The sequence below is a fragment of the Oreochromis niloticus genome, linkage group LG4 (assembly GCF_001858045.2).
Source record: "Oreochromis niloticus isolate F11D_XX linkage group LG4, O_niloticus_UMD_NMBU, whole genome shotgun sequence".
Taxonomy (NCBI): Eukaryota; Metazoa; Chordata; class Actinopteri; order Cichliformes; family Cichlidae; genus Oreochromis; species Oreochromis niloticus.
Window position 1 is genome coordinate 21,204,490 of NC_031969.2, and position 72,089 is coordinate 21,276,578.

The window sequence follows — 72,089 nt, forward strand, 5'->3', positions numbered from 1 at the left end:
CTCTAGTCCAATCAATTCTCGCCTGCCAAAAGCCTCGGCTTTGCATGGTTTAAATCTGTGCTCCCTGCCATTCTCCCTTTCAGACTCTTTCGTGCAACCCACCTCCTCCCCATCTCCACTTCAGTTACCTCAGCCACAGCTCTATTCAAGCCTTAGTCTTCATCTTTATCACGACCAGCACATAGAATTTGTGGGGGGTCCTGTCCTAATCCTGATTTAAGTAACTTTGAACATGGCATGTTGGGGTCAGACCAGGGGTCCAAGGTTCACAGAGAACGGTCAGAAAAACAGAAAATATTCATGAGGGGAAGAAGTAAGAGGAAAAGGACTGCTTCAAGCTGATAGGAAGGCAACAGTAATTCAAATAACCTCTTATTAGCTCCAGAGGAGCATCTTTAATTGCACAACATGTAGAACATGTTAGCAGATGGGCTACAGCAGCAGAAGACCACACCAGGTGTCACTTCTGCACCGTGTTCACTTTATGCCACAAAGAACTATCGTTAGCAGCGGCCACTGAGTTTGTTCTACTCCATCTTTGTTTTTTCTCTTGGAAAACAGGGATGAAGTTGCTCTGGTGAGCAGGCAAACCTAAGTTGAAGTTGAAGTCTATTCATTAGCTCAAAAGGAAGATTTATTTACTTCTGGGAGCTCAAACAGACTGAATAACGCTCCTATAAACAGAGGATCACCTAAATCTGTTTTGCTTCTTGCATTACATTTAGTAATTTTCTCATAGTTTCACTGGACGTTGTATTTAATGAATTATATGAATAGTTGTATGCACACGTTACAGGGGGCGTCATATAAGCAGCAAGTTATAAAACCTAGCAGCAGGACATTTAGTAAACTTGAGGCTAAGTTAGAGCGTGACATCACATCTGGGATGGGAGGGGCCAGCATGTGCACCGGCTTTTCTGGAGAGCTACATAACAGTGGAGCAGCCAGGCATCGGCAGCACACACCTCTGAAACGGCAAAAAGGAAAGGACAAACAGAAAAGCAACAAGCTAAAAAAAAAAAAAAAAAGTAAGCTTGCGTCTGTTTTTAAAGCCTGCTTTCAAGTTGAGAGCTGGGAGGTGAGGCGAAGCCAGAGAAGAGACGAGAAAGGGAGGGAAGGAGGGCGGCAGGTAACGGAGTTGCTGCGGGCGCTTCGAGAGAGACATCCCCGGACAGAGACGCCTTCATCAGCCGCAGCAGCAGCAGCATCAGCATCAGCACCACCGGGATGGAGGGGGAGAATTACGGTTTGTCCTCATCGCACTGTTTCACGCAGACTGTTTGGCATGTAGCGGACGCTTTGATCCAAAGCCTGACACTGCATGAGCGCATGCTTTTCAGCACTGCCGTAGCGTGTCCGTGTTCCTGCTGTGCCAAGAGATTAAAAAAAAAAAAAAAATGCAGCCCACTGAGCTATGTCCACACTACTGCCTGGCTGTTTGGTCAAACTGTTAAAAATGACAACGTGTCACACTTCAAAGTAAGTCTTAGTCCGCAGCAGGCCTGTGTGCCGTGTTGTTTTCATCCTACACTTGCCCGTGTTTATGTAGTCTAAGCGCATACACAGGAACAGGAAGAAGGATGCAATCTAAAGCCAGCTTTAAAACAGGTGGTCTCTGTGGTATGCATACATATAAAAAGGTCGACGCAATTAATTATTTAGCATCTCACTGCAGCTATGACAGCAGGGTGACAGCTGTGAAAACGATAATAATAATGATAAAAAATCACATTTTTAGACTCAAAAACAACAGCAAGGAGAAACAGAAAAGTTCCTGCTCTTTTGGGAGTTTACATGATCCGGACTGATTTATTTATAGGATATCAGGCTGGGATCTATTTTGAGGCTGACATAGTTTTTCTTTTTTTTCTTTTTTTTTACAGAATGCCTTCTTATACAACTACTTGTGTGGAAAAAAATGTGAGCCATATTTACTGGAAATTCAGCATCATGTCATGTCATCAAGTGTATGGTGACATCCCTGATGATGTCAGACCGGGATGAGCTAGCTGGTGGCTCAGCTTAGACTATGATAGAGCCTTCGTCTCAATTATTTAGTAGTTTAGCTTTTTTTTTTTTTTTTTAGTGAGCTTAATGCAGCTCAAAATAGAACCTCCAGCAATGGCCTCATTGCAAAAAATTCAACTGATGCTCTGCTGAAGGGAGCAGGAGAAGGAGGGGGATGATGCTTCTCATCTCTTTTCCAAAAATGAGGGGAAGTTTTAGTCTAATGGAAGTATCACAGCTCCTAGCAAAGGAGCAATTGCTATAAAGAGTCCATAGGTGGTGACTTTGGGTAGCCCGTGCAGGATGTTTTCCCATCAGCCCCAGAACAGGATAATGATATGCCGTCACCGACTTCCTATTTGCAAAGGAGCTGAAAGGATCAGTTGGTGATTATGTAATTATCTGCTGAAGTGTGAGGCATAAGAGAAGAGACACGCTGAAGCACCCAGCGCATTCAGATAACACTCTCGCTGTCCCTGACACCTTCTTAGTCAAATCGACAGCTTGTGAATCTGAATGAAGAAGTGCAAAGCATATCATCTCCTCTGTGAGCAAGAAGACGGGAAGAAGATGGAAGTAAAAGTGCAGACGTCGTTTAGTTTTGGCACAATTTTTTTTTTTTTCCCCCACTGCAGTTTATTATTAGTCTGGACTTATATAACAAAACACAACATTTGTCTGCAGGCTGGCTATATTTCTAATGTAATTTGTATAATTTATTGCGTGGTGGCTTCGCCCGCGTAGCCGCCTTCTTTCATTTACAGCAGGATTATCATGGAACCAGGTTTCTGAACTGTGTTCCAGTGATGTTGCTAGGTGCTGGCGCCCTAAATCAACTACCTGGGGATTCATGAGGCGTGGCTGGGTTTCAAGACTTACTTAAAAGGCTTTGAGCTGCAGGGTGTCAAAATGTTTTTTTCTTTTGTGTGCACCACCTCCTATCTACTTGCACCTGTCAGCGCAGTTTGGTTTCTCTTTGCATAATAAAATGTGCACAAAGGAAACAGTGCAACTGCTCATAGGTGTGGTGCACTGGTGCTCTAGGGTGACAGGTATATGTGGTTGCTGTGGTTATGGGTGTCATCTTTCTCTCTGTCAGTTTGACCTCTCCTCTTTATCTGAGTGATTTCGTCTGAGAAACAGAGATGCTTCTGCTGGTCTAAATGCTGCGTACGTGTGTTTTTTCTTGTTTTCTCTTTGTAGTTTTTTTCCCCTTAAACTGTCACTCTTCAGCCATGTGACAGGTTTACTCCAGCTCTAAGCTCCTCTCATGTTCAAAGCATACTCACACTGTCACGGAAGCAGCAAACTCTCAGCGGGCTTATGCAGACACAACTTGTTCTTAATATAAAGAAATAAGTAGTTACATAAAAATCACACCAAAGATGCTCCAGCTGTTCTACTTTCTTGATCGTGTAAGATATAACTCCAGAAATAAGAAGCAAAATGAATTTAATGGTTTCTTTAATGTGATTAAATTTGCACCGATCAAAAAGAGACGCAGATGAAGAGAAGTGCTCAAAGCAGGACAAAGCTTTAAGGCAGCTTCACTCTGGTTGTATCAGCAGAGACGCTGGCTCTGCCCCCACTCAGCCAGTTGTTAGTCACCAGAGGTGATGCTATCATTAGGCTGCCATGTAGGAGTTCCACCAACACAGATCAGGAAGCTTCCTGTAGATTTTATCTTCCACCTGGGAAATGATTTTATCAAAAAGAAAACAGGTTCACCTCCGTAGTTGTCTACTCATTTACTGACGACTGATTCACATCAGAATCGTGTAATCTGATGGGGAAGTTATTGGTTTTCTTGTTGTAATTTTTGCTCATGACTGTTGCACTCAGCCCACATAGATTTCATAGTTAGATTAAATCTGGGTCTGCTAACTCCAGAAGACTTGTCGCCTGCTTGGGGAGGTGAAAATAAGAGTTGTTGTTGCATGCAGTGTCCACATGATGGCATGCCATGCTCAAGGAAGGCCTTCATGCTGTACATGGCAACACTCACAAGAAACCATATCAAAGCAAACTGCTTCAGTTGTTACGAACTGGCTCAAAAGCACAACATAAAGAGGAGACTGACACCAGATCTGGTTTTATTTGGTATTATTTTGATTGATTTAATAACTTCAGCTAAAAATGACAGCCCAGAGAGCATGAGGCCAAGAAGTGGCATCCATACTTTGTTGGATAAACACAATTAGCAATTAAGCCTTGACAACACCCAGACTCTTGCACCGTCACTATAAGACAAGTAGGGGTTGGATCGGGTGTGACAGAGTACAGTCGTTAGCCTCCTAGTGGTTTAATCACTTAGGAGTGGATGCATTAAATTATTTGTATAATTTTAAACTCTTTTGATTTGTGATGCCATCCTACTCTGGAAACTCATATTGCAGAAAAAGTGCAGTTTACTTTGTAATCAATGCATTGCTGTAGATTTTTAGTTTACTCACATATTTGAGGGTCATTAGGTATTTTCTCCCATTTGGGGTTCATGAGGAATCAATCAATGACTTAACATCTGCCTTTTTGACTAAAGCAATCTAAAGTGTGTTATATAACAAATCAGTATTAGCATTTAAATTGTGACAGTTTGGGCATCTTGGGGCTCTCTCTTTGAATGACTGTATTTGCAGCTTAATTGCGTGTTGCACTTCACGTCCTCATTAGTTCATAATAAACTGCAGTGCAAAATAATTAATTCAAATGAACTGTTGTCGATTTGGCTAATTGGCTTTTATGAGTTTCATTAGAGCATTTAAAGTTTGCTCTGTGGACTAGAATAGCTCCATAAAAGTTCAGTGGAATACACGGATTTTAAAATTTTCAGTGTGTTTGTGTTGTGCTGTCGAGCGAGGGGGGAGGAATATGCATTTGGAAAAAAAAAAAGAGGCGGAAGATTTGTGCTGACTTCACTGTGTGCCGTTCCTCTGGTGACAGAGCTGTTCTGTCTAGGTGATGTGCAGCTGCAGCATTCAAAGTACCCAGAACTGACTTTGCAGTTCATGCAGAGGTCAAGTTGAAGCACTGTGCCCTCAGATAATGAACTAGGCAGTGCTTGTTAGATCATAATGATTTCCATAACCATGAAGCACGTCTTACTTTATTGCATTCCTTATTGAGTCACCCCTATATTGCTTTTCAATGGAAACATGATTGACAGAGAGGGTGGAGTTGAAGGATTAATTAATAACTCGCAGAGAAGGAGTAATTAAGGAGTGACTGACAAGTGGGGTAATGCAGAGTGGCAGGTGACACGAGTTCAAGAAGGAAGCTAATCGTTTGTATTTTGTTCCACGAGAGGAAGCGAGAATCTGAAACAGATCGTTGATGAGCACATTTTGTTGTTGTTGTTGTGAAACCCATGTGCGTTATACAGCCCCAAAATGCGATCGTGTCATTGCGAATAACCCTCACCGAGTGTGAGAAGAATCTAATCAAAACAAATGGCTCACAGTGTTTGGCCCAGGAGCTAGTTATTTCTTCTATCCTGTTGCCAAGCAACAATGAAATCTTGCCTCTTTTTTTAATGCTTTTCAAGCCAAAAACCATGAGTGGCTAAAAGCAGCATAGGGTGGAGATGGAAATAAAAATCTGGAGTGGACAAAAAAAGCATACTGCTGTGTTTAATCTATTTATTTATTTTTGCCATAATTTCTATGAAACAACAGAACTCCATCCCTTCTTCAAGCGACTTTTCAGATTGAACCAGTCGTACGCGGTTGCTGCAGCAGTCACAGATACATTAATATATTTTGTGTGCAGCCTGTCAAGAATTAGTATGTGAGGTAGCTAGTGGGAGAGAAAGAGAAAGGGAGAGAGAGGGAGCAGAGGAGGATAAGAGCGAGGCTCAGATACCAACGGAAAAGGGGAACGGGGGAGAAAGCAGAAGTGATTTTAGCATCTGATAGCAAGTTGCACATTCTCAACAAAGGGGAAGAGAAAGTAGGTTAGTGTAAGACACTGGCTGAGGAGCGTCATCCAACTTGGGGTGGGGGGGATTAGGTGAAGCAAGGTGACACAGTGCAGGATCTTACAGTTGGAATCCTTCCATGGAGGGAACAGCTGGGAGCAAGGAGTGACAGGTGCACTGGGGAGACTGGGATCTTCACAACTTTTCTTTCACATCAGTCACAGTCATAAGGAGGGAGGAACTCAGGACGATACACAGCTGCAGTCTGAGACATACACTCAGATACGGAGATTAACACGCCGGAGCTATGGGGACAGTCAGTGAACTATGTGTGTCCAGTTTTCAGACCTTCTTGTGCCCTGCTGTGAAGCCACTCGAGGAAGCTCCAGGTAAAGTAAAAGTTGTTTTCAGGGACATCATTTTTCGTTTTGCTGGCTTTTGGCATGATTACTATAAACCTACAGTGTTGAAACTATCACGGCTATTTGTTTTTTGAATGTGTTTTCAACCTGTGAGCGTGATCATGTGTGCTTCTGTGACCGCTGGCACGAACACATGACTAAACCAGCGATGAAAACAAACAGTCGGACAGAAATAGAAGGAGCTTCTCGAGGCTCAGGGAGGCTCTCATTTAGCACAGCTTAAACCTCTGCCCTGTGCGTGCACGCACACTAATAGAGCGTGAGCTAATGTTATTACTTACTCAGCTGATCTAATCTGCAGCAGGGCTGCCTCCATGTTCTTGATGACCTCACATTCCTTTTTCACACATGTACATAAAATCCTTATGTTGGCCGACAACATGTGAAATCTCAGCTTGCGAGCCAGACTTTCTCAGCTCTGCCAAAGACTTGTGTTTCCGTCATTTAACAAAGAGGACTGGCAGTGTTGTGCTTATTGGTGATCGCCTCCTAAAGCTGGGTAAAATGAATTTTCTGTGCTTCTCGGTTTAATTACACACAGAGAGACACAGATTAAGATGTTGGTTTCTTTAGAAGTTTGCTACTCACCATCTGGACAGCGATGGAGCTGATGTGTGCGTGTTTGTTGTTTTGGATTGGTTGTTAAGCGCTGCGATGACATTGCACCGCAGGATGGTGTGCAGGTTCCCATTGGGAGTGTTTAAACTGTGTGTTTGACGTGACTTAAAAAGCTTTGTTGGGTGGCAGTGAATCAGCTGACTTTGTGCGAAGCATGTGGAAGCGTTGCTGCCTCAGTCATTTCAAAATATCCACATCAGCACCAGGGCTCTGCCTGTCGATTTGGATATTCAACGGGGAAGTAATCTGGATTGTTCTGGTACTAAATGTGCTGACAGCAGACTTTTGCAGATTTTTTTTTTTGTCAAGCCAACAGAACTGAATGGCATGTTGGGTGTTTCTAGTCACTTAGATAAAACACTGGCTTGTCATTTGTACATTCAGCCTTCCCTGCAATTTGTGGGCAGTATATTACCAAAGCTGCCAACTGCCTGCCTTGTGTCATGTTTTTTGATTAAACGGCAATAAAACGAAGTTTGTGTTGTGATGGCAACCGTTAAGAGTTTGGGCCACTTGTGATGTAATGACATTGGCTGATACTGTTAGTGTTGGTATTTCTGCTTTTAATGGTGAATCACAAATGACTCATGTGTGGCTCATCCAATTGTTGTCAGGCAAGTTCACATTGTGTCATCTAAGCTATTACTGTAAACCACTCCTGAAATAAGTGGTGGAATTATTTGATTTCTGTACTTGCGTACAAATTGCATCACATGTCGCTGTTATGACATGTCAGTAGGAAATATATTGCTTTTATCTGGTGGCTTTACTCTCTTGCACACACAACATATAAAGCTCTTAAAAACTGTTTATACAAATGCAGCTTGACGGAAACTATAATTTATCTACTTACTCACCGGTCACATTGTCAGTTAAACCTTTCTAGTGCTGGGTTACACTCCTTTTACCTTCACAGTTCAACGAGTTGCTTGAAACATTTCTCGGAGTTTTGGTCCATATTGAAATCATGGGATCGCAAAGTTGATGTAGATTTATCAGCTGCACATCCATGATGCACATCTCCCATTCCACTGCATCGCAAAGGTGCTCTATTGGAATGAGATCTGGTGATTGTGGAGTTCATTTGAATACAGTGAACTCAATGTCATGTTTAAGAAGTCAGTTGGAGATGATTTGAGTTTTGTGACACGAAGCCGCCATCAGCAAATGGTACAGTGTGGTCATAAAAGGGTGGACATGGTCAGTAGCAACAACACTCAGGTAGCCTCTGGTGTTTAAATGATGCTCTGTTGGTACCAAGTGGTCCAAAGTGTCCCGGACCATTAAACCCCAGTTGATGGAACTACTACTACCTGCCTGAAAGAAGGCAGGATGGATCCATGTTTTCATGTTGTTTACTCTAACTCCTGACCGCACCACTCAAAGGTCGCAGTGGAAATGGAGACTCATTAGACCAAGCAACATTTTTCCAGCCTTCTGTTGTCCAAATATGGTCCCCATGCAAATTGTAGCCTCAGTTTTCTTTTTTTTTTAGCTGAAAGGAATATCACCCAGTGTGGTCTTCTGTTGTTGTGGCTTGAATCAGTCCATTCTTCTCTGACCTCTGACATCAGCAAGGCATTTTGACCCAGAGAACTGTCACTCGATAAATGGCTGTGCAGGAAAAACCAGCTATAATTTTTAAAAAAATGAAATAATTAACCTTTCTTCTCCATTCTGATGCTCAATTTGAACTTCAGGAGGTCGTCTTGATGATGACTTCATGCCTTAATGCAATGAGTTGATTGGCTGACTAGATATTTACATTAACAGGTGTACCTAAGAAAGTGGTTAATGAGTGTATTCTGCCCACAATAACTGTTTACATTAGATTTTCCTAATAAGACATGTTAATAATACTTAATGCTTTTATTTAAGAGGAGAATGCACGAGTATATCGAAATTAAACTGGTCTTATTACTTGCTTTCTTCTTAGTCTGTTCTCATGTAGTAATATCAGATCAAAGTAAATACAAACTTCTATTTTATTATTTATTTTCTTCAGTTCCGTTTTGCATCTAAATTACTGAGTCACACGCACACTGTTTTGCACCTTTCACAGTGTAATTGTTATTGTTAACCAAACGCTCACAGTGACAGTCACTGTGAGTCGGCATGCTTAAATAATCCTCATAGCCCACAGAACGACAGCGATCCCAAGTACTGTGTTGTTTATAGAAGAGATGATAGAAATTTTCTCTGAGTGATATCAGCACAGCTCCGTCAGCCATCTGTGCAGAGAGCCAGGTGTGCCCTGGATTTGCCGAGGCTCTCTGACGCGGAAATTACTCTCGTGGGCTCCAGGGACAGCTGAGGACACACTGATCTGTGCGAAAGCACAACAAGGCCGTCAGCAACAGCGTGTGTTTGAGAATATTTGCCCTATCAGCTTGTTATATATGAGACTGTAGTGATGGCAGCGGTTACCAGCCTTTTTTGGTTTGGGAGCCTTACACTGTACTGTTGTCCACTTTAACAGTTTATTATTGATTATTAAAATGATGAGATATTTCACAAGTCAGATAAAATCAATAGTTTTTTTGAAGAAAAAAAAGGTACAATGAACAACATCGAGAACCACTGAAGGTGGAGCTCTTTTTGAGCTGGAGCTATAACTACTCTCATTGGCCACTTCATTAGGTACACCTTTTCAGCTGTTTGTTAACACAAATATCTAATCAGCCAATCACATGGCAGCCACTCAGTGCATATAGGCCCTGTTTCAGGCAGGCAGCAGTGTAATGGTACAAAATTTTCTTGGTACGCGTTGGAGGACTTAGTACTAGTTGAGCATCTTTTAAATACTGCAGCCTAGCAACACAAGTAATGTTTCCCATCCATGTCCATCCCTTTATGACCACAGCGTACCCACCTTCTGATGGCTGCTTCCAATAGGATAACGCGCAATCATGTACCGTTCACTGTAATCAACTGGCCTCCACAGTCACCAGATCTCAGTCTAATAGAGCACCTGGGGGATGTGGTGGACAGGATATTCTCAGCCGACAAATCTGCAGCAACCACGTGATGCTATCATATCTATATGGATTAATATCTGTGAGGAGTGTTTCCAGTGTTTGTTAAATCTGTGCCAAAAGGAAATAAAGCATTTCTGAAAGCAAAAGCATGGGTTGCACAGAGTACCCAATAAAGTGTCCTGTGAGTGTTTATGCTGAATGAGTTTGACAGTGAGAAGTCTGACAGGAAGTTCCTTCAGGGAAGAGTGTATGAAAACATAGAGAGACGCACAAAACCTAAGCTCGGGGAACTAAGTGGGTTCCTTTTGGTGTTATGGGAGGATTTGTCTAAAGATATTTTTTATTACTTGATAAATGCTCTAGGAAAGAACAAGCAAAGGGTAGGACAGTAAAGAATTGATGTCCATAATTGTGCTGTTTTGGCTATATCTGACATGACCGTCAGTTTTCATCTTTAACGGCAACTGCTTAGCAGCATGCACCTGCTGCCCTCCATCTTTTAGTTTTTATGACTCAGAATCCTGTCTATAAAGAGCAAAATGTATATTTAGTCATTTCTCTGGAGTGCTTATTAGTCAAGCTCATGAATTTTTCAGCAAAGATAAGCAGTCGCTTTGTCACCGTGTGCTATCTCTTGTTCGGGTCACCATGTAAATGTAAAAACTTTGTGCGGTGCAGAACGCTGCACGACTAGCATGAGATGAGTACGTTTTTTTATGCAAACAGGTTCTCAACTGTCATGTTTTATGAGAAGCTCTCGAAATTTCGCATGCTCCTCCTAAAACAGTTTCTGGCAGCAGTATTACTGCGTGTAGGTGGGTCCTGCTGTAAGCTGTATAGAGTTCTGTATTTTAATTGCAAATTGATTGGCCGCCCACGGAGTTCTCTCTGACACGCAAACATCAGAAAAATAGCACCAGGGTTAGATGTATTCTGCTATTTTTATTTTTATTTTTTTGCACATGACTCATGTCAGTAATTAATCGTCCAGGCCTGAATTCCGTCTAACCCAGAAAATTACAGGGTGCATAGAACCAAAGGTCTCATTACCTGTGATTGCACCTGTAAGAGGAAAGCAGTGGTTTCAAAATCAACTTGTGCAGTGACTCATGCTCGAGCCATCACTCAAGCCATGTCTAATGCCAAAGAATATTTGCCGTGCAGGTTGTAATTGTCGTGGTGGCAGAAGCATTTTTCATGCCTTGTTTCAAGCTCGTCTGTGGATATTAACCTCCTGTTTCTCAATAAACCTCCTGTTGGCATGTTGTTTTGTAAGTTAGAAAAAAACAACATGACTCTGTACAGTGACCCAACTTCCTGTAACTGCCTGCTACCAATAGAGATTTGGCAATATGACACAGTGTAGTTAATTTTGAAATGCTTTTGGTTGAAATCATTGCTGTTTGATAGTAAAGATAAATTTCTCTAAAAATTTTCCTTTGTGGGGCTTTTTCTCCCCTCCTGCAGCTGTAATTAATACAACTGATCAGCAGGAGTCACTCTTGGTACCTTTTCTCTTAAGAAGGATGGGAATTATTTTCTCTCACAGAGCAATTTTCCATGTAATTCAGGCTATTTAAAGCCTAAAATAAAGATATATTTTTAGTTCAGGAGCTGCCAGGATATTGTTTTGACTCTGTGGTTTCACTTATAATAGCCCCGGCACACCCACAACCGATTTTACACATATACACACACACAGAAACTCAAAAAGCAAAACATTAGTTTGCTTGCCAACTTCTCAGTTTTTGAAGACTTTTTAAGATGTTTGAAAATGTATTGCATCAGTGTTTCTTGGATTAGGAGGCTATATTTTTATGGCAAGCCTGCCTTATAAACTACGTTTTTGGTTTTGGGGCTCTTCCAGGGAGTCGCAAATTGTATTTTTTGTGGAGTGTTTTGGAGCTCGGTCAGACATAAAATAAAATTCGCCCTCTGGTGGAATTATCTTGACAATCGTTTTCTTTCACATCCTGTAACTTTCAGTCATATTTTGAAATCACTACTTATGCAAACTTTATATGGTGTTGCTGAATATTAAAAACCTGGTAGTGACTTGCACATCAGTAATGAGTGTTAATGACTGAAGTCAAAACATTTGATCATGTGTTCAGATATCATTACACTCAGCTGAGGGCACCTTTAAAACCACAAGCTTTTTTGAGACTCCCACTTGCAATCACACTTTAATCCACATTCTCAACATAGCACCGTAAGACTGAACAACAGCTATTTCATAATACGAGCCAGACTTCTGAGAACATTCTCAGAGGTTAGAGAGCTACTTTCAGCTTATGTAGACTTAGAGGGTTGCAGTGATACCAGCAAGCTGTCAGAAAAAGCTTTGTCCTGGTTTTCCTTCTATGAGGGAAAAATAATACAACAGCATGGCTACAAATCCAACACAGCCTGATTTATATATAATGTGTCACATAAGCTCTGTGATGTGTGTCCTGCAAAATGCTGCATAAAATGTAATCTTATGCCTGTGGCAATAACACATGCATGGGATATATAGAAGTTATAAATAATTAAGCAGTGTTAAAGTAAATGTTTACCTTTGCTGTAGCAGCACTGTTACAGACACCATGCAGTTTCTTGGACAAAGCCAACAACTTCACACAAACTTACTGACAGGAAGAAAAAATAATATTGTCTTGTGGTCTTCATACATACATGCTCTAAATAATATATTAATAAAATTGTAATAAAAAGATATCCTCAGTAATTACATGCAAAAAATACATTCTGGAAAAAGTAAAAAGACGTGGATTTCTAAACAAAGGTTGGAGAGTTGTTAAAAATCCCTTATAAAAAACTTATGTGTCATATCACCAACACTAATTCATATAAATCTTATTGCATTTGCTGGAAAATAATATTGTGTTACACAGGTAAACCTAGATTCCCCATCTGGTTGTGGCTGACCCCATAGTTGAGACTTTTAAAGGTCATAGTTAAAGGTTTTGCGGTAATGGTATTTTAATTTTAAAACTGAAAAAAAGAACTAACATCCTACAGATTCTAAGATGAGCAGACCTTTGACTTTTTGAGGAATTTCACTTTTCCTTTGAAACTCAAAATCTGCTGCACCTTTTAGCACAGTCTTTATGCTTTTTTGGTCTTGATTTATAGTTCACATAAATCCTCCATTTATCTGCTGATCCGTTCTACTTTAGCTCGTTCAGGAAGCTGTGGATAACTGTAAGCTTCATGCGTCTATGTCATCTCATAATCTTTTCATTTAAAGGTCAGGCAGCTGCCTGAGTGCTCTTGTTCTGGGTCCTTGAGCACAGATTTACAGCATTGCTTGGGGGAATGGATGCACTTATAACAATGAATTGAAACTTTGTGTGCACGGGGGTCACTGCACACAGGCTGCATTGTCAGCTGTTGAGTTTGCGCGACACAGCTGAGGCATTCATGGGTCACAGAATGAAGTTGAGATCCCCCCTAAATGAAGATTCAGTGCAGACTGTAGCACTTTACCGTAGTCTTCTTAGTAGCTGGGTCCTGATTCCTGGGTCGGTGCTCAGTATCTTTTTAAAATGCAGCTGGACAGCTCATGCACATTTTTCTACCGTACATCAGATAAGCAAAGCGAAACAGATGAGCTGTTTTCTCTCCTTACCTGGCCTCTTTCATTGGCTGTGAGTGTAGCATTCCTCTTGGCTCTCAGGTATTCATCAACAGGCAAGGACAGGCTCAATCCTCTGCTATCTGACAGCAGTATGGCTGTGCAGGTGTTATACAAACAGAAGACTGATTTATTCACTTTCAACAGGGGACTGTAAATCCCTCATAGTTTTCCCTAAAATATGCCACCAAGAAATGTCTCTCTACTAGGAAAAAACGACCTTTCAACAGACCTTTGATCAGCCTTTGATCACAGGGGGGAAAAGGTGAATGCAATGTATAATGACATGACATCAAAACTCTAAAGCTGCATTAGGCACAAACATTCTGGTGAGTATCACCAAGATGTAGCCAAACCTGTTTCATCGCTACTGGTAGGCCCCTGCATTGTTGTGGTGTAATCATAAGAGTGCAATGAAAATCAGCTGTTTTTCAGAATCACTCAATCATCCCTAATAATAATAATAATAACAACAACAACAACAACAAAGATTTTACAGGATAATGTGGGGAAATAAACCCAGAGCCATTAAAGCACTACACTGAAACATTTTGATTTATTTGTTTATTTATTGCACTTATTTCATGTGGGAATAGGCTGTGCAGCGAGGTTGAACATTCAACAGGTGTTCACAAGTGTTTGTATTTGCAGGTGTTGTTGCTATTTTCTAAAGAACGGTTTAACATTTGTTTCTGAGGTAAACGTCTGACTGCACACACACGTCTACTCTCGGCGGATGTGGTGAATCAAAAGCCTTAAAAAGAGCAAGATCAGCAGCAGTAAACTGCTCTGCCTCGGTGAGTCAATTACTCGCTCCCTGCCCCCACTCAAACCCCAGCAACACATGTGTGTGTGTGTGTGCGTGGGAGAGAGCCAAGGCAACAGGGTGGCAACACAGTGGGGCAGACGCGTCATAGGGCACGTTCGCTACGCTCTAATCAGTTTGCATAATCAGGAGACAGAGATAGGCAACGAATTCCTTTCAAAATAAGAGTCTCACTAACAGTAATAAAGTCCAGTATATGACAACTACTCACACCTACCTTACTTTTTGTAAGTAAGTAAAATGTATTTATATAGCACTTTTCACAGATAAAAACAAAGTGCTTCACAGTAAAGAGAAAGAAAATGAAAAAGAATGGAAATACAACAAATAACAATGTAAAACAGTAAAATACACCATAAAACAACAAATTAGTTGAAAGCTTGTCTATATAAAAATGTCTTCAGCTGCTTTTTAAAAGAATCAATGGAGTCTGTACAGCGTAAAACCAGTGGAAGAGAATTCCACAACCTTGGTGCCACTGCCTGAAAGGCCCGATCACCATGAGTTTTAAATCCAGTGCGTGGGGCCAACAGCAGTCTCTGAGCTGATGACCTTAGAGCTTGGAAAGATGAATGTGGTTTCAGCAGGTCAGATATATACTGGGGAACTTGACCATGTAGGGCCCTGAAGGTCAAAACTAAAATTTTAAAATGAAACCTAAAACTTACAGGCAATCAGTGAAGGGAGGCCAAAACTGGAGTGACATGAGATCTTCTGTTGGTGCCTGTTAAGAGTCGTGCTGCAGCATTCTGCACAGTCTGAAGACGATGCGAAGCTGATTTGTTAAAACAAGTAACCATTTGCAGTAATCCAAACGGGAAGTCGTTTATGCTGAAGAACTGAATCATTTAAAAATGAACTATGTACTTATATATTTATATGCACATGTATATATTTATATATTTGTTTATTTTTTCTCACCTACTCACTGGCATCATAAAGAAACAAATCAAAACTGTTGTATAAAACATAAGCCTGTAGGATCCTGCAGGATAAGCCCAATTAAAAAAAAAAAAAAAAAAAGAAAGTTATGTGCTGAAAGTTATGGTCTGATTATACCAGCACTAACACATATGCAAACAAGAGTTTTGAGCTCTGCAAATTGGTATATTTCTCCAAGTTTATGTGGCAACGCTGCAGGGCAATTCCAAACTAATAACTGACAGTTATTCTTTGAAATGATTTGGATGTGAGGATGACGGGGATTTAGCCAGTTGAACGCTTGTTTGGCTGCCACAATGTCTTGAATCAGTCTCATTATGCACCTCTATATTCAAAACAATATAAAGTTCTTGTAATTTAAGAGTAGTGTTTTCTTGAATTTTATTAAGTTTTGTACTGTCCTGAAGATAATTGGTTTGGCTAATGGTGCCTTTATCGCAGAAATCACAGAAAGAGTCGAAACAACAAAAATTAGTCACTATGTAATCCAAATAAAGTTTTTTCTAAACATTCTTTAAGACGTGTTTTAATTTGAAAGGCACAACCGGAAGCGCTCCTCTGTGCTGAGCCTGCTCCGCTTGCGTCTTTCTCGCTCTCAGGAGGAAAAGCTGGTTGGTCAAAGTCCGTCACTTCAAACCACTCCCTTGAGTCGTGGACCGAAACAGTCTTGGTTTAGGCTAGAAGTCAATCCTCGGAGTAACTTTTAACTCGCCAATTGAGAGTTGAAAGGTCAATAAAGTTGTCGTTAATTGTATTTGGGGAAAGGTTTGACTCGCGGAAATCTTCTAGAAACTTTTCGGACTCGAAAGCTTGAGGCGCAGACATCATGGTGTTAAAGTCGGAAGACGGCGTAGGTGAGTGAACTACTCAGGGAGAGGCGTTTTACTTCGTGTGAAAGTCATTTAAATGGCACCACATGGCCTTTAAAATATACATATATATATATCGGAGATAATAAGTTGACTGTATGAAAATGGAAAATCTCAGTGGACTGTAAATGTCCTTGGCCTTATTGACATTGTTTATTCTCCTATTTGTAGCTTTGCTGCTTGTGTAAGCGCGGCACTTTTTCTCCACCTTATATAGCAAAAAAAAAAAAGACAAATAAAAAAAAATATATATGTATACATACATATGTATATATCATTTGGGGGTTTCTTTTAGTCTATTTTTGTTTATCCATATTGTATTGACTGATCCAGTTCTACAAAATTCAGCACATTGCCACATATTTGTACAGTGAATCAAAGAGCTGGCTGTATTTTCACATTTAGATTTGAGCAGTGCTGGTGTCAACATGCTCAAACACTTTAGTAGTAACACTCTGTAGACTCTATGCAGACTCTAACACGGTCAGAGTAAATATCGTCGGTGTCATTTTTCACTGAATACTCAGCAACAGGTGTGAGACCGTGGGCTTCTCCAACAAGCTTTACATGAGTCATACTTCATCATTCCAGCCTTTGGATGGCCCACCTTTAGTTGAAATTATGCCAGAGAAGCCTTGCTAACTGTTGCAAATTAGTTTTGTGACTGTAATTCCTTTACATCAGTTTGATGATGTGCAGTCATAATGAGCCAGTGTGCAGCCTTTGGTGTGAGACAGAAAGCCTTTGTTGCTGAGCATCATTCTTTCATCTTTTCTCTTTGACTTGGTTAGCCTGGCAGCATTAATCAGGAACTTTGCCTTGCGTCACTATTAATCCTGTTAGAGAACAGTGGCTGATCCTGTTATATGCTGCTGCTCCTTTATTGTTCTTGGGAACTTGCACACTTTCCCCCCCTCTCTCTTTTCCTTCCATAGCCTTGGCTGAACCTGGCTGGCACACACAGCTGCATTGTTTTTTGGAGGCAGCGAGATGAGAGAGAGGTCCATTCGATTCCTTTTGAGTCCATTTGTCTCTGCCACTTAGCGGTGGGTGGTCTGGGAAATTAAAGTAGTTGTCACTAATGGTTCTCTAATGAGTGGCGCTGAGAGCTCTAATGGGGCTTCTGGTACATTGTACCCTCCCTGGCACTAATGCCCCTGTGGTTTGATAATCGTCATCATCTCGCCATAATCATATTTTAGCTCTCTTTCTGCATCAGTTGCAGCGCTCCTTTCCACTCAGACCATTGTTCACTCTGTGTTGTTGGTGCTGAAATGGAAAATGTGTTTAGAGCAGAGAGCACTAGTGAGGTGTTGTTGAAAGTCTAATGTTTGGTAGCTCAGCAGCACTTGGTTGGCTGTTTTTGCTGATGTTGTTAGTGATCTCGCAACCGAAAGAGGAGAGAAAATGAAGGGTGTGCAGATTTTAAACTATGACCTGTCACATGAATATTGGAATGGTTTCATGAGAGACTGTGCTGAACAAACTTTCTTTTTTTCTTTCTAATTAGTCAAGGCAAAGGAAAAAAAATATTTGTTTTGGAGGAGCCTAATTAAATAGGCGGAATGGAAAAATGTGGAGAGGTTGGAGCCAACTGTTGATTGTCATTTACCTGCATTGTTATTATGGCCAACTACAACTGACTCTCTAGTTGGACCTGGGCTTGGTCTTCATGTGACATCATGTGACACACATCATGATTTCGTAACGTCATGATGGCTAGTTATGATTAGTTGGGGAAGTGTGTCATGTCTTGCGGCCAGGTCATTATTTGGTCTCAATCCCAGATAAAAGAAGTCCAAGTCTTTCTGGCCAACCATTTCAGCTATCATAGTTTACATTTATTGATCATAAATTCAGCTCCTTTTAAAAAATTCGCAGATTAATCAAGAAAAGTATTGTGGTTCTAGTCCACATTTCGTGACGTCTTGTCATGATGCTGCCTGTCAGAATAACAGGAGGTTGTGAGGACAGAGTGCAGATAAGGGTGTAGCAAGACTTTAGCTGCTGTTTTCACTTCCTTCTCGGTTTCTCAGAAAGAAACGTGTGAAGTTCTTTTTTTTTTTTTTCTTTATTCTTTCTCTAGGAGTGGAAATCACACTGCAATCTCAAAGCTTAGCAGTTTGTTATTCCTCGCCTCTCTCAAAGTTACTGACACTCAGCTTCGTCTGCAACAGGTAGAGACATGTCTGGAGTTTCTGTCTTATTACGGGAAGGGGAAAAAAAAAAAGTCTGACTCCTGCTGGTAATGTGAAAGAATCCAAAATGGCGGCTGGGAGGAACTTCTTGATAGATGCCTTTTTAAAGGAGTATGCTGATTTGCCAATTAAGCAGCTGTGCAGCAGCTCAGGGTTTGAGCTGTGACTGAGCTGTGCTTACTTGGTCTACTCCTGGTGTTTCTCCACTGTTCAGAGCACAGTGAACCATCATGGTGAGCTGAAAGTTAGGAAGGAGAAAGAATGCCTATTTTATTCCCTTCCCAACAGGATGGGAGGGTTTCGCTGCAGTTTTCACTCCTCCGCCGATCTGTTAGAGCAGCTCACAAACAGGAAACTGAGGGTTTGATGATATGTTTGACAGGAAGAGGCATCCCGCAATTTGTGTGATGGGTACATTTTTTCACTCTTCTACAGCAGAAAAAGCAACACTGAGGCAAAAATAAAGGTGTAAAAAGATGAAGATTTTTGGCTCTTCCAGCTTTTCCACCACATGTTTTTCCGAACGTGCGTGTTATACTGGGAAGGCAGGATGTTGATAGTGGGAAAGCCCTGATAAGAATCAAGGCTAACGGCATCAGAGGACAAAGGCATGTATTGTGGGAAGAAATAGCACTTCCGCATTTGAGGGAAAACACAGAGTTGCCTTCTCGGTGGCTTCTAAAAACAAGTTAATGTCAATAAAACAGAGCCGGGATTATGTAAAAAAAGCTCATCTTTTGTGTTTGCTACCGTGGATTATGTCTATGTATGTGCATGCAGCTGCTATGCTGCTGTTGGGCACTCTGCATGTTTGCTTTACACTGAATCTGACGCTGACACAGTGTGTTGGGTGGCGGGCCTTGCTATACATTCTTTAGGCTCAGTTCCCACCCACTCACATCCTCGGGTCTCTACATTCCTGCACAGCAGCGTCAACAAAGCTAGCCAACCCACTGTGAACTATGTCTGGGCTGTCAGGGGAGTAACAGGGTCATTTCTGTTTGACCAGCCTTCTTTTGTGATGGCATCGACTTTTTAATGTGCCTTTTTAAAGGGGGTAAACCTGTTGAGAGCTCTGGAAGACAACCAAGTTAGACAACATGAGAGAGAAAAATCCACTGAAAAGTGAAACCAGTGCTGCTCCTTAAAGTGGCATTCCTTCTAATGATTGCCAGGGAGCAACTCCACTGATTGCAAAACAAAGCCCAGATGCAGAGAAGTCAATGAGACGATGTTTCCTCAGATCACTTGTCTGTGACCTCATTAAACCCTTTCCTCATGTATTTATGGGCACAGTCACTATTTTCAAGTATATTAGTACAATATGGTCTGGATGTACTAAATTATTTCCCCATTATTGTCAAGAATGTTGATAAAGCAGCATATGCTTCAGGGCAGACTTTTGTCAAGTTTCCATTGGCTTCACCACAGGACTTCAGCCACCAATAGGTGACATCTGAAGCCCCTCAAATTTAGAATTTTATTTTAAACCAATACTGATGTTTTTAGGAATTTAAAAAGAATAATAATAATAATAATAATGAGATTGGTACTGATGGCACAAGCAGAAGAAAGGGATCTGTCAGTCTTATTGCTTTCTCAAATCACTTTACATTTGTATTGCATTATGATTTATTGGAACATTCATTAGGAGAATAACACCTTTGACTCTCCAATATAGATCATTGTAATCCCGAGGCATGCTACAAGTGAATTTATTGTTGCTATTCCATTCTTGTCTAAGATGGGATTATGTGAAAAATGGGTATAACTTCACCAGCACATGGATCCCATCCTGACAACTATCGGAAGAAGCTCTGTCACTACGAGGCTGCAGAGTGCACTCAGCACGGCAGAGGGCTCCAGGATGACTCATTCATCTTTATACAGACATCAGACAAGCGCTCATGTCTGCTCTGTGCTGCAGACGTACCCGGGGCAAGTGTACACTCATACTGTAAAAACACACACAGTGAGGAGCAGTGCTGAGAACCATTCTCTTAAAAGATCATTAGAATCAGGATAATACTCATGGCCTAGACTTAACAATAAACACATAGTCGCCTCCAGCACAGAGTCCGTTGTTAAAGTGGAGTTTGGAGGTGGTAATTTTGGATGCATGACTGGTCAGGAGAATGAAGAACTGGCTTGAATTGCTTACTCACAACACCAGCTCATAGTAGAATATATCCTCACTGTCTCTGTGGGAGATGACTGAACAGGAGGAATCAATCATCATGTAGTTATTTGCTAATTTAACTATTAATCATCATTACGAGCATAAGACAGGCTGGGTTTTTTCCTTTCTTTTTCAGTCTTATGGTTCTGGGCTTTTTAATTTCATCATTCATGATACAAATAGGGCAGATCCTCTAACTAGAACTCAGCATGTTGAATTATAAGCATGGGTTGAACGTATGCCTACAGGTGTGTATGCAACATATTTTTGGGAGAAGGGGCAGCAGCTAAAGGAATGACCACCGGGTGGAGCCACCATGTTCGTCGTGGAGACAGGAAAGCATGTGGAGAGAGAGAAAGAGGGAGGGAGAGGAGGTGGTGGTGAGCAAGTGAGTAAGGCTCCTTCCCAAATGGACCGTATCAGTGGCTGTGTGCCTTGAGCCGGCTGGCAGCTGATAGTTGTGCTGAGGAAATCAGGCAGTGTCTCTCTCCCTGTCCGGAGGAGCAGGACTCTTCCTTCTGTCACTTGACGTGTGGATGTTTTGAATCGCCAGAATTAAGCGGTAGAATCTGACAGGAGCCAGGACAGCTGAGCCTGTTTGTGTACAACAAGGTGGAGTGAAGAAGTGGAGTTCTTCAGAAACCCAGAAAAGTAACGCTTTGGAGATTTTCTTGTTCAGGTTAGCACCAAATCTTGATGATGCTTCTGTGTTTAGCTGATTAATTAATTGCAAGGCTGTTTTCTGTGCATAGTGTTTGGAACTTGCTGTCATGTGGGACTTTGGTCAGGTTTCATTGAGTCTGTGCCTGCAGTTGCACTTTGATAGTTTTGAGGGTAAAATCAATGAAGCTGGAAAAAATGCATGCTTTATAAATAAAGTGCTGGGAGATGATTCATATATATGAATATTTATGTGTTTTAAATCTCCTGGCTGGCCTGTTGTGTTGACTGTATACCAGAGCTGGAGCCCCAAAACTGGGTAACAGAGTGATGTCAGCAGTGGTGAGTTTGTTGGTATGAATGAAGCCCTTTTGATGATGGATGTATGTAGAAGTTGGACTTAAACACCACATCATCAGGGGTCTGTATGGAGCATATGGGATATGTCCATTCAAGAAAATTAACAAGGATCAAGCTGGTAAAAGTAAAGGCAATTCCTTATCATCAGCCCATGTGTTTGGGCCTTGTTAAGGAATGAAGCTACTTGTCGACACAAAGAGTGAGCTGTGATCATCCCACCTCTCTTCCCACATTTTATGTGTTCTTCTGCCATTTGCTGTCCCACGCTTCCCTGGCTAAACACAGGGCTTCTTCTCCTGTTGTCTCTCCTCTGCCAGTCCCCCTTCACATTTCATACCAACAGGTCAGAATGAATGGATTTGGGACCTTTTTTCTCTTATTAATCCATAACTGGTGGTCCTTTTTAGTCTAGTGTGTGGATTCTGTTTCTTTGTGTGCTATAGAGGAGGAGGTCAGAGATGAATGATTTTTTTTTTCCCTTTTGGTGACCACATTAAAAACAGGCTTAGCTTTGTTGCCTTTGCTCTGCTTTGTTACAGACTGTCTATTCCTGTCTGTGTGTGTGTGTGTGTGTTTGCTTTCAGATATATATGAGAGAGGGTACCCGTGGGATTTGCTAAAGTAATGAGATTCAGTCTGAGATATGTGGATGAGATAGTCACATTTTAAATCACTTTCTGTTTAAGCAGACAACAGCAAGAATCAGGAAGCTTAGTTATTTATTAGACTGAAAACCAGCACCATAATCGATTGTGTGTCCTGTGCTGAATTAATTAAACCTTATCATGAAGTGGACTGCTTCTTTTGACCATTTGTGCTCTTATTGGTATTGGCTAGGGGTCGATTGATTGGAGCCTACGTGGCTCTTGAGGCCAGCGGACAGATTTTAAAGGGAGGATTGTCAATGTAAATATAAGGTCAAAAGTTGAACAGCAGCAACAGAAACCTGATGGAATGGGGGAGAGGAGCAGGTAGATGTGGACTCGAGAAAACTGATGTTTTCAGTTCAAATGAGATCGGCTGGAATAAGAAGGGAGTGCAAAGCCTAGATAGGAGTTGGTCAGGCCAGAAGGATGGTGCATGAAGGAGAAAACCTGCAGACACGAAACACAAACAACAAAAAAACCTCGTGCAAAGAGCGATTGCTGCTAACAGTGTCATTTGTTTACCTCCATCACTGTGTGTCTTCGCATATTCCCTCACTCAGCAAATTGTAGGTGTAAATATATTCCCGATGTCTTCATCCGCTGCTGCAAAACACCAAGACCATTTACACATCTGTCTACTAAACTGTCATTTTACTATAAAGATCACTCAGCATTAGTTTCTTCTACCTACGTACGTATGTCTAGTATCTGTGTTGCTGGAGCAGCCTGAGTAAGGAAATTACCTAGTTAATAATTTTTTCTCTTGGTCCTTGTGTGCTTGGAGGAGCTCCCTAAATTGGGTCACATCAGCAGGGAGGGGGAGCTGAAAGATCCTACGAGCACTCGGAATTCTAATTTCCGTATTTTCCAAGGAGAGTTCTTCAGTGATCTGGGTGGAAATGAGACGTCTGCTTCTTTTGCCAGGATGGCAATCAGGATGAGTATTAGTGGCTTCTGCTGCTCTGGGAGAGCGATCTATAATTGGTATCTCTCTTGATGCCACCTCCCTGGTGCGCTCTGCTGACCCAGCCTTCACTAAAAAAAAATGCTTCACCCATCTAGGAAGTCTGCACTCTTAGATTAAAAAAGTAAGGGCACACCGAGACAAGGTATTAATCTTATACCTGATTTAGGGCTCACTGGATGTACCAGTTCAGGAGTAAGCGCCATGATTATTCTTGCAGAGTGCATTGAGTGTTTCAAGTCATACATTTGGGTTGAACTGCACCCAGGAGTAATGAGGGCCAGGCCACTGCAGGACAGAGCTCTGATTGTAATATGCCAGATTTAGCAAAAGAGCACTTATGTCAGTACCATTAACCAATTGCTTCACACTGTCATCCTTTTCAGCAAGGTATATAAATGGAAAGCATAATCTTTGGTTTAAAATAATGACTGTTTTCACTGAATTAAATTTAGTACTTTGTAATACTGACTTGGTTAAATGACCTCTGAATAGAGGTGAACACACTTTAGAAGTGACAGTTTCGTAATGATGTACTTGAAATGACAGTCAGATGGTGTTAGTGCTGTAAAATGAAACAAAAAGCAAGTTGCAAGAGCGCTGATCATTAGTTATTGTGTGGGTGTACAATTCCATGTTACTTTTCCCTGGTCTTTCTGCATGACGGCACTATGTGCAAACACGCCCCCATGTGTGTTTGTATGTAATTCCCCTAGATGACTTATTTTTCACACAGTGCAATTCCGAAAGCAGTGAGATGTGGGCGTCATGTGTTTTACTTGTGAAACAGCCTGTGGAGTCTGTGGTCATCACAGGTTCGACCCTGCCCTTTTCATGTGAGAGAGTAAGAATTAAGATAGATGAGGAGGCGTGGTGTGCGTGGAAGGAAATGCCTAATTTATCCCTTTTCTATTATTTTGTAATGCCAACAATAAAATATGGATAGTAGGTGGTTATCACAAAGTATCTTTTAATAAGACCATTTATTTTCATTGTTACAAAAACAAATAGTCCCTTCATTCTTCCTCTACCTCAGTTGCCCTCTCTGTCTCTTTAACATCCTGCCTATTTCTGATGACAGCCACATTTCATCGGCTGTGTCAGTGCAGAGGTTTGCTGAATGTGAGCCAAGCAGTGCTCCAAGCATTTTCTTAAGTTGATGAACTCCCTCTTCATCTGCTGGTTTCTGGGAAATTACACCCACTTGGTGCCCACCTCTGAAGCAAGCATGTGTAGGGCCTTTCCCTGCTCTGCTGTGGTTATGATTATTTTGGGTGGAGCAAGGAAGGCATTGATGGTTTCAACCACGTTGCTCCGTGATCATGCGGATTCAGATGACATGTCGGGATGCAGTGTACGTTTTGATTGCAGGATCTGGGTGCAATCGTGCATCTTTCATATGGATTTTGCGCAAACTATTTTTATGTGCTCTCAAAAGAGGAAAGTGTATAAACAGTTTCCTTCCTTAAAATTATTAGTTTGCTAATTTTTTCAGTTTTCTCCTTGGAGTGAAATTATAGTCCTGTATGCAGCTCTTCTCTAATGTCAGTCCTTCAGTTGGGAGTCCTCCTCTAAGCCTGGAGCAATGTGGCTGTTTCATATTGGGACCTGCTCTCCTGTGCTGTGTCCTGTTCATTTTTTTAGGGTCTGCCAGGCCCCCTACCTGACATCGTGTTTCTAAAAAGACAATTGAGTTTTCTTCTTTGAGATCATCCTCCCTGTTGTTATTTTTTAGGCTATTGAACACAAGGCCCTGCTCTGGATTTCATCAATGTGACACTAACTCATCCAGGCGATCAGGAGATAAGGTCATTAAATGCAAGGAGGGCCATATATTCTCAGACCTATCACCACTTTGTGTATTAGGTGGTGCCTTCTTGTGCATCTGCGAGGAGGAGTTGTGACCAGATTTTTAAAAAATGCACATATATATTTTGGTTTGTGTCTTCCGCTTATAAACAAAATTTATTCAGACCTCACTGTGACTTTATATATCAGAACGCTCGGTATGTATATGGCCGGTATGCCAGAGTTACTTAAGGTGTCGAGGTTTGATGTGTGAAAGGTCAGCCTCATGTGGACTCCCATTTTCCCCCAGCTGTCTGAAAGCAAAACAGGAAGACAGCATGGCATTGTTTTGGTGCTCCTTCAGTCTGCTCTAAGGCAGTCCCTGTTTTTTAACTTCCATTGTCTATTATCCCTGTGTTAAATATTATCAGAAATTCTGGGGAATGCTGTAGTTATTTACCTCAATGTCTTTAGGTTTACTTGCTTCTCTTATTAAAATAAGGATCCTCAGTTATCCAGATTTCTTTCTGCTGGTTATATATTTAAAGTTGGGTTTTATTTTTATTTTTTTGCTATTTGTACATGTGTATGTTTGTGTCTCGTCATTTATGACTGACGTGCTTAGGATAATTTCTGGATGTCAGCTGTGTCCTTCGATTGCTTGCTTCTCTTTTTTTAACCATCATCGTTCCACTAACACCTTTACAACTGGTACACTGTGTGTTACCCAGTCTCATTGAATCAAGAATTTTACCTCTACAGTTATGTTGAGTCCTCTGTCCTCAGCTTTCGTCTCTTTATATCTATTACTTTGTTAACTGCTGAAGACTGACTGAGATCCATAGAGTCATCCAACCTTTGACCCCCTTTAACCTTTAAACTCTTCTGAGGAAATGAAACGAGGAGGTTACAGAACAGATCTTGTGCTGAGCCACTGGGGGAACTGGAGAAAGGGCCTCGCATGCTAAACATTGTATCTTCTGTTTTTTTTATGCAAGTATTTAAAGGCAGCTAATTGTCAAGCAACACTTTACAGCAGAGCAGACGGAGTTTCGGGCACACACCTTTTCCTTGGAAAAATTTTAATTATGAGAGAAGCCATTGAAACAATTTGAATAGCAACGTCAACATCAATGTCTTATTTGTTTTATATTGAAATGTCATTATGTGTTGTTTCCCACTGGGAATCCACCTTACGAACAATGCAGATTAATGACGTTTCTTAGTTTACTACTACTATTACTACATTTTGTGACTACTTCACTTACTCCATACCATTAGTTTTCATTATTTTACATGGTATAGCATACATTTCGATCACCAAGTGAACAAGTTAGTCAATACTTGTTTTCAGAAATTGACTATGTTAAATATATAAATTACACAAACACACAAGATACAGCTAAGTCATTATTAGCATATATTTAAGGTTATGCTTGGTCTTAAAAGGGCTGCTAACAGAATAACCTGATTGCTTTATTAATGAACTGTCACTGTTTTTTAAAGAGAAGATGTAAACTTCCTAGTTCAAATGTAAAGCAAATGAAACACACTGTTTGGAATGCTGCTGTGCTTACAGTGCTCAGTGTCCACGTTTGGTCTTTCAGCGCATCAAGTTTTCGCTCACGTGGACACGCAGGCACGTTGTCCATCAAACAAGCTAATAATAACTAAGGTGCGAGTGACAGGAGGACTGTCAGCACTTTGATACCTGTCACATTTGTGCTTCTTATGCACTGATGCTCGGTGCTGATTGGCTGACCTGACTTTTTTTTTTAATTGTAGTTTCACAATAGCTGATTTCCTGTTTGATCTGCAAGTGACCGCTGCTGACTTAGGTCACTCTGTTGGTGTAGGTGTTTTGAACTCTTTAGTGTTTGTAGTGCAAAGGCTTGTTTGAGCCATCACTAACACTTTAACAAAGAAGGACTTTTACTGTATTGTCTTACGACTTACGGTACGGTTTTCATTGTTCCTCATACCATCTTCCACATTCCTTGCTATGTGTGTAATCACTTTTTGATTCCAAGGAATGTTGAAGAAATGCTTCAGGGACATTTATTTATAGAAAATGGCGGGGATTGTGCTACATAGTGGACTTGCACATGGTGATCTATGCATGCTGACAACTTGCCATTATTGTATTGTTTCTTTTCCTTGTTGAGGACTGATGCACATTCAGGGCACTTGTATTGTGTCTGTGCAGACACGTCTGCATGGTATGCCTCTGTCTGCGCAGAGCCTTATGCACACCCTTGGATCATGACTTTTCTGTTACTTTAACCCTAGTGGACCGTTACCGGCCCTCATACACTGGGACAGTATTTCACTGGTTATTCTAACCCTTCATCTTCTTTGTCACGTGTCTCTAGTGCCGGACGACCTCACTCCAGAGGAGCAGCAGGAGCTGGAGAATATCCGCCGGCGCAAGCAAGAACTGCTGGAGGACATTCAGGTAATCCTAGAGGAGGATATGTAGGCAGGGTCAACAGACTCTTTTAATGTTAGTAAGGTCGTTTTTATTGTTCATTTATTGAAAGTGTTAACATTTTAACATTTTCTTTTATCTGCTGGTTTAGTGTTTTATCTTTCAAGGATAGAAACTCCTTCAGCAGCATTCTTAACTCATGCTCAAAAACCTTGGTAGTCAAACAGAGAGAGATTTGCGTTCACTCTGGGGAAATCAGGTGACAAAGAAGGCAAAAAACATCAACCATCCTGACCATGTGCTGTCATCTGAGTTCAGGAAGTTGCTTTCTGGTCGTCACTACCTTATACCCCGAGTGTAGAACAAATAGATACTTTAAAATCCTTCATTCCCTCAGTTATTAGATCATCAAACTTGAACAGGGTTCATTTTAGTTTCATTATTTTTTGGCGTTGTTCGTTTTTAGACTTGTGTCCTTTTTATTTTTTTGTATTTATTTATTTTTGTTCTCATTGTTTGTTGATCTGTGCCTTGCCATGCAACAGTGTTTGTGACCACAGCTTAAAGACTGTATGTTGTGTGGGTAAGCTGCAAATGAATTTCCCTTCTTGGGATAAATAAAGTTATCTTAATCTCAATCTGACAAAAACGACTCCACACACAGATAAAAGGTGATTATGTTCTTACGACTGCACGTTTGCAGGAAGCTAGTAGCATATCCCTCCTGATTTACAAGCAGAGCCAGGATTCAAAGCAGCTCTGCTGAATTTCCATAAAGTGGTTTATTTGATTCCTGTCCATGGCCCACGATGATGTTTGTTGGCTTCTAACTTGAGACCAGAGCATAGCTCATGAATCTAGCTCTATCTGTAGGTCAGTCCTGCCACTCAGTAAGCAGCGATAATAAGCAAATAGCTTGCAACAAAGGTGAGAGACTGTCATGCCCTGGTATGAATTATGATGGTTTCCTGAATTCCCAGTGAGCGAATCGGCTTCTGCTGGCCCCAACGGCCATTTGAAGCGTGATCTGTCACCCTGTCCTTTATGAGCTTAGGCCACCATCACTGCCCTTCCCCCTCTATGGCCGCCACCGCTGCCCCTGTCCTGTCCTCGTCTCCTTCTCGGTGCTCTGCACACTGACCCCTCTCCTCCTCACTGGCTCCCACACTCTCCTCTGCTGGCCCCTGCATGTCAAGGCCTCGCCACCACACCCACTCTACTTTCTGTATGAGCACAGCCTTTGTTTGTGCAGACAAGCATCTGAGGAATGTGTTGTGATTGCGCATGCCTTGAATGCACAGATGTTGTCTTTGTGGTTTCACAGTGGGAAAGTTGGCAATGTGTATAAGAAATATTGCATTGTCACGCATGGTAAAAGAAGAGGCTTGATTACCGTTAGTAGGCAAACTTGATTTATATTTGACTTCACTTATGCTACTGTCTGTTCTCCATGCTTTGATCAAGCTGATCTCATCCTCTGCCTTTACTGTGCCAGTCTGGCACCAGCAGGTCTGGCAACTAAATCTGCCTCTGAGGCCATTAATCGGTAAAATACCACACAAAATATAATCCTTTTCCATGCTTGCTTACTCCATTTGTATTGGGGTTATCCCCTAATGTTCTCCACCCAGTGAAATTCAGATTGAGAGGATTGTTTGGCTCACACACATCCTACCAGACTTTCTGTGAAATAGGAGCTGCTATCACTTTATAGTTTAAGGAGCATACACAGTGTTGCATGTGCACCATTATCTGAAGAGGCTGAAGAGTGACTTTTCTCTCTTTGTTAAACTGTTTGCTCTGATGTGAGTATTTATGCAACAAAAGGCCACCTGACTTACAGACAAGCAATGATTCAGCCTCTCTCTGTTTAATGCAGCGCATTTGATTTTTTTTCTCTTTTTTTTGTAAATACAAATGCTTTGCATGTTGTTTGCGTTGGTTATCCCTTTCCACGCCTCTTCGAGGGAAATTGATGGACATATGTTTAACTTGTTCCCGACTCCCAACAAGGCTAAAAAAATTTTTCTTTCTTTTACAGCGGCTGAAGAATGAGATAGCAGAAGTTACTAGTGAAATTGAGAACCTGGGTTCCACTGAGGAGAGGTAAGAGAACTGGACTGACTTTCCTCCCCTGCAAACACATTTCTTTCTCTGTTGTGTCTAAGTTGCTTGCTTTCTATTAACTTATCAAATGAAGCTGTCAATTATTCATGTTTGATGGCTAAGTTGGGCCTCCCATCTCACCAAATTGGCTATGCTTTTAAAGCAGTTTAAATGTTTCATCAGGCACACCCTCATGATGGGAGGCCTCATTGAATAATGCAGTGGGTGTACGGGCAGAAGCAGACAATAGGTGGTCTCAGGGGAGGGAGTGCTTGGGTTTGGTCTACTCTAGTGCATAGGGATTCCATCAGCTGCTGAAAATTTCTGAAACGCTCTTTCAGTGGTACCTAAAACCCCATTAGGGGAGCTTATGATCAGATATTTCTGTGATCCATTGATTGGAGATGGTACATAGTAGTTAGCGTGTGTTATTGCTCTTCACATGAGTGCTGGACTTTGGCTGACAAAAGCCAAAGGAATGCTAGTGTGAGTGAATCAGAGGGGAGAGGTGGAGATGGAAATGTAACCATGGTGAGTGCGGACTCTAGGATTGCACTTTGACCCCGAAATTACTCAAATTCTGAGAAACCACACATTCCCATATCCATGCTAACCTTTAACAACTGTGTCTGACCAACACCTTGTCATCACAGTTGAGACGGAGTACGGGAAAGCTCCTGACAGACCTTTTTAAAAAGAGACAGACACTGAGATAGGTGAATTGAGCAGTAAATTAAGTGTGTTTCAGTTTATCTAAAACTCTGAGCTTCAAATTCTTCATATATACTACATCTGCAAAATACTGCTTTAGTTGATTATTATTTATTCATCCAGCATTTTTCACCATTTTTTAATATAGGTGATAGAGCCTAATAGATACAGGATTTGTAAGACGGATACCGATATTAATTGATGTAAAAATTCGATATATTGGCCGATTTATATTTTTTTTATTCTTTCGGAAATACAAAACGTAGAGATTTCCCTAAGATTTGATATGTGCAGCTGTGAGTCCTTATTAACATATTACGATGCAGTTCAAAACCGAATTTGTTTTGTCGTCTTGAGTTACCCGTTTAAGCGCTGCCTGATTCTCCTCAAATCAGTTGATTGTTGTTTTTGCAGGTTCCCAGCTGGGATGTTGCAGAGTGCCCTCTAGTGGCCAAGCTATGCAACATCAGCACTCAGATAGTTGAAGGGTGTTTTACTCTCTTGCTTCTGTACTGGTTGATATTTTCTTGTATGAGCCATTATAAATGCTGATACCAATATATCACCAAATGGCTAAAAATAGTTACCGGCTTCTGATAAGCAGCTGATTGATCAAGAAATGATTAACTAATAACTGATAATGAAGTAATACCTATTTATGTCCATCATTGTCATTGTGTCGCCACATTATTGTACTATAATTAGTCTGCATCATGTTCATGTTAGTATTAATAACAACATAAACTCCCTCTTTTAAAGGAAAAATATGCAGAGGAATAAACAGGTGGCCATGGGCCGTAAGAAGTTTAACATGGACCCCAAAAAGGTAGGTAAAAAAATACCGTGGCTCAATTAGAAATATGATTTGTTCGTCTTGGTCTGGTAATCAGGATATAACTTTGGGGTTCACTCTCTTTCTCAGGGGATCCAGTTCCTGATTGAGAATGACTTACTGAAGAATACCAGCGACGACATTGCTCAATTCCTCTACAAAGGAGAGGGCCTGAACAAAACAGCCATCGGAGATTATCTCGGAGAGAGGTCAGAATGAAGATTTTATCCACTCTCTCTCTAACTGTCTTCCACTCATGCTGGCCCATTAGTCAGCAACCATACACGTGGTTGATAAAAGTATCAAATAGAGAACACATAGTTTCCTTATTGCTGTTTCCTCTTGGTCAAGCTCACGCCCATCCTTTCCCAAACACAGGTTATTGGTTCCACATTTAGACCTTCCTCTCAAGACAATGATCGTTACTCTAAAGCCGACATCTGTGCTTGATTATCTTACTCATAAGTAACTTGGTCAATAGACTCACAATTTTGGAATGTGTGTGTTTGAAAGCAATTAAAGATTTCACTCGAGTGAAGAGATCATCCGTGTTAGAGTGAACACATAATACAGGAAATATTGATGGGCTTAATGTACGGTATGCACTGCTCGGGGATGGCAGTGTTACAGGCAGGGTGTGGTCTGTAAGGCCATAGCGGGGACTGGAGTGCATGCTGTTGACGTATGCTTTTTGGTTGTTATCTATCTAGCTATCTGGATCTGTAAGGAGGGGCTGTGGCAGCATGCTAGTCTTAAGACACGATTGGTCATTTGTCCACTTGAGATGGTGTTGAGTGGATATGACTCTGAGCTCCTTAAAGCCTTGCTGCGATCCCAGAGGGCAGATTGTTTTCTGTGAAGGGCATAAAGGTCGGGGATGATGTCATGCTCTAGTTTAGATAAGTGAAGAGGGCTGGGAAGTGTGTGTGGTCCGTTATGTGGGGTTTGCTGGGAGTATCCATTGTATCGTCACAACCCCTAGCTTATAAGATTAACAATCCCCCACCCACACTAATGCTAAATTTTATCAAACACATACTATGATTTTATTATTTTAATACATATTAACAGAATATAATATGGACATATTCACTGACAGGATCATTTACCATTTTTATCTACCTTAGAGATGATTTCAATATCAAAGTCCTCCAAGCTTTTGTGGAGCTTCATGAGTTCACAGACCTCAACCTGGTTCAGGCGTTAAGGTAAGATATCCTCCTAACATCTGTTACACACGCGGCTAACTCCTCATACTATAGCTTCCTTGCAGGTTTATGTAAATCACCTGCACTAACATCAGTTTTCATGAACAGCCTCATTTGCAGTTTGTAAGGATGCAGCTGTCAGTTTCAGTCTCAAGGAGGAAAAGAAAAGGAAATAAATAAATAAATTCTTTGACACTTGAAGGAAGTCTGATGCTCACTGCAGAGTTGTGTCCCTTGACAGACAGTTCCTATGGAGCTTTCGGCTGCCAGGAGAAGCCCAGAAGATCGACCGCATGATGGAAACCTTTGCTCAGCGCTACTGCCATTGCAACCCTGGTGTTTTCCAGTCTACAGGTATAGCCGTCGTGTCTTCCAGCCCAACTTTTAGTGCTGTCATAAAAACAGAAATAACCATAAATGTTAGAGCAGTGAAACAGAACAAAATGACTTCACTTCATATTTTCTCCTAATAAAATATCTAATACAGATTTAGATGTTAAACTTGGCCTGTTGAATAGATCATTATCTGCCAACAGAGTTGGTGAAATGTAAATTTCCCCAAATGTCTTCTGTGTTACCCTGAGTAAACGGACTGGCTCTTATGTAGTGCCTTTCTACTCTCAAAGCACTTTATGCAACTTGTTTCATTCGTTCATACTTTCACTTATTTCTGCATATAAGGGCTTTCTATTTAACATTCACACTATGATAAACAGGAGCAATTCGAGGTTCAGTATCTTGACCAAGGATACTTTGACATGTGGACTAGAGCAGCCAGGGATCGAACCACCCATCTTTCAATCAGTAGATGATTTGCACTACTCCTGAGCCACAGCCATCCCAATTAATCAGTAGTATCTCTTTAAACTCATACCTTTTCATGTTGCACTGCACTGCAATCCAGTGACAGGTCAATGGAAATCATGTAAAAGCTGGATCATTTAGCAGACACAAAGTCTGTTGTGGTGAACTGTGTCAGGAAGTGTCTGGCTTTTGGGAAATAATGACACTAGCAGACGGACGACTCCATCCACTATGGATGCTGGTGGTGGATGTAAATAATGCACGGGACTGCCTTAACGGGCTTTTATAAAGTGCTGTTTCAGCCATGTGCTTCGCCTCAATGTCTTTTAGCTTATGCATGTATACACACTCATACATTAGACAGCACATGCAGAAGCATACTTGGCTGCCCACATGCAGTCCTCCTCTCCTGCCCACTCTGCACCCTAACGAAGCTGCATCTGCCTTTTTCCTCCCAGTTTGACTGCAGTCCCCTAAGTGCAGTCCTTTCAGCTCGACTAATTTACATTCATATTTAAACACAACATTAAACACCCACACCATTTTTATGGTAAACGGCAACCTTTCACTGCCTTTCAAACCTCACCCCCTCTCATAGTGCGATTCCACTTTTGTTTTGTTTTGTTTTTTTCTTACAGACACATGTTACATTCTGTCATTCGCCATCATCATGCTAAACACCAGCCTCCACAATCCAAATGTAAAGGACAAGCCGACCGTGGAACGGTTTATCTCCATGAACAGAGGCATAAATGATGGAGGTGACTTGCCTGAAGATCTGCTCAGGGTGGGTAGCCCTTCCCAAACTTTGTTTCCTGAAATCGCCCTTCTTTCCTTAATCTCACACATTCTTTACTCTCTGTTTTAGAATTTGTATGAGAGCATCAAGAACGAGCCTTTCAAAATACCAGAAGACGACGGCAATGACCTCACACACACTTTCTTCAACCCGGACAGAGAGGGCTGGCTGCTAAAACTGGGTGAGTGTGTACGCAGCTCCACGAGAACATAGAGAGGCTATTTTCACCCTCATGACTGCTCCCATAGATGACTTTGTTGTGTCATTAAAGCTGCACATATTTTTGCATAACCCGATAACCAGTGTCTCCCCTGAGGTCAATAGCCTCTGAGTGTGCGTGCGTGTGGGTGTGTGTTAAAGGTTACTGTGAGCACACGTGAATGGTTAGAGACACGTCTCCCCGCTTTAATGTATTATAAATGTGGTCTTGAGATCAGACCACCACATGTGGAGACCTTTGAATTATTTACGATGATGCATATTCACACACTGACACGCACATAAATACTGCGTTTCAAAACTTGTAAATCAAGTCAACACACAAACATGAGCAACACTCTGAAGTTCAGACATTTTCAGGAAGCTGTTCTCATTTTCTGTGCATTTTATAACTGAATTTTATATTTGAGATGTATAGATTGTCCCATTGTTTAAAATGTTAGTGACATTTCTATGGCCTCTTTGTCCCGAGCCTTTGTTCATGTGTAAATCAACTGTATAGTTTGACATAAGCAAAGGTATAACCTGTATCATTAGAAATGTTTACAGGATGGTAACGAAACTTTCAGTGTGATATTCAAATCACTCCTGGATGCCAATTCTTCAACTTCTGTTTCCTCTGACATGTCTCTCTCTGTTGTATAAATTCACAAAAGAATGCATGAATGTATAGCGTGAAGACCTGTGAATCTTTACAACAGACTGTACTAAGGGAGTCAGAAATCATTTCTTTCCAATTACTCCTAAATGGCAGATTTGAGTAAAATAATCAGGGTGGAAGGTCAAAATTACCTGATATAATAAGGTGAGAACACAGTGAGGGGATATATTTCATGTAGTGCTTCACAGTAGCTTTCCTAAGTCCACATAGACTAGATCGCCCTCTTGTGGATTGACTTGATATCAGCAGATGGGAAAGTTTGCTGATGATGAAAGCTGTGAAGCAATGCATTGAAGCCTCACTGCGACCAGATTAAAAGGACTGTGGTGCTATATTTCTTTATCATTTAATTTGATTATTTTTGTTTTCTTTTCCTCTTCGTTTGTTTGTTTGTTCCCATGATTTTGGCTGTTGTCTTTCCTCAGGAGGTATGTACACCTGCTCTTCCCCAACGCTAGTCCATCTCTCAGCTCTCAGGTGCTTTCGGTGGCCTGCCATGCTTTCGTTCTCTTCCTCGTTTATTACATTCATACAGAGTTATTTTGTGTGTAGATTTTTTTTTTTTTTTTTTGTCTCCCCATTGACTCATTTGAACTTCAGATGTTTGTTTGTCTGTGCAGTCTCTCATGGAGCTGGTGGTTTTGTCCATGCTCTTTTATCTTTGTCGGGCAGTCGCCGGGTGCATTTGTCACCCTGTGGACTCGACTCGGGGAGCTACTGCTTTGTGACCACACTACTGAGCAATTTGGCCTTTTTTCCCTCTTTGCACTGTGGTGGTCACTCTCTTTGATCTCCCGTTTTTTGGAAGCTGCATTATACCTTTTTTCCATACAGCGAGCGCAACAAAGGACCTAGCTTTGAAAAATTGATCATGAACCAGTGTACACATTGGAAGCTGTTGTTTGCTCTCTGATTGAATGGAAAGGGAATACTGCACCTTTTCATCAATGCAGCTTTCCTTATCTCCTTGTATAATTCCTACACGTGGATCTGAAGGTTAACATTGTGGCTCAGGTTGGTGTGGTGCTGGACCGGACTGGACCAAGCTGTGGGAAGATGGCATGAACAGAGGAGTGTGCTGAAAGGAGCCAGGCATTGTTTTATTGATAAATTTATATATTGGTGTTAGTGGTGCATGTTTTCTTTAAATTACAAAAAAGGGGGTAACTAAATCCAACTTGGGGTTATTAAGCATCAATTGCTAATTGATCAGAATGAGAAAAATCATCCTCAAATAAACAATCCCCTCTTAACCTCCTCTCGTCCAGCCTCCCACAGTCCCGTCTTGCATGGGTGACTCACTCCACTCAGCCCCACTCGGGCCTAGCACCGTCCACACACCTCTCTGCAACAATCTGCTGGGACGTCCTGCCTCGTCCCAGACATTCTTGCACAGGAGGCGGTGAACTCTTTATTTTTCTCAGAGTGACAGGAACTGACACGGCCATCAGACCAATCGCAACTTTCAGCCAACCCAATCAACTTTTAAGCCGTCAGCTGTGTGATTCTGCCATCGCGTCTGTGCTCTCTGTCGGTCTGCTTTTTTCTTTTTTTGCTGTTGCAACATGCTGATGAGTCAAGGTGCGGCGAGGAGCCCTATATCTCCATTTCCGTCTGCCAGTTCAGGCGTGTCGACAGTTTCTGTAACTACTAAACGTAGACTGAAGTGTTGTGCCTGTCATGATGTCTGTAATATGATGGGATATCATATACAGCGTGTCTGCTGCTATATGATAATACAAGTGTGTTCTACCTGTCTATAGAAACATCTTCAAACCCTTGCTTATGGTAAATGGGTTTCAAAATGCAGCTTTTTACTAACATTGGTGGTGGGAAAACCTAGTCTAGACTAGGCTTAGTAGGCTTATGACTGTCATCGTTAGAAGGACCCCTCCCCAATAACTAAATACTATTTCTATATAGATGCAAAATTACTTAACTAAGCCCAAACAGGATATTTAAGATTGCAATGCCTGTGGAGAGACTAAGCATAACTTCAGGCACTGAGCTTCCTGCCCCTCTCTTTGTTGGCATCCTATCCTCCCAGAGTGTGGCTGCCATCTGGTACTGTGATCATGTTTCCCCTCACAGGAAGCAGGGTGACAAAGGGGGTAAGAGTTCAGCTAAAGATCAACAAGAGCAGAGTCAAGCAATGAGCCCCTGCTGCACTTTAAAATGAAGAAGAGAACTTAATCCACAGTCCCTCCTCACTTTCTATGTTCAGCCCTTATATATGGATTTTGCAGCTTTCTAACTGTTGTCCAGTAACATAGGTGGTTCATCAAGCTTAGTGAATGCAGAGCATATAGATCTGTATGCTCTCTATTGATTCTGGCTCTCTAGGCCTCTGAGTAAAATGGTGTTGAGCCAAGAGAGGAGATGCCAGTTTTTTCAGTCATGTCAAAACATGATTGAAAAGTAGCAAACAGCTTTTGACTCAATCCTCAGATGTAAACTCCAGGTAGTTTTTATATGCATTTATCACCTATAAGGGGTTTCTTTATCATATTAACAGTATATCAGACTGGAAAATAGCAATCAGGCCCATAAATTAACAAATACAAGCGAAAGGATAAAATAGTTATTATAGCTACAAATGGTGTGGTGATGGGGAGCACATGGCATGGACATGGGTTAGGGTGGATAGTGGGGTTCCTTAGGTAAAGGGAGTCCTCTGGAGCCGTCATCTGTCTGTCTGCTCATACATCTGTCTGCCTGTCTGCTGCTCGACACGGTGCTTTGGTGCTCGTTTCTCTTTCCATATCGCTTCTCTTGCTGAGCCTTTCTGATGCTTGCTGTTTGCTCCACAGGGGGACGAGTTAAAACTTGGAAGAGGAGGTGGTTCATCCTCACAGACAACTGTCTGTACTACTTCGAGTACACCACAGTGAGTACAGTTGTTTCTCTGTTAGTTCCCTCCTTTGCTGTTGTCGCTGCTTCGCGCAGTGCTCTCATTTTATATTTGCGCAGGACAAAGAGCCAAGAGGAATCATCCCACTGGAGAACCTGAGTATCAAGGAGGTGGAGGACAAGAAGCCTGTACGTACAGCTCCCTCTAGTGGTTCATCTGTGGATTACCCACAGTTAGAGACTCAAAATAGCAATTTTGATCAACAGTTATTTTTAAAATAGCTATTTTTGAGGCATTGTCATTTCTAACTTAAATCATCATCACTTCTGTAGAACTGCTTTGAGCTTTTCATACCTGACAGCAAGGACCAGGTGATAAAGGCATGCAAGACTGAGGCTGACGGACGGGTCGTGGAGGGCAACCACACCTTCTACCGCATCTCAGCCCCCACAGCTGAGGAGAAAGAAGAGTGGATGAAAAGCATCAAGTAATTTATATATTTTTAATTACTTTACCTCTTTTGAGGTAGCTTAATTTCAGTGATATCAATGAATGTCACCACCCTAAACAAATTATCTTTGAACTTGACAAAAACGAAATTTATGATTTTTGGAAATCGGGTAAAAGAGGATGAAGTAATTCTGTCCATTGATGGAGTTCCGATTGAGAGAGTTACTGAACTCCGTTTTTTGGGGGTAGTATTGGATGATAAATTAAAATGGAAATCTCATATTGAACATGTTAGAAAAAAGATGGTAAAAAATATTTATATTCTGGGTAATGTCAGGGATATACTAGATTATAAGGCAATGCGTATTTTATATTTCTCACTAATTTTCCCCTATCTCAGTTATTGTGCTGAGGTGTGGGGGAATACATATGCGACTTATATAAATCGTCTATACTTGTTACAGAAGAAAGTGGTACGAATGGTTCATAATGTTAAATATAGAGAACATACAAATAATTTGTTTATAAAATCGAAATTGTTGAAATTTGAAGACTTAGTGAAATTACAGACATTATTATTCATGTGCAAGGCAAAAAATAATACATTACCTCTTAAGTTACAAAGTTTGTTTGTATTGTGTTCAGGAAGTGGGGACAGTAGAAGGAAGTTTGACTTTAAGCATAAGTTTGCTAGGACCACACAAAGGTAAATGTGTCCGACAGTTAAAGGTATAAGAATATGGAATTCTCTTGAAGATAATCTCAAGAGTTGTACAAACATGCACCTTTTTAAAATGTGTTACATACTTAAAAGTAACACACAATTTTCATTGCTGTATATTGCTGATTATATTGATTTGTTGTTTAGTTTTGCATTGTTACATAAAGATACATGTTAGAGGGTTTTTTGGGGGGTTATTGGCGCCCTCTTGTAAGAATATTTGGATTGCAGATAGGGGGCAGGTGCTAACAAGAATTTATTCTTCTTCCTGCTCCTTTTCACCCATGGGTGCAGTGTTATATTAATGGGAAGGAGGTTCTGTATGTAGGAAACGAAACACTGTTGAACCATGTGTGAAATAAATAAATGAAATGAAATGAATGAAAAACAGGAGTTTTTGACTCTTTCTCCCCTTAAAGTCAACATTTGATCTCCTGTACCCTTAATGATACATTTTGACACCTCAGTTTTTATAAATAAAGGTTAAGGGTTTTTCCAAGAGTAGTCCTAGTAAGCTGTATAAGCAGAAAACACCCTCACTAACTTCTGATGCAAACTCATTTGTTCTGGAGTCTGCAGTCCTTAAATATGACAGAAACTGCTCTCTTCAGAAAATAGAAATAAGGGTTACCCCTCAGAGGCGTTAAAGAGTGACAGAACAAATCAGTTTGTACCTTTCAGTTTTAAGGTGCACAGAAATGTACAAAAACACTATATTGATGGATTATTTTCTACTGATATCTGCGAAAGCCTCGCAAAGCAATGAAATGGCTTTTTAAAGCCGCTAAATCTGAACATATTTGTGTAAAATCTTTGTCACATTTCTTTTAATTCTCCTAAATACTTTTGTTTCAGAGGCACATATTTTTCTCAACAGATTGTGATTTCTTGTCCTCGCTCTTCCAAAAGTACAGAACAGTATATTGAGTCTGATTATGCTGACTAGCTCCTCTAAATTAATGAATTAAACAGAAGAATTTTGCTTTTTGAATTACTTTAATCAGACTCATCCTAAGAATGTTTTTTTTTTTTCCAGACAAAAAATTGAAAAATTAGACCTTCTTGCACAGCTGAGCCGTGTCTAACATTAGTGCTTTATGAGTGCATCAGTTTGAACATTTTCCGAAATTTTGCTGACATTTTTCTCTGCTTCTGCGCCCACAGAGCTGCCATCAGCAGGGACCCCTTTTACGAGATGCTGGCAGCCAGGAAGAAGAAGGTGTCATCCATGAAGAGGCACTAGGGGCACTCGGCTCTCCGGACGTTGCGTTTGACAGAACAAGGGGCGCGGGGTCTGTTTGCCCTTCCTGGGCCATTGCAGAGGTCATGACCGAGGTCTGCCTCTGACCTCCCCAAGGCTTTTCTCTAGGATACACAACAGGTCTGACTTTTGGACTCTGCAGGCCAGAAAACAAAAAACAGGAAAGCATGCTGGGTTTTTAGATAAGAGTCTGGGCTGAGCGCCTCCTCTAACCTCCTGTCTGAATGTGTTGCTTTCTCTCTCAGCTTTGTATGTGCTCTCTGTCTATGAGACCGGAAGGGAGTGTTACTGTGCAACTCAGTCCCTTTTGAAGACGCTTTAAAACAACACAGTTCTCATATACACTGCATACATACGCAACATCACAACAAGCATACTTTCATGGAGTCCTCCCCCGTCGCACACATTGTTTTAACTCAGCAGGTCTGACCGAGTGTGGCACCCCAACCAGAATATTCCTCACTGTGTGGAAGAAAAGCGAAGATCTTTTCTGACGTGCTTTAATATGTTTTGGTAATACGTGTCTATTTTTACAGCTTTTACTGTCAAGTCCTCTCGAGCCTTTTGTTGTTTGCTTTTGTAGAATAAAATGTTCTTGAGATAGGAGCTGTAAAGGGGCTGCTCTGAGAGGGAGGGAGGGTTATAATTTGCCAACTGTTAGTGATTTTTTTTTTTTTTAATAGAAAAAAGAAAACAAACTTTAAAAAAAAAAAAAAAGGAAAAAAAAGTTGCCACTCAGGAGATTTCTACCATGTTCAGAGTGTTTACAGGGCGGGTTGACTTGGATCATGTAAACAACACAAGAGACATGAAAAGGAACGAAAGGCACGACTGAGGCCCGGGCTGAGCTGTGTTTGTATGTGAAACTGCACAGAGGGTGTCTGGTTGTCTGGGAGGGGATGCATCCCGGGGATTATGGGTCTGTCTATTGCTTTGGGCTTTTGAGGTCTGAGGATTGGGGGGAAAAAAAGCAAAAAGTCGGCCCATTTTTCCCCCCTCTTTGTCTCATTTTGACTCTAAAACCAAATCATTATATTCCCGTATCATGCAAAAGTCATTGAAATGTCAGAAAACTTACTTTACTGCTGCACAGTGCCTGGTGCTCTAGATGAAATGTGATGAGAAATGCTGCTGGTTAGCAAAAGTAATTTAGATATATATTTTTCTTCCTTTGTTCAACTCATCCCACCTGTCACGCTTTTTTAGAGGTTTGCTTTTACTGTTGTAAAAAAAACATTTTCAGCACAACCTCATTCATCATTATGTTTAAGACACACTGTAGTTTATGAATATTGTTTTAAAGGAGCAGAAATAAAAGCTTGTATTATAGAAACAGTCCAATCCCAGTCTTAGTCCCTGTCTCAGGATCCAGTGTTCGAGGTGAAACAATACTGAGGAATGTACTGTGGTGAACCAAAATATATATATTTTATAGATATATATGTAGAGAGAGAGGGCAGAATGGCTGATTAGCGATGCACCAAAAAATCGTTTTGAGGTACAGTTAAACAAATAGGGTCTGATTTGTAGATGAAGCCGTTGTCTCGACTGCTCCACAGTTGTCTCTCATCTCATCTGTGCCTGCTGTCCCTAATCCCACCCCCACCCCTCCCGTTTCCTGGTCTCCTTCTCTCCTCTCTGCTCTTCCCAGCGCACTACTCCTAGAGGATTAAGCAAAAATGCAAAACAATCATAATTCTAGACAGTATTGGTTTATTTATCAAAGTTGTACATATTTAAATGTATAGTGGGTATTGTTTCTAATTTTGTTTATTTGTTTTGCCATTTTCCTTTGGCACTCTGTTAGAATGACTGAGTTAAGGTTTCTATCAATGCCATTTAACCAAGCTGTAATAAAGACAGAATTGTCACAATGCTGACTGTTGTATTCTGTTTCGTTTAAATGGAGCATGGAAGCATATAGTTTTAACATGACACCACCAGGTGGCAGTATGTGATAAGAATCGCTGGCCGTTGTGCTGCACACACAGTCTGCACTATTTTTTTCCATTACAAATGGTTTATTGTGCACGTTTATGCTGCTAATTAATGCACTTTCCCCAAATCGATGCCTAAATCAAATTATGGTTTAAATGTTGCCAGTCAGCCGCATATATGGCTGTGACCATAACTTCCACTTGAGGGCAGCCTTGAATTGGAATCATGCCCTCTCTGTCCTGAACGAACACACAAGTCCCAAAGAACATTTGCCCTTATAAAATCCACCCTCCCCTTCTGTTACTGTTTAAAACCAGGCCTTATTTACCCTTATAACATTTCATATCTTTTCACGGGCTTGATTTCAAAGTATTTATGGCAGAAATGTCAGGACAGCAGGGAAAGGTCGATATTCACAAGTGAATATGTATCATATTAAATGATGCCTGGAAAGGCAATCAATAGAAATGACTTTCTCAATGGAGCAGGCATGCAGGAACCAGCAGGATGTAACTCTTGGGATACAGTGCAAAGGGAGAACATCTGTGGTCACAAAGGCTAACATACAGCTGTGTGTTTCATTTAGATGCCGTGTGTCATAGTATCATGGGAAAGAACTGGCTGAAAAGTGATTGTTTCTTATTATTAATGACTTTGTAAAGCAGTAAATGATAGGAAGCAAAAGAAGTCACAATCCTGTTGCTTCTGTGGAGGGAAAAACACCGTCTTTGACGAATGGCCTGCATATTTTTCTCTATTCTTTCCATCATGTTCAGCAGTCCATGTGGAATTTCACACAAGACCCTTCAAAGTACTTTGGGTAAACATTTCAGCTGCAAAAACACAAGTTAAACAAATCAATCCCATCTAAATATTTGCAGGAAATGCTAAATTGTCCTCACGCATACGAGTTGTTTCTGAGTACATGGATTGATAAAGTTACATCTAAATAGTTTCTTCTCGGGCTTTAAAACATTTCGACTATCTACATTAATTAAAGTTGAAACGTGTTTATCTGAACCGAAAACACAAAAAACCCTCAAAAACCAGAAGTTCTGTGATCTGTGAAAGATTAAAACCTTGTTGCTTTTTTTCCTTTCAAACAAGCGATGTCTAAAATCAAGGCTAAATAAAACTGTGCTTATTTGTTTGATATTTTCCTCTGGGCCATTGCCTGCAGTGTTTTGTGAAAACACGGGTACAAATTATGCAATAATTTGTTCCAGATGTGCACTGAAGACAAAAAACACAAAAATGACAGCAAGAGATTTGTAGCCCTGAATTCCTGTGTTGCATCTATGCATTCTGTTATTAAGTGCATTACTGTATAATCAAAGTGGTTGGTAAATGGCCCCTGATCATCTTTGCATAGCCGCATTCAAGTAATATTTTGCACCCGTGCTGCGAAACAGGGTGATTTTTGAGAATTGCAGAGCCAGAACGAGGAGGTGATCGTGACTGATGGGAAATGAGAGGCACGCTGCCACTGAAAGAGCAAAAAAAAAAAAAAAAGTGAAAAACTGAACGTGTGGTGGTTGTGAAGCGGCAGCAGAAGCAGGGAAGTCTTTGTTTTTTGTTTTGTTTTTTTCATTTCTGCACTCTTCTTCGCTTCTCGTATGTCTCACGCGAAGCCTGGCTGAGCGGGAACGTGAAAGGACGGTGACCTTGTGCGTCTTCTTTTTGGTGGTTGACGTTGGAGTGTGCGTGACAAAGGGAAAGGTGATATTTTCTTCATTAGGAGTGGAGAAAGGAGTGGACGGACTGTACTGAAAGAAGATCCCGGGAACAAACTGTATCCACAAATATTATTCAAAGCCAAATATTCTTAAAAAAAAAACACAAAGGCACAGTATAAATGGCATGGCTCAGTATGACATAGCCGACCTTTGTGCGCTGAAACACACACCGCTCGGTTGTGCTGTCACTTTAGGCTTGCTTGGTGGATTCACTTCTCTGTGGTTAAGCTGAGGAAGGAGGGGGGAAGGTCTGGGCCTACTGCAGCTCTTATAGGCCAGGCAGAAGGATCCTCCGTCTCCTCAAGTAAGTGGAGACATGTGAGACCAGTAAGGCTCCAATTAGGCCCAGACTATTTCCCAGAAGCACTGGAATCCTCCCCCTGCCTCTCGGCCCACCTCGGTGGGAGAAGGGTGCACCCCACGGTGTCCGGACCTGACCTCAGCTGGCACGAAATGGGCCTTCTCTCGTAGTGGTTCATGCAGGCAAAGAATGTTACACACAGAAAGGCATGCGCATACAAACACTGTGTCACGCAAAGAGAGATGCAACACAGCCTTATGGATGTTTTCACCCAAACCCATCCACAGCTGCACAGCATTTGCTCTGACTGCTCTCTTGGGCCTCAGGTTTGGATAAAATTACCAAATCAACCCAAAAAAGAAGAGTGTTGTTTGTTTGGGATTTTTTTTTAAGCTGATCTAGTAAGTCTAAAAGTCATCATTCATGTTAAGCAGCATTGCTCTTCTCCAATGGGAAGAACCTGATCTCAAATAGCTAAAAAGAAAAAAGAAAAAATCATGCTTGAGCAAACACAAATACACACAGAGACAAAGCACGGCACACAGACAGGCTGGAGCCGTTTGCAGGTGGCAATTAAGCATGTTTTCAAATGCAGGATTGTGCAGCGTTCAAGGTGCATGTACACTTTAGGTGCTGTGCTGACACATGTGTTGGTGGTTTACTGGAAGAAAAGATCCTGCTCAGATCACTTTAGCAATCTTCCTCTCTGGTAAAGGACAATGAGTATAACCTCAGGGCAGGATTTCTGAGAAAAGGAGTTAAAAGGAAGAGACAACAAAGACAAAACTCCCCCCCCCCACGCAACCCCCTCACACACACACATGCACACACCCTCAACTGTCTCTCCCCTTACATCTCACTCTGCCTGACATACCCCTATAACTATGCAAACAGCATATTTCCTGTGCAGTGAGTTGTGCATAAGCTAGCTGTTGGGAGCACTGTTTAAAACAGTGATGGTCAACAGCAGGAAAACATAGCTTGCACGGAACAAAAATACAGTTCACTTCATCTCATTTCAAAGTGTTTATGTGTGTTTTTTTTTTTATCACAAGCATGCAATTGTGTAAGTTTGAAAAGTTTCCTGCATACAAAAATCTCAGAAACCGTCTAATTAACGCCAACTGAAGGAGATCCGTGTTCTAGCTTTTATTTAAGATACGTGACAAAAACCTTTCTGTTAAATAGAATCAAAACAGCAGACATGTGCGCTTAAAATCGTTTGTGAGCCACTCATTTCCTGACAGCTGCTTACTTTCCCTGCACAATATAGTTTTTCCCATATGTTTTGAGGACGTCCTCTTTATCGCTGACATAGTGACCCAGTTGTGAGAGCTTGGAGGAAATAAAAAGTGCTCCTAAACAGGTTCCTGTTAACAATCAACAAGCTGACAGTGTCTATGAGCAGATTTACGAGTTAGTTGTAAAGGTCACTAAAGGATGCGTAACTGATTAGTACCTGTAAGGAAAGTATGCTGATTGCAGTTACCGGCATTGTAGCTGAGAAATGAGACAGCCACTTGTCTTTATACACAGTTGTGATATAGTGGAGTAATTGAGGTTATACTCCTTCTGTTCATGTCATAACAAAAACTTCTCTGACTTATGTTTTGGTAACGAGTTCATCTACATGTGAATTCTTGCCTTTGTAACTGGTAGCTCTGGATATATTTATACAGAGAGTTAAAGTGAACGCAAAACCTGCGGTGGAGCCATTTTTTTTTGCATTTCAGAGCAGACTCTTGTCAAAGTGGTAGGCTTTGTATCGGTGGGCTTTCTGCAGCGTATCACAGCCATTCAGCATCCTTTAGTGTTCGGACTAATGGTTGTGACTGTTTCTTTTCTTTTCTTGAAAGCTTTCACATTTTCACATAAACTGAAACAGAGAGCAGAGGTGAGGAGCAAAGCCGCATCAGAGACTCAACACGACAGTGGGCTTAGCGTGGGCTAACAATTCTTGTGTGACGGAGGGGTTGGTTTTAATTTTTGCGATTGACTTTTTTGCGTGCAAACTTTCATATATGCTTCCAGGGTAAAACAGAGAGCAGAGCAGAGGAGAGCAGCAAAGCAGCGTTAGAGACTCTCGGCATAAAGTTTTGCTCAGTGTGAGTTAACACTGGTGACATGGGCTAATGGTTGAAAGTGGATTACTGTTATTATTATTATCCATCCACCATCCGGTTTGTTACCCACCTGGAAACATTCACATCAGCAGCCAGTTTAGAATCACCAGTTAACCTAACATGCATGTATTTGGACTGTACCCATAGAGCAGGGCATCTAACAATATGACCCTCAGAGGCTCTAATTGTGAATATCCTTGGGATGATATATGCACCATGAGTTGACCCTGGTGCATATATCAGAGTGCAAATGTTAACCAGTGCTAAGAGTGGTGCTGAGTAGGAGTAGAACTTGCTAACACACAGCAACGGAGTAATTGAGGGGAGAAAAAAAGACAGAAGGTTGTTTGTTTCAGTGGGAAAACAGGAATTTATGAATTTTTCTGCGCATTCGTTGAACTGTGGGTGGATCTCATTCTGGGAAACTGAATATTTGTGTGCGAATGTATGTGCGTGCACTGAGAAAGAGAAGCACATTTTTGTTCTTCCCTACGAGTTTCGTATGTTTTTATCTCACGCCCAAATGAAATGTCCTGTAGATTACCTCACGTCGATTGAAGCGTATTGTATAATTTGTAGCCACAGGACTTGGAAGAACCTCAGATTAGAACTTCAGGAAGCTGAGATAGGCTGGAGTAATTTCTGGAACCGGCAGATTGTTTGTTTACATGCAAGCATATGTTTTGGAACAGGCTGTACCTTCCTTCCAAGATTTTTAGTTAAGAACAGGAAAATGAGGGGAAAGGAGGCGGTGGTTTGGAACAAGTCCAGAAGAATTTCCTGTCTATAGGGAGTGCCCGACTAGAAGAGGACAAAAGGAAATGCCTTGCAGAAAGAGAACGGGAAAGGGCTGGCGGTTGCAAAGCACATTTCTGAACTCTAATTCAGGGCCGGTTAACGCTTGTTCTTTTTTGTGATTAATGCCTTTGTTAATGAGTCAAATTCTGCTGTATTTTAGCAGAGCCAGCATGAAAAGTCCTTCTTTGTAAAGTATGCAATCACAAAACATATCTGAAATACGCAGGAAAGGCCATGCGGACAGGGCCTCCCTCTGTTAGGGCCTCTTGGAAACACTGAGCTGCTGTTTTCAGAGGCCGCAAACCTCAAAGTGTAGGAGTTGCATTTCTCTGATGCAGGGCAGCAAAAAACAGGATTATCGAGAAAACAGAACTGCAAAAGGAGAAGAAATGCATCCGTCCTGAGCTGTTGATTTATGACACACAAGGACACAAACACTAGCAGACGATGATGGAGAAGATGAAAGAACGTTCCTCTAACACTAAAAGAGAGTCAGACAGGAAGACACCTGCGCTAGGAACAATAGGCTCCATTCAATCTAGCGAATGGCATTTAGTCCATTTATAGTCTCATGATATGACTTCATTGTGTCCGCGGAGATCACGTGCAAGGTCAATGAGGTCTCACAGACATACGGAAATGTTTACAGATTCAGAGAATAGTTGAGATCAAAGCTTTCCTGCGTGTGACTGATATATCCTGAGAAGTATCCTCACATATCTGAGCCGGATCTCCATCAGTGATTGAAAAATCCTCCTTTGAGATGAGGCTGATCTACAGTTTGAGAATATCTTCCAGGTTAATCCCCTCTGATCCACTGAAATGTCCCTGTCCCGTCCCTAGTCCATATCACAAGGATCCATCAGCAGTTTTATCTCAACAGTAACCGCAAAACCTGTGTGTGAGCGCTGCACATATGCACAATAAATCCTTCCGGAAATATCGCACTTACTGGCAAAGCATGGGATCAAATTACTACTACTGGTACTGCGTTATAGAGGAAGTTTGCGTTTCTGTGTTTGCATGTGTTGGTGCACTTGGATGAGCCTTATATCCTTCTAGCATCTGCATATAATAAATGTCTGCATGCACGTGTGTGTTCCTTGCACAGACAAGGGCGATCATGTGTGTTTTGGCAGCACGTCCCCTCAGTTGAGTGCATTTAAACAAGGTGTTCTCGGTTAACAGTATCCCTCAGCCAACCTGCTATTATAGCACAGACAGATTTATTACCAGCTGCCTGAATGACATCAGCCAGCTATTTCTGGGATTTGTGGGAATCAAAGTCCATTTTGAAGATCCCGATTATGTCATTAGCTCCCTCTGTCCCCAAGCATTCGATACTGATAAAAGAATGGTGGCGGCAGAGGCAGATGAGCCAAGATAGGCGGACAGCGTCACATCAATCATTTTATCTGCACCGATCTGAATGTTTTGAGGCAACACATCACATCTGGACACCGGCCATTTCAAGGAACGCGCCACGTGTGCATTCTTCAGAGACAGCTCGTGGTCTGTGCATGGTTGTATGCCCTAACATACTTATGCAGTGATCAAAGAGGTGCAGATAGTGAAACCCGATGTGATGTTTTTGTTTTGTGTTTTTCAGGTCGTGTATAGCCGTGCATCACTCATACATTAAGTTATCTAAATGAAATCAGTGGAAAACACAGTTATTCTCCCGCAGCTGAGAGCTGGATGATTTATACGACTCAATATGTTGCCACCGCCTGACTTAACATAATGACTGGAAACTGGGGAAAAAAAATACATATAAAACCTATAAAGACAAAAACTGATATCTAAAAACCCAAATTTTTCATCTCATGGTGTGGTTGTGTGCCAGACTTTTAGGCCACTAAAAAGAAAAGTGCTCTTGTTACACACACTGGTTTTTAGACGGATTAAGCAAACAAAACAGAATGGGTTCATTAGTGAACTTTACAGGCATTGGTACACAGAGTTTGTTACTTTTGGACAGAGCCAGGAATTTCATTATGTAGCCGCATATTTAGGGCCTGCTACTCAAACTAACTAAGTCCTGGCCAGAAATAAATAAGGATATTTCCCAAAATATCGAAATTATTCTTTAAAAATAAATACACTTTAGATGCATTAGATTCGGCATGTTTGATTTTTTGTTTTTGGGGGTGGGGTGGTGTGGGGTGGGGGGGTCTTTCTTGTGCCTGTTATTGTTTGAAGTGAAGAATGGGATGTACTGGTATGGATCGGTTGTGAGAAAGCTTCACTTGTACCTACAAAAAACATCCAACCCGAAGCCACTTTCTGTGGAAAATTATGTGGATCTAGGCGACATCTCTTGATGCCATTTGTTCCTTTTCTTTCCTTTTCCTCCTCAATTTTGACAGTAATCAGAGTGACTGAATCAAACAATTGCAGAGCAACACTCTTCCTGAATCAATTTTCGCTTATTATGCGCGTCAATGTCAGAAAAAGCCACTAATCCCAGGGGGTCTAAGATTCGTCTGACTTACATGATTTAAAGATCTCAGGAATCCAACTGAAGCTCCATCCTTACTGGAAATTTTCTAAAATGACTATTTGCATATTTCAGATTGAACTGATCACAACAGCACTCCTCCCTTTGTCTCAGGATGACAGCAGATAAGAAAACAAACCAGCTTCTGGAAAAATGATCACAAGGCCAACAGTGAACATGCAAATGCATGTTATTCCACTTCCACTTCCTCATTTAGAAGGAAGAAGAAGAATTGGAATTTACACAGAAATGGACCATGGTGTGTTGTAATGTAAACACTGCAACACTGCTTGGACTGAATAAGTTTGCTGGTCGTTTGCTTGCAGTCGTTAATCGAAAATAATTTATTCATGAAGCTTTCCCAGCAATTTAATAAGCCTAGCATTAACACTTTGTCCAGAGACAATAATCTACGCACTGGGTGCATAATATGAATAAAGAAGAGGGGCCGTTTTGTTCATCTCCCATGGTAGTGCTGTCAAACATTGCAATGATAGTTTTAAGGGTGTGAAGAGTAAATTAATAGCGCTCTGTTCTGCTTTTAGCCCTTCCCAGAAGGCAGCTATGACATTCATAAATAGACACCATGTGATACTAAGCGAGGAATGCTACCTGTGCCAAAACGTGACACCCAATGTCAGTGCCAGCTTTCATCACTTTAAAGATCATCAAGTGGGAATCAACCATTTATATAAAAAAAAACCCTGCACGTTTAATCACCCGTGCAGAGAGAAATACAGTAAACTGTGTACTGGCGCTATGCATATTAAATAAAAGAGAAAAAAATCTGCACAGTCTGATTGTCTGTGAGCTTTGAATGGAGGATGTGTTTTCGTTTTTGGAATTTTCATTTTGAATTTTTTTGTGCCATTTCTTTTTCTTGAAAAAACCCTTTTTACTTCTCATGTAGTGTCGTCAGTTCTCATTAAGAGGAAAGAGTAAATATTAATAAGAAAGCACTCGCCTCTGTCAAAATACAGGAACACTTCTGCAACAGAAGAGTTGCGCAATCAGAGTGATGAATGGTATTCGTAGTGCGCATGAACTGAATATTCCCAAGTGTTTCCCGGACTAACCCCGTATGTCATGAAAGACAACTCCACAATGGTTACAGTAAACACAAAATACATGGATATGTTTTTATCAACATATACAAGGACGTATAAATTTGAAGAAGAAGAAGAAGAAGGAGAAGAAGAAGAGTAGCTTGTGAAAAACAGTGTTGCCATCGGGGGTTTTGTGGCATTCTCAGCTGCGGTGGTCATGCATAAGACTTCCCATAATTTACAGAAACACAAAGACCGACATTGACAGCGACACTGTAAGAAAGAGACTGAAAAAGTTACCAGGAAATCATTACTGAATGATTGGTAATAACACAGAAGTTGCCCTGCCCCAATCAAAAAAGGAAGTTTTACAGTAATTTAGTTCCAAATGGCAGTAAGTGGACAAATAGAAACAGGGGAAATAGGCAGGTAGAGACACAAAGTGCCATTGTTCATTCATTATAAAGACTAACACATTTTAGACTGACAGGCATACCAGGAATCTACCAGATTATCTTAGCTCATCAGTGTCTGTTCTACGGGAACTTTTGAGATTTCCTTTTACAGTCCTTCCTTTCGTGAAATACAATGTCTGTGTAAGTTAGCGCATTAAGAAATAACGATTTTATTCTGGCTGCTCTGTGCATAATAGGATTTTAAAAGAAAAAACAAAACAAAAACGCTGTTACCAGTATTGTTGATTCACCTGGAATTCAGGATCAGTGCATTCAGCTGTGCAAACACCTTTGTAACTGCTGACACTACAAATAATTTCCAAAACTGACAAAAAAAAAGGTCTTCCTCTCAAGTGAAACTCTGCTAAACCAAGCAGCTCCAAAATATTTAGTCGAATGATATCTTTTTGCTCTTCGCCGCCCTTTCCAGTTGATAAGTCTGCTATTTTGCCCTCATCCCCAGTGGGTTTACGGGAACCATGAGCTAGGGTAAATTTCTGAGTCAGTCTGGGAAAACTTAAACAGCTGTCTCTTTTTTTCCCCCTAAAAAAATAGCTAAAAGCTAGCATCCGCTGCCATGTGATGCCTTGTCTAATCCACTTAGAACAAATTCTAAGAAGAACTACACTGAAAATTTGGTTGTTGTTGATGTATTTGTTTGTCAGTAGACAGCACTCGTGCATTTGAACCTTTAAATATGAACAAATGCTCATTTTTGGTGTAGTATTTTCATTCGCTAAGACTACTATAAATATAAGCCAGGGAATGGCACACACACATGCACACACATGCACACACACACACTTAGCCTAAAAAACCAAATGTGTCATTGCCAAACCTTCCAGCCACAGATGTTTAACCGGAGTCCCACAGTGTGCTACAGCAACAGAGAAGAAAGCTGCCTCAGCTACAGGTCACTTGGTTCGCCTGCCACCTTGGAGGCTGTGCATACAAACGTATGCACAGCCTCAGTTTATTGTAATCGACCTGTAAAATTACAGTACACACATTAAACAGCCAAGTCAGCATCCCATAATAGTGTGCATGTTGAGTGTTCCTGTTGAGCACTGGGGAGGCAGGTTCTTTTTCCCAGATTCAGTCAGCTTACTAGTTCATTTTTGTTCCAGTCATTCCTAGTATGGACCCTGGGGAGCCTTTGAATACCAAATTGATGCTTTACATTGATGACACCATAGTTTTTCTGGAAACAAGCACACTGTTAGAGGGCTATCCTAGTGATCCCCTCCCATCCTGCTTGCCTGTATTAGACAGCACCTGACTCACCTCTGTGGACACAGCTGGTCTTTAACAAAGGCCATCAGGCACTCTGGCGTCACTCTATTTCCCTCAAGCTCCCCCTCTTGTCCTGAAGTTTGTTAAAAAAAAACAGAAAAAAATGTTGTTTTTTTTCTTTATTTCTATGGATTCCAGTTTGTGTTGAGAAATGTCAGATTCCTGTACAATTCCATGGCCCTGCCTAACAGTTCTCAGCCTTAATGAGTAAGCTGGATACAGAAAGGCAGATCCTGACATGAAAAAAACAGCCTGGAGTTAATCTACAGCAGAACAACCAGCTGAAGCTGATGGTCATAGCTGAGTCAACGGGGAACAAGATGAGGTGGAGAGTGTGAGCACTCTATCAGTCACAATTTACCAAAGATAGGCATTTCCACAACTGACTTCTGATGAATTAAAAAAAATGTAATCCTTGTTTAACAGTTCTACAAACTGGCTCATAACACTCATTCAGAGTGTCTCTAAAAACATATTTTAAACATTTATTTTATAATCTGCTTATACACCCGTTTTTATCCATGTGTACCCACCAAAAAGGGGGCAAATAAACAATTGCAAAGGCACTTTTTCAGCTGAAAAACAGCAGCACAGTCTCTGTAGAGAAGCATTTTGTAATGGCTCATATTAATGAGGGTATACCTCTGCTCCAGACCCTACTTGGACATATATAGTCAGGAAAATTGGTAAATTGGTATTAATACGTGTATAAAGACAGCTTAAAATAGGACTTAAACTGCTCTATTTGATGTCCAATATTATACAGACTATGCAGGTGTAGCTTGAAGACATAATAAATACCTTACAAATGATCACCGTGTCACATTAAAGCACATTAAGGTTCGTAAGAGAGCGCTCGAATATCTCAGGGCGCTCATTAAAAGTGCACAAACGCTGCGGGGAAAGCTGTTAAAACATCTGACGACAAGAAGTAAACAATAACCCGCTGCCCTTGGAAACCAGCTGTTGCCGGTTGAGAAATAAAATCAAGTTTCCCAAAATCTGTCGCCCTCTATGGGAAGGCAGCGATGAGCATTCAACCCTCTGTTACTATGAATTTCTCAGAAACCGATTGCACAAAGCGTCGCAGCTGAATCATTACCTCACGCTAATCACTAAAAGAGGAAGAGGAACTTTTAATAGGAAAAAAAAAAAATGACTACATAGCCAAATATAGCTTTATGGTCAATAAGCATCGAGGCTCGAAATTTAGAATGAAGTTAAAAGTTTTGAGTGAACAAAGACACAGAGGTGCAGGAGGACTGCTTGGAACTCCTCACTAACTTCATTTGGAGGAACGGCGGCGGGGGGAGGGGGGCAGTGCGCTTCTCATAGCAGGAATCCTTTAAAAAAAATAAACACACGCTTCCTGTCAATCTGCCAGGAGAGCAGCTTTACTGGAAGTGAGGAGGCGGGGTCTGAAGACTCAGCCTCGTCTGTATAAAAGGCTCACCGCTGACAGAGAGGCGCACTCAGCTTGTTACACACAGAGACGGCTCTTTACTAGCCTGCCAAAAAGAAAAGGCAAGACAAAAAAACTTTAAAGTTTTTTCTCAAGCACCCCAAAAGGAGGCAGGACAATTCACAATCCGAGCAAGCATTTGGATTTAACTTAAAAGAGCGACTTTGGAGAAACATCACAGGTACGGACCAGTCTCTTTTCTCCTTTTTTGCACTCTCTCTCTGTGTCATAAAATCCTTATTATATAACCAGAATGTATAAGTGTATAATTCATGTCAAGGGTGTTTAACTAACTGAGGCAAACTGTTTAGAGAAGCCGACCGTGGCATGTAAATTGCGCAATGAATATTATGCTGTCTTTACTGGAACTGACCGTGGTGCCTCAATCCCGAGGGCAGATTACACACACATACGCACATACACACTCATACACAAAGTTTCCCCGAAACGGCTGGAAGTTAGCTGAAGGATATTAGTCAAACAGGGAGAGCAGAGTAAGGCTGGGTAGCCCCAAAGTTTTAAACATGATATACAATTGTGGAAGGAAAAAAAAAGTTTCCAATAGTGCCTTTGGGAGTTTTAAGAGTATTCAAGTTGAATTTGTAGTTAAAGTTTAAATCAGAATTTTAATGTCTGTGGCATCAAAACTGAGTTTTAACCCAAGCCTCTTCTTTCTTTTCTTCAGGTGTTTCACTCAGGCAAAGGCTGAAAACAGACCACTTCTTGCCTACTCGAACAACCCTCTCCACCTCACCTCTTCTTCTCTCGTCTGTGCGGCACCCAGTGCTCCTCAGGCTGCCAAGAAAGCGGGCATAGCGCCATGGTAACTCACAGCAAGTTTGACTCCGCGATGAGTAGCAGCCCCTTGGACTCCAAAATGCGGCTGTCTTACCATTACAAAACTTTCACCTCGAAAACTCAGTATCAGATGGTCCTGTCCACTTTTCAAAAGCTCCAGGAGAGTGGCTTCTACTGGAGCACCATCACCGGCAAGGAGGCCAATGCCATGCTGGCGTCCGAGAAAGTGGGCACCTTTCTGATCCGTGACAGCGCTGACCACCGACACCTTTTCACCCTCAGTGTCAAGACAGCCTCGGGCACCAAGAACCTTCGCATCCAATATGACTCAAACTCTTTTTACCTGCAAACTGACCCTAAGAACGTTCAGTCTGTTCCCCACTTTGACTGCGTTCTCAAGCTGGTTCATTTCTACATGGCTCAGAATAAAGGGAACATTCAAAGTGGGAATATCTACTACATTTACTGCAGTGGGCAGAAGATCCCTCTGGAGCTCATCCGACCTCTCTCCTGCTGCATGTCCACTTTGCAGCACCTGTGCAGGAAAACCGTCAATGGACATTTGAACATTTCTTCCAAAAGAGACCAACTTCCTCATAATTTGAAGGACTTCCTCCAGGAGTATGACGCTCCTATCTAGTGGCATTTGACTGATCCCTGTGTTAAGAGTGTAACGGAAAAAAGCAGAGCACCTATACACAACCGGGAGCTGCATTTGAGGAGTAATGAAGCAGTAGAGTCGACAGAATCGAGCCCAGGACGGAGCTTGTGAAGGGGACCACATGTACTGACAAGATGTGTGTAGTTCTCAAGAAAGACATTTAGAAAGACACCGGATTGAGGACCAATCCACAAAGAGGGCCAAGAGAATGGGAGCACTGCTGTGATCTGGTGGCACGAAAGAGAGATAACACCGCTATCTTCCTCTGCCTCACTGATGACGTGAAACTTAGTAAAAACCGAAGTGAGACTCAGAGCCAGCTGTCTACAGTGCAATGACACATAGGTTCCCTCTGCCACCGCTGCTGCTGCTAACCAGTGTACTGTGAGGCTGTTTAGCTCACACATCAGCCTTAGAAAATGATCCACCAATTACAGCTGGACTGGCTTTGTTACTGGATGAGAATCTTGGAGCATCCTGGGATTTCTGGCCTATTGTTCGCTGGAAATTCACAGACGATAAATGGAAAAAGCCAGAGTACAAATAAATGGACACTGATTGGTTTTCTGGGTTTATTTGTGCAACAGCTTGTGTGGGAAAACTTTTTTAAAGTGTGGGATGTATAAAGAATGGAAAATGTGGACATTTATATATTTGATTTAGAGAAAAAGGTTTACGCCAAATTTTGCCAGAACAAGACCACAGTTTGTTGGAAGGTCAACAAGACTGAATCCTCTGAGGTTTTACTTGAGAAAGGAGCACCACTGCCAAGTTAAACAAATACAAAGACACCCTTTTATTGGCTGAACGGTGTCTTAGTATTTGTGGCACAGGCAGGATCATTACTGCATTCAAATGAATGTCAACATCATTTTCCTTAAAACCATGAGCTAAAATGAAATGGTTGTCTTTTTTGTGTGTGTGTGCGTGTTAATGCGCTGTCTTTCATAAAGATGTATTTTTGCCAGCCCAACCACTTGCTGGGGATGCTTGAAGATAATTGAGAAGTTTGACGAAGCAAGCAGACTGATACAACTTTGCACTTATTTATATGTGTACAAATGTTTCACTAATTTATAATAAAGAGTGATATTTTTTCTAAAAACTGACATCTCATTGTTTTATTTTCCTTTGCCTGTGTGTGGATGGGGAGTTGTGGTTGACACAAAGCTGACATAACATGCCTGGATCTTTAACTTAGGTTTACATATACATGTAGTTTAGTTTTCTTGCCACAAAATTCAGGTCACAAGATTTCTGCTCATGATTTCCACTTAGAGTTTACCAAGCGCCACCTTTAACCGAGATGGGAAACCACAGCTCTATATCTGACACTATTTTTTTCTTTTCTTTTTTGATGTATTAAACACAAAGATATAAAAGGCTTTATACTTTCTCTTTTAAAAGATTAGCTTCCCCAGAAGACAGCATGCTTGGTTTGAACTTCAAACAGCAAAGTTATTTCTGAGTGTTATTTCCTAAGAGTATTTCTTCCTCTAACTGAGAAGCTGCCACACACAAAATACTCCAGAACTGTATAACAATCTAGTCTTCTAGAGAAGTACAGGCTGCGTCCTTTATTCTTGCGTGACTCACTGGATTCTTTGTAGGTGTGTGACTTAACACGCTCGCACATGCACAGACATAATGTCTGCTTATAACATGAATGGATCCGATGAGTGTTCGTGCTCTCCGTCTGATTCTCAGAAATGCTCAACACCCTGCGCTCAAATGTATAAATAAGTCAACGTGCGAGGTTTAGTTTAGTACAGAGAAATTCAGAGAGGTGACGTATTCACTGTTTCATATGATGTCAGTTGTGAAATAATGTGGAAAGCCGCTAGCTCGCTTAAGAACAGTCAGTTCTTAAGTTTTATCACGGCATGTCTGACATGTTTTCTGCTCTAAGACAACAGTTTTGCGTCAGCAAGCTGTACTACAGGGCTGCAGGATTGAAAACAAAACAGGAAAGATGTGAGCCATTCTCCCAAACACGAGAGATTAGATCGACTTTCTTGTGCAGTTGTGTTTGCGCTGTTAAGGTTATTTATGAGCACAACACATCCTGAGCTCCGGGGCCATCTTTCCTTTGGAAAGGAAGGCTGTCTCGGCTGACAAAGGATTTAAATGGCCCTAAACACAAGCATTGCTGCTATGTAACCAACAGTCATATCTATTTCCTTCCTGGCATTATTAACAATGATTTATGATCAGTTCTGTATTTTGTTACCTCTATTTTTTTATGCATCAGATCAGAAGGGGGAATAAAACAACACACACATACAAAGTCAGTAGGAACATCAATATTGAGGAAGAGAGAGTTAATTATATCCCCATCAGATGATTCGGATTCATCAGTTGTCGTCTACCCCTCTCTTTGTGTTCTCTCTGTGACCCAGGCCCTGCACCGGGGAACCTCCCAGCCGGGATAGGGTTGAGGCCCATCACAACCCCGCATAGATAAATGTTTATGGGAAAAATATTTGAATGTATTGCAAGATAAAAGATGCTTTTTTCCACCCATGTGAAAAAATGGCCGCACCATCTCTTACAGTGTACGCTGCTACATAATATTAAGAGCTACTTAAATGATAAATGAACAGGAATGTGCAATAACCTCAATGTGCAGCATAATTACAGCTCCTACTTTGCTTGCTTCAACAGCACTTTGCTGTTTTCTCGCTGCCTCTGGGGCTGAGTGGAGAGATGTCAGAGAGGTGAAGGGTGACTGAGGTGGTGTGTGCTCTGTGATATGTGTACAGAACCCTGTTTTAGTTTTTCTCTCAATACTACTACTACTTTTAATAATAATACTGATGTGATATCATGTAATTGTTCATCCACTGCTTAGAAATGCAATTTAATATCTCGGAGAAAACTGCAGGACTGGACTTGTGACGTGTAAAATATTCAGAAACCGGCTTTAATCCTTCAAATATTCAAAAACAGTCAAAAGGAAAGTTTGCAGATGTTATATTTGATTTTTGCGGTTTTATTCATTTTAGCACAGTTAATACAGAGTGTGGAACATAACCTTTGCCATCACCATGAATATGTTTAGGAACAAAGAAATGAGACAGTAATTTCCAAAGTAAACCCGAGTTCCATGTTGGTATGTCTCATTGATTGTCTGATAATTACAACTGCAGTTAACACATTAAAATGTATTTCTGTCTAAAAAGACCGTGGCACATTTAAGTCTTGAATGGCAGCTGAAACCAGCCTGACCTTCTGTAGAGTCCTATTAAAAGCACGCTGGCTTGGCGTGTTACTCGGGAGAAATTCTCTGGTAGTGATGGTCATGTGATTCTAGAGAATGAGCTCTGAAGCTCTTACCCAGTCATAAATTTGTCATAGTGGCAACACCCCCAGGCGACTGCTGTGTCTGAAGCGCCAATCTGAAACCATTACAGCTCCCACATGAACTTTTTTTCACAGGAAGTACCCGTATGTCGTCTGTAGTTGTATTCAAACCTGTTATACAGTTGACACAAAACACAAAACAGATAGCAGACGATAACATTTCTTAAAAGAATCTTGTGCATTAAAGAGCAACTTAAAGCTAACTAATAATGTAATGGAACATATGCATCATTAGTGTTGCTTAAAACAGAGGCTGTTTTATCCCCCTTTTATATAATGTACTACAATATAATTCGACTGACCAGGAAATTGTTCTTATTTATTATTCTTTTTTAATATTACCCTATTATGGGAAATGGACTGGTTCTTATATAACGCTTATACACCATGTCACACAAGCACTTTTTTTCTATGTGGAAGTGCTTTCCCATTCACTACTCCAGTGAATACTAATACTGTGTATTAGTATCAAGCCCATTAATAGTGTAGCACACAGACTGGAATGACCAGTGATCGAACCACCACCCATCCAATTAGGAGAAAACCTGTTCTGCTTCCTGATCCACAGCCTCCACCATTACAGTATGTTACTTTGAGGTAGTTCACTGGTAAATGAGACCAGTTCCTGAGAAAAATACTCCACTGAACACAATGTCCCAGAGTTCATGCTGACTGAGTTATCTCAGAGGAATGATGTGTTCTGTTGTTAGACCGGTGATAAAAATCAGTGACTGGGACAACATGTCATATCATCTGAAGAAGGAATTCCATGTACTTCAGCTGGGGCCTATAGGTGACGTGTACACTTCCACAGAAATTAAATAAATTCCCCTGGTGTTCACTGAAATTTCTTTCCACTTGTGTTGTAGTGTAGTGTAGTGTTACATATAAAATGCCATTTATGGCATAAATCGGAATACATGCGCTGTGTTTTTTTAATCCCATACTACAGAAGGATGACAGATCTTAAGCAGAAGTGAATGGATGGATGGAAAATTAAGCTTACTTTGAACTTACTTTACACTTTACTGTTACTTAATAGAATTCCAAATATTGTCACATTTTAAATCTGCTAAAAAAAAGCTTTAACCTGATATAACCATTTCCTCAGTGTGATAAAAATGATCAAAATGGCTAGCTAGTAGGTTAGGGTTATACTCTGTGTAGCACAGGCCCTGCACGCATATTCTGGCTTTAATTCTTTAACTTAATACTGGAAATGCAATGTAATGTCAACCATCTTTGTCAACAAACCTCACATACTAACAAACATAAAAATGTCCAAAATGAACGTTACAGTCACATATATGCTAATCAAACCCAGCCTATTCATCTGGTTCTAAGAAGAAGTCAAATCAGCCAAAATAAGTAACAACACCTGTGTTTCCCCTCACTGAGATGAGTGGGGGGTTTGAAATATTCAACGCCTTGCACAGCTGCTAAGCTATTTAACTTAGTAGTCCCTTTTCTCCTCGCACGGTTTGATTCGTCATGGCAGGAAAAGCATGACTGTCACCAATTAGATACAACAAAGCAGCAGGACGCATACTTGGACCCTGAAACCCAACTGGCTAAAAGTACAAATTTTTATTAAGCGTATTATGGTCTCATATTATTCAACCAACTAACTAGTGAAGTGATGAACCATCAAGCAGACATGTAGTGGAGCTTAATGTTTTCCTGAAGCAAAAATGACTTTATGTGTTTTTACACATCCACACTGAACTCGAGATCAGCAAAGCGATGTTGAGACATGAACTGAAATAATTTATGGGTTCCCATGGGGAAGACAATAAATGTGATAAAAAAAACCCTTATTCCCCAGGGAATTGTTCTCTAGTCATCTAAGTACAGATTGTGCAACAAATAAGAGTTTACAGAAGTTAAGCCACTGAGTTGTACTCAGACTGCTCTCAAAAAGTACACAATGTACATTTCCTGTGATAAAGTTATCTTTTTTTCTTGAGCAAGGCAGACCTAAAAAGAGGTTCAGATTTCACAGTCTCGCTGACACAGAATAGAAAATAATGAACTTTTTGCAGAAAAAAAATGAAAAAACCAACAAACAAAGGAAATAAATAAATAAAAACAATACCCTCACTGACTGCTGAGTGCAGCTGGAGGTTCAATACTATATTCTGTGCCTGTGCTGTCATTTTGCCTCCCCGCATGGCCTTAGCACGCATACACACAGCGAGCTGACTGCTCAACTGGAGCTCTGGAGGCCACTGAGGAGAAACAGTGAAAGTTAGCTTCCCGCTCATCTCTCCACTCTCTCAGTCTGTTTACAATTCCATAACTGCTCGTTTCCATGGAGCCGTTGCCAATGATCTCCAGATGCCAGGTATCAAAAACCGAACGGGGAGAAGCTATGACTCATCGCAGCCCGCAAATCCCTCCCTCTGAGTCTCTTCTCCTGGCATGCTGGTTCTTTTCTTCTGCCAAACCTCCGGACTTACTGTTAGCACTCCACTCTCGTGTTTTACTGCACTGCCTGGCTATAATACTGTAAATCTGCACTTGTATATTCAGGTCTTACTAGAACTGGAACTCTGTGCCGCTTCAGCAGGTTATTCTCCTTGTTTTGCTTTGATTCTTGGAAGTAATTCTGAAGAAGCCCATGAGAATATTCTTCACAATTAGACCTTGATTATAAACCATTCACTGACTTTGGTTGGTTTGCATATGAGCATTCTCTGAGGGCTGCAGTCGTTTCATTCTTATCACATACCCTGGATTTTATGAAATCATTACACAAGCGAGGGTTTAGTTACAGTAATAAACCTTTGAGTTATAGCTTTATTAAGCTATTATGCCCAGTGTTATACAGTGGTGGCATGTTCCTCATTTTCATAGCCATCAGCAACCTCTTGCTGGCTCTTTATTATTGCCTTTTTAGATTCAAAATTCATGACTAAGCAGTTATATTGATTTACTTTAGGTTTCACAGTTTTAACCAATAGATTTTGTGATTTTACTTAAGGTGATGATTGAGCTTAGTGTTAGTTTAGGCATGAAGTCAAGCTCAGGTGGTTGTCTAGGGGATTTTGTTTTTGTTCACCTCCCTGGAGGAGCCACCACTACACGTGGTTCTTTCGATGGTAGTGGTCATGCTTAAAATTGAGTTATAGAGAAGTGCTTTGACTCAACCAAGTGTCACTCCCACTATAGCTCCACAGGTAGTGTGAAAATCTGTCTACGGTTTTACTGGAAACCAGTCATACAAGTACAACAAGCCATTCTAAAATTCGTACATTTCCGTGGTAATTTAATTCGAGTCACAGAATTTGTCCTTTTTTTGGCGTGAAAATGCCAACTTGAGTCACACAGCAGTCAGAATTAAGCCATGCCTGTGCATGCTTCCACACACCTACACAGGGAGCTGTCAGTGGTGGGCAATAAGACAACAAATCACACCGGTCATAATTCATGTGACACTCTACGGGTGAGAAAAACAAATCAGAAAGAGCGAGTGCTGTGTGACTATAAAGAGTTTTTGCTTTCATTTAATAATGATCACAATCAGTTACAGAAACACCTCCAGTTCAGGTAAATCACTGATACTTTTTCTTTCTTTTCTCTATTTCCAGGTAACAAGTTACAGTTAGCTGATGTTGTCATGCGAGTGCAGAATGTAAACAATGTCAGCTGAAGAGAAATCCCTTAAACGTCCTCCTGCACTGCTGGGAAACACCCTCTGAGTCATTGCTACGAAAAGATCTGTGCTCTGTTGTAGCAGTAAGCTGGCTCTGAATGAAATGACATATTTCTTGTCCATGGTTACCACACAACAACTCATCGGCAGACCTACTTTATAGCATCCAGTAGCCAAAGTTAAAATGAAAAATGATTTGGTTACATCTGAAAGAGTTCCAACAGCAGACAAAGCCTTCCACTTCATTTTACGAGTGGGGTGCTGACAGGCCAGACTGCACCCTGTTACAAGCCTGATGTGTCTCTCAAAGTTGAATATCAGTGCTGTACAAGACACTTCCATACACTGTGCAAACACACTCTTCATTAGTTACAGAATGGAAAAACACAAGGCACACTTACACAGCATCACAAACTGCAATCAAATAACACCTAATGGAGTGTGTAAGATGGAAAAAATGTGGTGAGGTCACCTAAAAGTTTGGTACTGTACACTACCCTCGTGACACTCTAACATTTTAGTCTTTTCTTACTGAGAAACGTTTTAACAATAGTCATTTGTTCTATAAATAATGTACACATGGAATGACAACTTTTGCTGCATGACATAATGTCACCTTTTACTGAAACTGGGTGTGTCTTTGTCGCGTCAGGAAGTTTGCTCGCATTCTGTGACATAGCTGGTAAATGTGCAGCACAAGCTGTCATCGCATGAGAGATGAATACTTGCACTGTACAGTACACTCTGTACTCTGTAAAAGTAAAAACGGAGTGCACACGCTGCTCACGCTCATCTGACTTTGATTGCACCGCTTCTTTAATATTCAAAGACAAAAGTGACGTCTTGGTTTAGTTCTCATAATTGCACCGATAAAAACATTGTGTGCTCCCAAAATATCTCTCTGGCACCCAAGTCAGCACATTTACATGCCAAATAGAGAAGAACACTCAGCAACTTCCTTCTTCTGGTGAAATTGTATAGTTTTGCAAGAGCTGCCAAGCCCTTTTCCAGAGAAGTACTCAGTACTTCCATTATTATTATTCCAGGGATTTCCTCTGATGGTTCCTTTGTAGTGAACACACAAACTCAAATACCAACAATGCTCTCAAAATGACAACACCATACATGACACCTCGAAGGAGAATCTAACACACCTACAGTTGTCTGTCTGTGGTGTACCATATCAAACAGAAAATAACAGCTGGCAGACACACAACACAAATGCGGCCCGGCCTGTCGTTTCTCAGTAATTTCCTATGAGCTTGACTTTTTATAGAGGCACATAACAGATGCACAGATAAATTTTTCTGCACACACACACATGCACACACCCACTCTACTTTTATTACTTGCTTGCATGCTTTGTATGCTCTATATTATGTATTTTTGTGCTCTTAATTATATTGCACCAGTATTTAACTTGTATATGAAAACCAAGGCCACTGTATTACATTTTAAGTCTCGCTCACACTGTACCGCTGCTGTGAATGCTCGCTCGCCATAGCACCAAATCCTTAGTTAAGAGACGTAGCAGATGCCTGCAGGCTTTCAGGCTGCCAGCTGGACTGAGGCCTTGAGTTCTCCTTGGCAGGTCATAGCACAATTACCTCTATCCCTGTAAATGGCACGTCACAAAGCCACAAGCATTAAAAATTAAGTTCTGCATTCAATTAAAAACTATGTGAACCTTTCACCTTTGGCACAACAACGGTCCTACGAGAAGCAAGTGTTGGCAGGTCTGGTATTCAAATTGAATTATTGGGTTATTAAATCAATACACTCATAACAGTTGATGTAAAAATACTTAACAGATGTTTACTTTATCCTGATTCCAAGCGATGCAGAAAACACATATGTCTCAAATCCTGACAGGCTTGTTTTGTAGCTGATTCTCACTCAATGTCAAATTCTGAACGTTTGTTCTGAAAATTTGTTTTATTTTATGTGTTGTTCAGAGAGATGAGCTAAACGCAAGGAGTGATGAATGAGGTTCAAATGGTAATAAAATTCATAATTATTATTTTGGAAACCATTAAAAAGTGGGCCGGTGTTCTGAGAAAACACGTACCTATCAAGCGGTCCTACTTGTTGTTACTGCGCATGCGCACAACTCAAAACGGCCATGTTTTTGGTGTTAATAGTACACACCTATTATTTGATCCTACCCCGATCTCGTGAGTATGAAAAAAGGTTAATATTATATGTTTTACTTCTTTATTACAGTTGATACTTGTTTTCCTTAAGCTGTTGTCAATTTGTTAACTTTTTAAGCTAACATGCGTTTTGTTTTTTGTGCAAAAATACTTCAATTTGGAGTCTCAATTGAAGTCATATTTCAAGTCTTGATTTAGTGCTTCTAAACTTCTGTAAACTGGCATACAGCGCAAACCTTGCCAATTAATTTTAGTCCTCCTGCAGTTAGTGGACACCACGCTCCGCTGTTATGTCGAAGGAAGTAATATTGCACTACATACTTGTTAACTGAGTGATAACGTTGTTTAATTTCTAAGAACCTTGACATTGGTCGTTTTATTTACTGTATGTGCGTTGCGTCTTACATGATGTGTAAAAACATAATGCTTGCAGGAAGCATGTTTTGATAGTGTGATTTGGCCATCAGAACGTCCTACCTATAGATATGTACGATGGAGGCAAAAACCAAGTAAGGTAGTATATTCTGATAAGGTAGCACGGATTGATAGACATGACTTTAAATTTACGCTACGGTAAGATGTTTTGACAAAGTAGGACATTTTGTCCGGCACACCCAAACATCACACAATGGGTAACAGTTCTTTGTAAGTGTAAAGTTCTATTGTATTGAATACAATGCTGTGAAAAAGTATTCATGTCTTATTTTTTGCTTATCTGTTACACTCATGTTTCAGATTATCACACAAATTATGATAAACAAAGCAGACAAAATGCAGTTTTGAAAAAGCAATTGCCCCCTAACCTTAATAACTGGTTGTGCCACCCTTGCCAGCAAGAACTGTTCCTGTTTATAGCTGTTAACATTTTTTTTTTTTTAAGTTTTTTGAAAGCAGCTAATTTTATGTTAAAAACGAGCTGGAAGTTCTACTATTTGCTCTGAATCTGCACACATAGGCAAGATTTTTATAAAAACAGAACAAAAACAACCAACACTAATGCTCAGTCAGGTGGAATCTGCAGGTTTTTCCTGTAACAGATGTTATCAGGGGAATGGTGATGACCCTGCATGACCCCACACAGTGCTGGGAAACAGTGCAGTCATTTACTGGACCAGCTAATTTTAAATGCAGCAGCAAAGCTTCAATTTATAAATATATCATCATCAGAATTATTATTCAGTATTTAAACAAGTGTGTGCTGCTTTCCATCACCGAGGTGTGGTGTATGAGTCGAACAGATAGCATAAAATAGCACACTGTAACTAAAAGGAACCTCACGAATTGTATATTCTGTGATGAACAATGGTAAACCATGAACATACTGTGGACCACATGCGTGTGCTTTTTTCCATTGAAAGCTCTTAGCTAAGCGTTGTAGTTTGTGAAGCTAAGACATCAGTTCAGAGCAGCAGACACCAATCAGACGTGAGATCTGACACTGGCCAATAATAAATCCTATGAGAGCAAGTGTTTATCATCCTGGGTGGATATAAAAGGAAATAACTTTGCAATTTTGGTTGCTCGGTGGACTCCTGGTGAATACCCACCCAATGATGTGAGATAAAAGTCCTAACCACCTTCCTGCACTGTTAATTACTGTCTCTGTACTGTAGCTCCAAATTTAGGAACTAGTGAATGAAAATGTTATGTCTGTAACTTCTGTTCCCTGAAGGAGGCAACTGAGGCACAATAGATATAGCACATGATGTCATACTCGTGTGTACTGGTTAAAGAGACCTTTATCCAGGTCATTGACATTTGTGAAACCTCAGTTACACATATCTACCCCGATTAACACAGTCACCTGTCAGATTGTTAACTGAAAAGCAGCACAAGGTATTCATAGGACACGCCATCTAATGCAGAATTGAGTAACTGCCTTAGTAGTAACTGTGGTGTGTATGTGTGTGTGTGTACTTGTACAAGGCAGTGAACATGTGTCAAACTGTTAGCATTTTGAAGTTATGCAGATATTTAACAGTTTTGTCTAACACCCCCTCCCCCACACTTCTTCAGAACAACAAACAGGCCAACAGTTATTGTCTCCGACGCGGGGGCCACTCACACTGCTTTTTTCTCAGCAGTTTTTTTTTTTTCTCAGTATTTTTTCCCTCACTACTGCTGCTGCCTCATCTACTACGTCAGTGTTTACTACTGAGAGGAAATGGGGTGGTCTGAGCAGGAACTGTAACCGCTTTGACTTACACCTGATGGTTGTATCAGAAGCTGTCTGCTATATTTCACATCACCTAATTCAAGTCACCAGACCAGGCCTCTCCACTTGCCTTTTCTTTTCTTTCTTTTCTTTTCTCGTCTTTTTTGAAGATTGAAATTTAATGATAAACAAATTCCACTGCCGCGCAATTTATTGACTAGAAAGTTGTGCTCCCGTTTGGTTAAGTCAGTTATTGTAATTTATTTGTATCTTACTTTGAACTAATTTGTGTCTAAGTCTTGACTTGACACAAATTAGTTCACCTACAGTCTATGCAACTTTTAAACTATCACACAGCAGTTCAATCTCTCATTCAAATGATGCCACTGACATTATAATATGGCACTGTATGGCTTGCCATTATCCTAGAAAGCTATGGTTTGAGGTATCCTGTTGTTATATCAAGTTCACGGTACTTAAAGGCTGGATAGTTCTTCCAGATTGTTTTTGCTGATATAGTGATAATCAGGTCCTCTTTGATATCTGTTTGTTCTTTCCTGAGGAGTTTCGCAAACGCAAGCCAGACAATCTCTTCCAACCAGCCAGGTGATCTCTCCACCTATAATGGAAAGCTGATTTTGATGTTGATCCCTACAAAGCACCCGGATAAGAAACGAACAACACCCAACTCCATATCTCCTCTCTGGCAGTGCTTCTAGTTGCTTTCCAACTCGTATTTTTCATCAAAAACTGCTGCCAGCTTGTTGAGTATATTCATATGTGTGTGCGTAAGCTTGATTGAAATCAAGCTTTTTATTTTTGGGGGCACTCTCACAGCTGTGTTTCTGTCAAAAAACAAGCATGTTCCATTAAAAGCAACAATGGATATCCTGTGTCATGGAGGGCATTAGTTAGAACTGATTCATTCCCTGCTTTAGCCTGTGGTTAGCTTTTGAATGGCACTGAAATGTAGTAAGCCTAAGGGAACACACAAAAACAAAATAGAAATACCCCCCCCCCCCCCAAACAACAACAACAAAAAAAGAATTCTGTGTAAATGTATCCTGAGTGAGCCTGAGTGTGGTTTATTTTCAGTCTGCTGCTTTAGAGGGTGTGGATTATGAATTTTGCTGTCAATCCCCTGTCATGTCCTAACTTGTATATTTTCTTCAAAACTCTGTGCAACTGTGGAGTTTTCTGAAGAAACATTGAAGCTACAAATCAAAACTCTCTTTTGTTTTTTGAGTCACCAAAATTTCTGTAGTACCATAGGTCACATGTAACAGGATTACGAGTGAGCCAAAAGTCACATCAGAGACATCTGCACATGAAACCCCTTGATTTCATAGAAGAGAAAGGGGAAAAAAATACAGTGGTGTTAGATTTCTAATTCTTTTGGAAGATCCAACAGAAGAGGGGGGGTGGGGGGAGGAGGCTGTTGACAGAACCCCGTTCACTCTACTTGTACAGTCATGGACATGTAGACTTGAGACAGACCTTTCATGTCAGAGAACAACACACTGCTCAGAAAATTCTCCAGAAACGGCTCTTAGCAGTTCCATGAAAATGGCAGTAGCAAAAACAAGCCTAGAAGAATTAATCACTGGGCTGTTTGAGGCTTTTCCACAGGCCTCCCAAAGCCCACACACAAACTTCAAAGGACCCCTTTTTGTTTACTGGCTCTCACCACGCAACCTTGGATGTCACAGCAATAACAGTCGCTATTAACAATCTCACTGACCTGTTAAGGATTTTTCAGGTCATGTTTTAGTTTCTACAGTTTTGGTTATGGGAAAAATCAAGTCTTTTGAGTTTCATAGTTGCTGCTGTTGACTTTAATTGAGTGTGTTGGACACTGAGGGGCCAACAACAATCAGCTTTTAGTTAAGTTTTACGAGTAAATTGTGTATCTAAGCTTCTTTGAACATTTAAGTCTGACGTGAGTTTTGTGCAGTACAGCGACAGGGGTTAATTAAACCTTGTGCTAGAAGAGCTTTGTAAAACAACCTCCCTTTGGCAAGACTGAAAATGTGTACAAGATTATGTTAGATCTTCTTAAACTTTAAATGTTGGTCGAAGGGTAGTTTTTTTTTCTTTGACCCTGTTAACCTGAAGAACAAAAAGTGAAATGAATGGTTACACTTGATCAGCAATGTAGAATTTAGCATCTGTTGCAACATGCAACGGCTCACTTTGATATAAACACAAACAGTAGGAAAAGTCTCGGCAGGTGTCAGGTTCAGTGTTCAGGGGAAATGCTTCAGAAAGTGTTTTTGTGCTGTCAGCTATATGAGGTTTAGGAAAAATGAATGATTATGAATGATCCAGAGTTGGCTGCGAATAATTAAACAGTGACAGCAAATAGCTACAATATCATCACCTGTAAAGTAATCTGTCATTTTTATTTTCTGTTTTGTGCCTTTGAAATTGCACAAACTCTGGCAAGGAAAGCAATTTCTACAAGCGTAGACAGACTGGGACTGGTGTGCCCACTCACTCTTATCATTGGCTTCCGTTTACTTAAGCAGCCATGACTGCAGAAGTCGACTATAATGGCACATATGTTACAAGCCTTTTGATGCAACTCTCACTTAAAAACATAATGGTATGTTTTTTGTTTAGTTTTTTTTAAGGCCCAGTCTTGAGGTGTGGCATGTGAGGGTCTGGCTCTCACCCAAACCATGAAGCGCATGTTTTCTGGCAGATGTTTTGAGCTCTTTATGCAAACCTTCCACATTTATGCCTGAGAGATTAACCCACAATTCAGGCATGTGACAGTTTCCTTACATCTACTGTGTTTGTTATCATCTTCCTCTCTTTATCCCTAACCATTTGATCAGACGGCTGCCCCTCCCTGAACCTGATTCTGCTGAAAGTTTCTTCCTGTATAACGGAGTTTTTCTTTCCCACTGCCTCTTACTTGTCTGAATGCGCTGCGCCAAGTGTGTGTTGAAGGTGTCAGGTTTGATGGAGGGGGGGTTATGGTGTGAGGATGTTTTTCAGGAGCTGGACTCTGCCCCTTAGTTCCAGTGAAAGAAACTCTTAATGTTTCAGCATACCAAGATATCTTGGACAATTTCATGCTCCCAACTTCGTGAGAACAGTTTGGGGACGGGCCCTTCCTGTTCCGACATGACAGCACACGAGTACACAAAGCAAGGTCCATTAAGATAAGGATGGCATGGGAGAACGTGCTGACCTCAACCCAATGAGCCCCTTTGTGATGAACTGGAGCGGAGACTTTGAGTCAGGCTTTCTCGTTCAAATCGGTATCCGACCTCACAAATGGTCCAAAATTCCCACAAACAAACTCCTTAACCTTGTGGAAAGCCTTCTCACAAGAGCTGAAGCTGTTATAGCTGTAAAGGGTGGGTTGACTTCATATTAAACCCTATGGATTAAGAATGGGATGTCACTCAAGTTCATATGCGTGTGAAGACAGACAAGGGAATATTTTTAAAAAAATATAATGTATCAAGTCAACTTGTTGGTTCCTTAACTTCCTTAAGAATTTTTTTTTTAAAGTGCCAAACCCACAATACTATCTGAGACATGTTTTAGCATTGCCACGGTACTGAAATAAGATATGTGAAAAAGTGCTGACTGATTTCTGTCCATATCCTTCCAAGCCCTTATGAACTCATGCAATCAACACTACTGCTGTGAGCAGAGGTGATAGTTTCACTACTTAGGTCTTTGGGTGGACATTGGGGCTTATGAATCAAGTGAAGTTGTGCTATTAAAATCTATTCACATGGGACCAAAAGGTGGTTTTGAAAAAAAAAGTCAGCTAAGAAACTAACAGTTGCTATATATAATGTCACAGTAGTCCTCCAACAGGCTTTGCTGTTGTTTGAGTTAGGTGAACAGATGGGGCAGCCATGACACCACAGACTGCTTTGCCACTGGCCTAACCCTGACCTTGTGGCTGAGGTGGAAAACAGGAAACTTTGCAGTTCCACTGAACTATTCAAATGAAATTTGTGAGTGAGGATGAGCAAGCTTTTGCAAAACTATTTCAGAGCCACATCGATTGTAAGCTCCTAGGAATTTACTCCGTTCTTAATGGCGAAGCAGGCTTCCCAAAAACTGGGCCTGTAATTTATTACTAAAACACGAGTTGCTGCATATCCTACTAAGCGATGCCGTGTGTATTCACAAAGCAAAGACGACGTCTAGATGCGGATGCTCCTCCGACTCGTCTTGCAAAACAGCAGCATTCATAGTTAAACTGAAGTGACTCACGGGTTTGGAAACGGCAGGGTCCTGCAAAAGTACAAAATGTTGCTAAGTAACAAACTGAGAGGCGCTTCAGTGATACGTTTCAAATATTTAAACTTTGCTAAATGGTCTTTCCACATCTGCGATGGTAAGTAACTTTTGAAAAAAATGAGCTCATGGGTCAGAAGAGGACAGGAAACATCCAGGCTGGCTCATTTTTGCTGGGCTGACTCATGTGTTTAATACATGAGAGGTGGAAAGCTGGAGTCACCCCTCCCCTGTATCTCACTTGATCGTTTCTTTTTTCAACCATCATTTTCAGCGCCCGGATCATCTGCAGTCACGACATGACTTTCTAATTAAATAATTACTGTTATTGTATTTCTGATCTTTGCTGATTGTTTCAGTTGAACTGCAGTGCAAGCAGGTCACAAAGATAAAGAACAAATCGCCTGTTTGCCTTTCAGCAGCTTGGGAATCAACATAGAGTATACTAAGTAAGTAAATATACTAGAATGCCTTATCGAGGTTCTTAATAGATCTGTGGCTATATCTGCCCCAAGTGATTTTCTACCACAGTGTGAGAAAAGTCTAAAGCAGAGCGCTGAGATATCTCATAAAAGCGTTGAGTGAACAAGGCTGATTATTAGTCTGTTCCTGCAGGTTGAGTCACAAAGTACACACAGTGACTGATCACTCTTCCCATCATTTACACACACACACACACACCCATAGGCACACATCCTGGCAGAAAAATGTTTAATCTCAAAAGGATTCTTCAAATTAGTTTGTCTTTGTGTACAAATGCAACTTCGTGGTTCTCTGGCGATCGCGGTCTCTTATCATTTCTAAGAAAGGCCCTTTAGCTACAAGAATCATCTATTTCTAAATGCAACTCCAGAAGGACAGGAAATAATGTAATAACTGTAACACTGGCCAGAAAAAGGAAAAAATAGACATTGCTTCACACGGTCGCAGCAGTTATCCCGTCAGAAAGACGCCATAACGTGCAGCACACACTTTCAAAATACATGTAACCAGAAATACACTTGCTCAATTTACATACGAGGAAGTCCTGGAATAGGTGTCTTTATTATGTATGAAAAATGTGTGAGTGGCTGATTGTACAGTTATAACGTTAAAAAAGGATGCTCATGATGTTGAGAGCTCAACAGCTGTTGGCATACTCTACCGAGAAGTGCAGCTGCAGGAGGGCCCATTGTATTTTTTTTTTTAATTTCTGGGAACTTCGTTATCACTAACCGTGCGTTGCACACGCGTGTGCGGCCGTGAGGTTTACTTAGCATTTTTGAAACTTTTCGACACCCAACAGAGGAAGTGGATCTGTTTTCCAGTTGATGTGGTGAAAGAA

At 41.0% G+C, this 72,089-nt stretch overlaps 2 protein-coding genes and 1 long non-coding RNA gene across 8 annotated transcripts; 2 read left to right on the forward strand and 1 right to left on the reverse strand.

Annotated features, from left to right (window-relative positions):
- The first annotated feature begins 988 nt into the window (after positions 1-988).
- Positions 989-41,935, forward strand: cyth1a (cytohesin 1a). 4 transcript variants are annotated; one of them, XM_005454934.4, is made up of 13 exons: positions 989-1,246; positions 27,381-27,463; positions 29,478-29,542; positions 31,013-31,079; positions 31,176-31,294; positions 32,213-32,293; positions 32,535-32,647; positions 33,736-33,884; positions 33,966-34,078; positions 37,585-37,663; positions 37,747-37,815; positions 37,960-38,114; positions 39,963-41,935. In XM_005454934.4, exons 1-13 carry the CDS (start codon positions 1,228-1,230, stop codon positions 40,039-40,041), a joined length of 1,191 nt encoding a protein of 396 aa, XP_005454991.1. In that variant the 5' UTR covers positions 989-1,227; the 3' UTR covers positions 40,042-41,935. The 4 variants fall into 4 exon arrangements, with proteins under 4 accessions (XP_005454991.1, XP_005454988.1, XP_005454990.1 ...); XM_005454931.4 differs by lacking the exon at positions 989-1,246 and adding an exon at positions 5,958-6,309 and having other exon boundaries at positions 33,966-34,077; positions 37,587-37,663; XM_005454933.4 differs by lacking the exon at positions 989-1,246 and adding an exon at positions 15,921-16,197.
- A 9,522-nt stretch (positions 41,936-51,457) lies between these two features.
- LOC109201925 (uncharacterized) lies at positions 51,458-53,639 on the reverse strand. 2 transcript variants are annotated; one of them, XR_002061850.2, is made up of 4 exons: positions 53,051-53,639; positions 52,241-52,322; positions 52,065-52,157; positions 51,458-51,943 (listed from the first exon to the last, which is right to left on the reverse strand). It is a non-coding gene; the product is annotated as an uncharacterized LOC109201925 (long non-coding RNA). The 2 variants fall into 2 exon arrangements; XR_002061849.2 differs by having other exon boundaries at positions 51,458-52,157.
- Positions 53,640-53,713: 74 nt separating this feature from the next.
- socs3a (suppressor of cytokine signaling 3a) lies at positions 53,714-56,275 on the forward strand. 2 transcript variants are annotated; one of them, XM_003450130.4, is made up of 2 exons: positions 53,714-53,892; positions 54,397-56,275. In XM_003450130.4, the coding sequence occupies exon 2, from the start codon at positions 54,532-54,534 to the stop codon at positions 55,147-55,149; it is 618 nt and encodes a 205-aa protein (XP_003450178.1). In that variant the 5' UTR covers positions 53,714-53,892; positions 54,397-54,531; the 3' UTR covers positions 55,150-56,275.
- Positions 56,276-72,089: the final 15,814 nt, after the last annotated feature.

Coding starts and splice junctions, on each gene's coding strand:
- cyth1a (XM_005454931.4), top strand. CDS start 6,228: ATGGGGACAGTCAGTGAACTATGTGTGTCCAGTTTTCAGACCTTCTTG. Junction 27,464..29,477: donor AACTGCTGGAGGACATTCAG/GTAATCCTAGAG, acceptor TTTCTTTTACAG/CGGCTGAAGAATGAGATAGC. Junction 38,115..39,962: donor GAGTGGATGAAAAGCATCAA/GTAATTTATATA, acceptor CTGCGCCCACAG/AGCTGCCATCAGCAGGGACC.
- socs3a (XM_003450130.4), top strand. CDS start 54,532: ATGGTAACTCACAGCAAGTTTGACTCCGCGATGAGTAGCAGCCCCTTG.